This window comes from Pelobates fuscus, chromosome 1 (assembly GCF_036172605.1).
Source record: "Pelobates fuscus isolate aPelFus1 chromosome 1, aPelFus1.pri, whole genome shotgun sequence".
Taxonomy (NCBI): Eukaryota; Metazoa; Chordata; class Amphibia; order Anura; family Pelobatidae; genus Pelobates; species Pelobates fuscus.
The window spans coordinates 37,423,756-37,495,844 of record NC_086317.1 but is presented as its reverse complement, the minus strand read 5'-3'; the positions used below and the strand labels follow the sequence as shown (position 1 = coordinate 37,495,844).

The following is a 72,089-nucleotide window of genomic DNA, read 5'->3' as shown; positions in this document are numbered from 1 at the left end:
CTTTTTAGTATTTAAGGCCCCCACCCGCCGCTCAGGGGTGGGGGCCAGGGGGGAGGACCTTAGGCTCCCCCCCTTTTTAGAATTTAGGGCCCCCACCTGCCGCTCAGGGGTGGGGGCCAGGGGGAGGACCTTAGGTCCCCCCATTGTGATTTATGGCCCCCACCCACCGTGCAGGGGTGGGGGCCGGGGGGGAGGACAGTAGGTCCCCCCCTCATTATTTTTATGGCCTCCACCCACCGCGCAGGGGTGGGGGCGGGGGGAGGACAGTAGGTCCCCCCCCTCATTATTTTTATGGCCCCCACCCACCGTGCAGGGGTGGGGGGACGGGGGGGGCAGTAGGTCCTCCCCCCCATTGTAATTTATGGCCCCCATCCGTCGCACAGGGGTGGGAGCCAATAGGTTTTTTTTTGTGTGTGTTTTTTTTAGAGTGAGCAGCCACTGGCTGCTCACTGCTTACTAGACATGCCCCTACTCGTGGTATAGCGAGTAGGGGCAGAATTTACTAATACTAAGTAATCTTTACTTAGTATTAGTAAATGTGGCTGAAAGACCAATTTAGGTCTTTCAGCCTTTTAGTAGATAACTCCTTAATACCGTGGGAATTAAGGAGTTATCTACTAAGCGGCTGCAAGATGCAGCCGCGGATTGGAGTTTGCATGCCACAGTCCAGGTGTTAGTCCCCTTGAAACAACTTGTGGGTTTTAAAATTCGCCTGCCTATTGAAGTCTATGGCGGTTCGACCGGTTCGCGGATTCGCGAACATTTTCCGAAATTTTATGTTCGCGACATCACTAGTGTAGACGTATAGTCACGCGCTACCTGTTTCGTTCCAATCCGTGGCCACGTTGGGTGGGCAGATTTAGTGGCTAATTTACGTTTTGGGTAGACGCGTGTAGATTTAATTTGTGGTTAAAGTATAGATTGTAGAAATTTTTTCCTTTCCGATTTTCACTATCGAGTGACGGCTTTCCAGACTCAGGCTCATCCCGTGGTTGGATATCCATCTATTCAGGCTGCAGGTTATCCTCTGGCTGGCTACCCCCCTGGCCCTGGATACCCTGTTGCTCCTACTAATACTGCCGGTTATTCCCAGGATGGGTTCGCTCCTGAGGGTTACCTATCTGCTGAACGTCCTGTTCCCAGTCGCCAGTGCCCCGTGCAGCGTGCCCAATAACCTGGCCGCCCCTACACCGGCCCAGGCCAGGGTCATTTAGATTTGGTACAATAGGTAACTGGCAAACCTGTGTCATATTCCCCTGTCGTGGCAGTGTCTGCAGGGGACAGAGGGGGCCACCTTACTACCATGGTCCTCCCAGTGGAAGGCTGTCTACACCGGCGCAGCCCGTAGCGTTCTTAGAGAACGAGACCTGCCTGACACCTCTTTCCTGTCTACTATTGATGTTTCATGTGTAGGTGTAGATGGTACCCCCCTTAGTAACCTATTTATTAAGCCCTTATGGGTGGGCACCTTCCCCCGACATCCTTACCCGATTTGTAGTGTCTTCTACTTGTCCTGTTAACCTGTTAGGTGCAGACGTCCTTTCCCGCCTGCTGGCCTCTATCTCTTTTACTCCCGATGGTCAGGTCCAGTTACTCACTGTGACTCACTCACTAACGAACTGTGAATTGCAGGACTACTGGCTACCCGCAATACCACATGGAAATATGTGAAGATTCCCTTCCCATAGACCTTGACCCATATGCTCCCCATGACTGCTTCAAACAGATGAAGATGGAAACAATGCATCTCCCCACAGTACATGAAACGGCCCTGCCAGACCCTGACTTCACTTTGTTTGTGGATGGCTCCAGATATGCAGATGAACAAGGAAGATACCACACTGGATTTGCTGTGACCACGGTGGATCAGGTACTTCAAGCATCTTCACTTCCCCCATCCATGTCTGCACAAGAAGCTGAGCTAACAGCCCTCACTGTAGTGTGTCAAATGTCTGTAGGAAAATGGGCCAATATCTACACCGATTCAAGATATGCCTTGGGCGTAGCACACGACTTCGTACTGATTTGAAAGACAAGAGGTTTTCTGACAGAAACTGGTACACCAGTCAAACATGGCACTGCTATCAAGAATCTGATGGATGCCTTGCCCCTTCCAGAAGAGGTGGCCATACTGAAGGTAAAGACCCATGGAAAATTGAATTCGGAAGAAGCACGTGGCAATTATAAAGCCGACCAAGCTTCCAAAGATGCTGCACGTGAGTCAAGGGAAGTGGACAAAAGAGTGTCCGATGAAGAAATTCCTATTTTTACTATGCAAACCTTGCCTACAGACCTCACATTCTTGAAGGAACAGCAAGCAGCTGTAGGCCCTGAAGAGAAACAAAGCTGGAAGCAAAAAGGAGCGACTCTACAGGATGGGGTGTATACTATTAATCTCAAATTCTGCCTACCTAAAAGTATGTATCCAGCAGTGGTCCAATGGGCCCACAGAGCAGCACACTTGTCTAAGACTCTTATGAATTCTCTGATTAATAAATATTTCGAAGCACCAGGCATTACCTCCCTGACCAAGAGCTACTGTAAATCATGTGTTATCTGTGCCAAGTGTAATCCGGGAAAAATGGAGAAAGTTTCCCCCAAACATCTGGCAAAGCCACACTATCCATTTCAGAGAATCCAGATTGATCATATTCAGATGCCAAAGAGTGTATGTATGTTCTCAGGATGGCCAGAAGGTTTCCCTGTTACCAACCTGACTGCCAAGACTACAGCCAAGCGTCTGCTCAGATATGGAGTTCCTGAAGTAATCGAAAGTGACCAGGGCCCGGCTTTTATCACACTGGTGACTAAGGAAGTATGGGCAGCACTGGGGGTGACCCTTGCATTCCACACACCCTATCACCCACAGAGTAGCGGGAAGGTAGAACGCATGAATCATACCTTAAAGGCCAGAATGCTTAAGATGGCCCAAGAAACTAATCTACCCTGGCCAGAGAGTCTTCCTATAGCTCTATTTAGTGTCAGGTACACACCAAGAGGAAAGTTTAGCCTATCCCCATATGAGATTTTATTTGGCTCAGCCCCTAGGTTAGGTTGTTATTTTCCTCAACAACTCCAACTGCAATCAGATGTTATGGTTAATTATGTAACTGCACTTTCTCAAGCTTTAAGCAAAATACAGTGTTTTCTTCCATTCCAGATCCAGAGTCTGATACAGGCACTCACAAGTTACTTCCTGGTGATTGGGTTTTGGTTAAGAAGTTCCTGAGGAAACATACCCTTGAGCCAAGATATGATGGTCCATTCCAAGTCCTTTTGACCACGACTACCTCAGTTAAATTGGCCGGAAAGAATACTTGGATACACGCTTCACATTGCAAGAAAGTTCCAGCCCCAGAAGAAGCAGATCCTGTTACATCATGAATTTCTTGTGTCTGTTTTTACTACTAGGCCTGATAAAAGCTCAACAAGTTGCTATAACCAAAGACAATCATGTTTGCACGTTTTGGTGTAATTCTTCCAGTACATGGGTGGCCACATTTGCATTTGATTATTGTGATGTTGTCAATTGTACATTCCCACAGTCATTACTATCAACGATATACAAGGATATACTGCACAATAAAGACCCATACATATGTGTGACTGATGACTATTGGGGACACGACTGTAGCTCATGGAAGGCAGCGGGTTGGAATGCAGGGCCTGCCTGGAGTTATAAACCAAAAAGTGCCTTAGATAGATTGGATATGGAAGGGGAATCCTTATTGAAAAGAATGACATTGCGGAAACCTGGAGGGGGAATTCCTATGAAATTAGCACTAAACATAGAGCGTCCTGACCCTGGAGATGCTGGGAAATATGTAATGGGAATGTATTGGAAGGGAGGAAGTTCATACAACAGACAGGGGACCTTTTATTTATGGGACATGTATCAATCACCTGAATCGGTAGGTTCCACACACATGATTATCAACCCCCTCAAACCACATATTAAGACACTTAAGAACTTGGTAGCCATAGCTAACCCTACATTTGAGGATACTATGACTGTAGAGACAGGTTTCTCTTATACTAACTTGTGGCTTGAATGGATGAAATACAATGCTAACAAACATAACAAGTCTAACTGCTATGTCTCTGGAGGAGCGAGGCCTCACCTAGGTACAGTATCCCTAAACCTGCCTCCAGAGATAGAGGTGTGTGTCCTAAGTCTATACACTATATTTGATTCTAACTGGTCAGCATGTGAGTTATGGAAGAAGGAATACCCAATTATTACTAAAAACGTTAAGCCAGATGAAGGCATTACTATATATCCAGGGAATAACACTTGTTATGGGTTTTACGATGGGATAGGCCAATTCCTGGGTAACTTTACTGGCAATTACTGCACCACATATAGTCCAGTAGCGCCCACTTTAATCCAGCAACATGTAAAATCTCTGGGAGACATATACTGGATATGTGGGGACATGCGAATTAGAACCAGGTTGGAAGGTCTATGGTGGGGAGAATGTGCCCTAGCTAAGGTTATTATGCCTATACATATAATCTTTGATGGACACCAGGATGCACCAGGTGTGTCACATTTATATTCTAGAATAAAATGAGGCACTCCTGTAAAGGGTAGTTTTGATCCCCATATTTACACAGATACCATAGGAGTGCCAAGGGGGGTACCAAATGAATTTAAGGCAAGAGACGAAGTTTCCGCAGGGTTTGAATCTATTTTCCCAATTATTAGAGCTAATAAAAAATGTAAATTGGACAACGGTTTGTAAATTATACAAGGGATGCCCTCCAGGGTTTGGCTGATCAATTACAAGCCACTTCCAAGATGTCCTTTCAGAATAGAATGGCCCTAGACATGATCCAGGCAGAGAAAGGGGCAGTATGTAAAATATTCCCTGACACTATGACATGCTGCACTTTTATCCCGGATAACATGGGCCCTAATGGTAATGTAACATTGGCAATAGAAAAATTACAGAGTCTGTCCAGTGAGTTGAAATGGAATTCTGGAGCTGCAGATCCATGGAACAGATGGTTCGGGTGGATTACTGGATGGCAATGTGCTCTGGCCCAAATAGGAGTGGCTATACTAATAATGATAGTAATCCTCGCTCTCCTAGTCTGTTGTGTGTTACCGTGTCTTAGAAAGTGCTTACAACGGACAGTTGATCAGACGATTGACCAGACTACCCCAACTTTCCTTCACCAAGAGATTGATGAGATAGACCGTGATACACCACATACACCTTTACAGTCCCACCGCATCAAACCAACAACCATTTCCTCCTAGGGACATTCAGGGATAGCGTCTGTCTCTACGGGCAGAAGTTGTCACGATACAGGGGAACCCAACACGCTAACACACACACAGACACACAGACAGAAAGTGTGCAGTACCGGTCCTTAGAGTGGCCGGGCTAAGCACACACAGAATAGTCAGGAGACAAGCCGAGTAAGGGGAACCAGAAAACAGAATAACGAGAAACAAGCCGAGGTCAAAGGGTAGGAGAAAGTCACAAAGTCAGTATAACAAGCCAGAGAGTACGTAACCAGAAAGCACACGTTCAGAATCAATACTATAAAGCAAAGACCACAACAGGGCCCAGATAGACAGGAAAGGTAAGTATTTAAATCCTAGCCTGAATCCTGATTGGCTAACCACCAATCAGTATTAACAAACACACGGCGCTTAGATAATAGTGCCGGCTCCCAGCGCGCAGCGTTAGACATGCTGCCGCTGGGAGGAGGAGAGGAGGACGCGAGCGGCGGTCAAGAGGAGAGGACGCCGCTCGCTTATCGGTAAGGGGAGAGGGGACCGCGGGCGGCGACGGACCGAGAGGATTGCAGCCTCCCCTCACCGCTGCCCGCGGAGCCCTGACATAACCCCCCCCTCGAAGACCGCCCAGAGGGCGGGAAGCCGAAGGCTTCAAAGGAAACCGCGCATGAAAGGAGCGGATCAAGGAGGGGGCGTTCAAGTCAGAGACAGAAACCCACGACCGCTCCTCCGGGCCGTAACCCTTCCAATCAACCAGATACTGCAACCGACCTCGAGAGAAACGAGAATCAAGGAGAGCAGCCACCTCATATACGTCACTAGAGACCGCGCGGAGGGCATCGGAACGCCTGAGAGACCCAGAGAACCGATTACAGAGCAAGGGCTTCAAAAGGGAGGTGTGAAAGGTGTTAGGTATGCGCATGGAAGGGGGCAAGGCCAGGGAGTAGGATACAGGATTCACCCTACGCAACACCTTATAGGGACCAAGGAACTTGGGCGCGAACTTCATTGAGGGAACCCTAAGGCGGAGATTCCTAGAGGACAACCAAACCCTATCACCCGGAGCATAAGAAGGAGCCGCACACCTACGACGATCAGCAAACCTCTTTTGAGTAGCAGCAGCACGACAAAGAGCAGCATGGACCTGATCCCATATCTTCCGTAAGGAGGCGAGGTGCTCGTCCAAAGCGGGCATTCCCTTGTCGGAGAACACACCGGGAAGGACAGCGGGTTGGAACCCATAAGCCACCATAAAAGGACTTACGCCAGTAGAAGAATGAGACACAGTGTTCCTGGCAAACTCAGCCCAGGGAAGGAGATGGGACCAGTTGTCCTGGTGTGCATTCGTGAAACAGCGTAAATACAACTCCATAGACTGATTTGCTCGTTCGGCAGCTCCATTAGATTGCGGATGATAGGAGGAAGTAAACGATAAGGAGACCCCCATCTCAGCACAAAAGCCTCTCCAAAACCGAGAGACAAACTGAGGGCCCCTGTCAGATACGATATCTTGTGGTATACCATGCAAGCGGAACACTTCTTTGGCAAATACCTGAGCCAACTGAACCGCAGAAGGTAGCTTCTTAAGCGGAATGAAGTGCGCCATTTTGGAGAACCTATCCGTTACAGTCAAAATTACTGTCTGCCCATCAGATGAAGGAAGATCCACAATAAAGTCCATGGATAAGTGTGTCCACGGTTTCTTGGGTACAGATAGGGGCATAAGGAGTCCCAGGGGTTTAACATTAGGGGACTTACACTGTGTACAGACACGGCAAGCCTGCACGTAATCTACCACGTCTTTTTTGAGTGAGGGCCACCAAAACTGTTGGAAAAGACCCTTGTAAGTTTTGGTAACCCCTGGATGACCAGCCGTTTTGGCTGTGTGAAATAAAGTTAACAACTTCTTTCTGTCTTTTACTTTCACGTACAGCTTACCGGTAGGGGTCTCAGAGGGTGCTTGGGATTGGTATGACTTGATACCATCAAGAAAAAGAGACGAGATAACCAAACGGGTAGCAGCTATTATATTAGTTGTGGGTACAATGGGCTCAGGAGTGGAGGTAATAGAATCTACAGGTTCGTACTGGCGGGAGATGGCATCAGCCTTGACATTACGATAACCAGGCCTGTATGTGATTATGTACTGAAAACGTGAGAGAAATAAAGACCATCTAGCCTGACGAGAGGATAACCTCTTAGCATCTGCGATATAGGATAGATTTTTATGATCGGTTATAACCAAAATCTTGTGTCTAGCTCCCTCTAACAAGTACCTCCATTCTTTAAATGCCATCACTATAGCTAATAATTCCCTGTTCCCAACGTCGTAATTCTTTTCAGACTCTGACAAGCGTTTTGAAAAGTAACCACAGGGAAGGAGGGGTTCGTCATACGATTGTCTTTGTGACAATACTGCTCCTATACCTGATTCAGAGGCGTCTACTTCCAGTACAAAGGGAAGGGAAAGATCAGGATGGTGTAACACAGGGGCAGTGGCAAATGCCTTTTTTAGAGTCTCGAAGGCCACAATAGCATTAGGATTCCAAACCCTGGGGTGTAAACCCTTTTTTGTCAGTTTAGTGATAGGGGAAATAATGGATGAGAAGTTTTTAACAAACTTTCTATAATAATTGGCAAACCCTATAAATCGCTGTATTGCCTTAAGTCCTTGGGGAAGGGGCCAGGACAGTATAGCTTCCAATTTTGAAGGATCCATGCTGAATCCTTGTTCAGAAATAACATAACCCAGGAATTGTACAGAAGTTTGGTCGAATAAGCATTTCTCTAATTTACAATAAAGACCGTTCTGCAACAACCTTTTAAGCACCATCCTAACATGAGTATGATGTGTCTCCAAATCCGGAGAATATACCAGTATGTCATCAAGGTAGACTACGGCACAGACATGCAGTAGGTCTCTAAGGACATCGTTTATGAGATCCTGAAATACGGCAGGAGCATTACACAATCCAAAAGGCATGACTAGATACTCGTAATGCCCACTGCGTGTATTGAACGCCGTTTTCCATTCATCGTTCTCCTTGATACGAACAAGGTTATAAGCCCCCCTGAGGTCTAGTTTTGTAAAATATTTAGAACCTTTGACACGATCAAACAACTCCGTAATGAGAGGGATCGGATAGGCATTTTTAATCGTTATATTGTTTAGTGCTCTGTAATCTATACACGGTCTCAAATCGCCCTCCTTTTTCGCCACAAAAAAGAAACCAGCACCAGCCGGAGAGGAGGACCTTCTAATAAAACCTTTAGTTAAGGCTTCCCGTATGTACTCCTCCATGACCTGGTTCTCTTTCTCAGAAAGAGGGTAGACCTTACCCCTAGGAGGCATAGTACCCGGTAATAGGTTAATGGCACAGTCATACTCACGGTGTGGAGGTAATTTATCTGCCTCCCTTTTTTCAAAAACCAATGCAAGGTCTGCATATACAGAAGGGACAGAAACAGAAAGTGGTTTAGCTGTGGGCACGTTGAGTAAACAAACAGGACGTACCTGGGCCATACAGTCTCGTTGACAAGATTCCCCCCAGGAGAGTATATCTAAACAACCCCAATCAAGTACTGGGTTGTGTTTAACTAACCAGGGAAAACCCAGAACGATGGTAGCAGTAGGGGTGTCAATTATTTGGAAGGTTAATCGTTCCTTGTGTAAAGCACCCACAGACATAACTATATCTTGGGTTTCATGGGTCACCAGAGGTTTCTCAAGTGGTCTACCATCTATGGCCTCAACGGCCAAGGGTGTGGCCTTTCGGATCAAAGTCAGGGCTGCGGTTTTGGCAAAGTTCTCATCCATAAGGTTGTCTGCCGCACCTGAATCGATCAAGGCTTTGGTTGTTATAGTGGTTTTATTGACCAAAAGAGAAACCGTAATAAACGGTCTGGAGATGGACACATGAGGGGACAAGGTCATAACACCCGAGGCCGACCCCTCTCTGGGCCTTAGGTGCTGTAGTTTCCCTGTAACTTAGGGCAGGTATTACAGTGGTGCCCCCTCTTACCACAATAAAGACATAACCCCTCCCTTCTACGATACGTTCTTTCAGCCTCAGTTAACCCTGTAGCACCCAATTGCATGGGTTCGGGGGATGGTTGCCTAGGAGCGGGTAATGCTAGTAATGCAGTACTGGGTAGAGCAGGTAACACCCGTGTATCCAGCCGTCTTTGAGTACGCCTCTCTAATACGGTTATCAATAAGGATTACATAGTCTATAACATCATCCAGAAGAACAGGCAGTTCCCTGGATGCTATTTCATCCAGTATGTAAGCGGCCAAACCCTCCTGAAAGGCTGTTACGAGGGCGTCATTATTCCAAACCACTTCAGCTGCTAGAGTGCAGAATTCAATAGTATAATCCGCTACAGATCTGTTACCCTGTCGAACCCTAAGCAGAGCTTTGCCAGCAGAGGCAACCCTACCGGGTTGATCAAACGTGCGTTTGAATGCTGACAAAAAATCTGCAAAGGACATAGGAGACAAATTTTCCCACATGGGGTTTGCCCATGCTAAAGCTCTCCCAGACAGGTGGTTTATCAAAAAGGCAATTTTGGACCTGTCGGTGGGATAGGAACGTGGATTCATCACCAAATGGATGTCAATTTGATTGAGGAAACCACGACACAAAGCTGGGTCACCACTATAGCGCTGTGGCGGTGTCATATGGACTACAGGAGCAGGAACGGGTACTGGAGTGGCAATGGGTTCGGGCACAGCAGCAGCCGCCTCCTGGACGGCAGGCTGCAAGTGTGCAGTACGAGCCAGTATGGTCTGTAAAGCTTGAGCAAACTGATCCATACGGTGGTCCAAGCCATCCATTCTAGCCTCCTGATTAACTAGGAGCTGGGGTATGTCAGCAGGTTCCATTATGGCCCTGTTGTAATGTCTCGATACTGGGGAACCCAACACGCTAACACACACACAGACACACAGACAGAAAGTGTGCAGTACCGGTCCTTAGAGTGGCCGGGCTAAGCACACACAGAATAGTCAGGAGACAAGCCGAGTAAGGGGAACCAGAAAACAGAATAACGAGAAACAAGCCGAGGTCAAAGGGTAGGAGAAAGTCACAAAGTCAGTATAACAAGCCAGAGAGTACGTAACCAGAAAGCACACGTTCAGAATCAATACTATAAAGCAAAGACCACAACAGGGCCCAGATAGACAGGAAAGGTAAGTATTTAAATCCTAGCCTGAATCCTGATTGGCTAACCACCAATCAGTATTAACAAACACACGTGGGGGATATCTATACCCCCCACTGTGTTGGTTGCACTGTAGCTTTAACGCCGGGTCACGTGAGTGACCCCGGCGCTTAGATAATAGTGCCGGCTCCCAGCGCGCAGCGTTAGACATGCTGCTGCTGGGAGGAGGAGAGGAGGACGCGAGCGGCGTGTCAAGAGGAGAGGACGCCGCTCGCTTATCGGTAAGGGGAGAGGGGACCGCGGGCGGCGACGGACCGAGGGTGAGTGCTGCGAGAGGATTGCAACCTCCCCTCACCGCTGCCCGCGGAGCCCTGACAGAAGTCTGTCACGGGAGATGTAGTGGATAAGCCACTACGGCCACCTGCGCAGTGAAGCGTTCGATGCCTGTTCAGACAGATGAACTGCAGTCTGTATTAGGGTAAGATATAGTAGTTATTGGTAAATAGCCATTTTAAGCGGGGACTGATATGGACAAAATATCTGTATCGATAAAATGCCTATTTACTCTGTATAGCCAATAATCAGTATTGTTCAAAGTCATCTAAAATGGCCGCTAGAAGTTATCCTTTCCGTCGGCGAAACCGCCACGTGTAACAAAATGGTGCTGGGATACAAAGGAATGTTATATGACGAAGTTGGGCCACGCCCAGTGGGATGGTGCTAAGAAAGACCCCTTAACTTTGTAACCAATTGTTGAATGTATATTCTTTGTTACCTATGACTATGCATATGACGTATTTCTGTCTTATAAGGGGCTTCCCACCCCTCGGAATACAGCATTCCTGAAGTCTTTCATTGACCAGAAACTTGTGACTGATGTGAATTACTCTGGGAAGCATGCACGCACAATATAACCAATCAGAACAGGAGCAGATATTCAAATAATCAAACAATTGATTTGATACGTAACACTATATATAATATACATAATGCATTATAGGTGGAATTCAGAGCCCTATATATTATATACATAATGCATTATATGTGGAATTCAGAGCTCTATATATAATATACATAATACATTATATATGGAATTCAGAGCTCTATATATAATATACATAATGCATTATATGTGGAATTCAGAGCCCTATATATAATATACATAATACATTATATGTGGAATTCAGAGCTCTATACATAATATACATAATACATTATATGTGGAGCTCTATATATAATATACATAATGCATTATATGTGGAAATCAGAGCTATATATATATAATATACATCAGGCCCGGACTGGCATCGGGCATACAGGGCAAATGCCCGGTGGGCCGCGATGGCCGTGGGGCCGAGGCCGGCAGGGGAGATCACAGGATCTCCCTTGCCAGCCCCAGCAGGGCCAGCGCTATCCGAGCACCGGCCCTGTTGTGTGCCTCCATGGGCCGGTGGGGAGATCAAAGATCTCCCTCACCGGCCCAGAGACACTTCTAGGCGGCCACCGGCAGTGAGGGAGGGAGGTTACCGCGGCAACGCTCAGATCTCGCGAGAGTGAACTCTAGCCTTCAGGCTAAAGTTCACTCTCACCACTGGACCACCAGGGAAGGATGGCAGCACGGCACCCCTCCTCCTCCTAGGCAGAACAGATCCTCCCCTCCCAGGCTAAAGGTAAGAAGGGGGGAGGGGAATATAACTTTTTTTTTTATTAATAAAAAAATATATTTCAATTTAAATAAAATATACATTCACACTCACACACACAGCACCCTCAGACACACACAGCACCCAAACACACACAGCACCCTCTGACACACAAAGCACCCTCAAACACACACACAGCACCCCCAGACACACACACAGCACCCCCAGACACACACAGCACCCTCAGACACACACACAGCACCCTCAGACACACATACAGCACCACCAGACACACACAGCACCCTCAGACACACACAGCACCCAAACATACACAGCACCCAGACACACAAAGCACCCTCAGACACACACAGCACCCAAACACACACAGCACCCTCAGGCACACACATCACTCAAACACACACAGCACCCTCAGACACCCACACAGCACCCTCGCTCACACATATACAGCACACTCACACACACACACATATATATATATATAATATATAAAATAACCCTCAGTGAGTTAACAGACAAAGAAAATTAGAAACCTAGAATGTGACGGCACATAAAAACACCCTCACACACAGCACCCCTCTTACATAAACACATACTGCTCCCCTCACACATACAATATGTCCAAATATATATATATATATATATATATATATATATACACACACACACACACACTACAGCACCCCTCACAGTGCACCACTACACACATTACGCTCCAGATACACGCTAGATCCCTTACCCTATATGCACTCTTAATCCTCTACACACACACAATCTCCTATACACACTCTGGGTCCTTTACACAGTAGATCTCCTACACACACACACTGCACCACCTACACACACATTACATTCCTTGTCAGCAAACACACATTACATTCTCTAAACACACCCTCTCTACAACCCCTACACACACTACGTCACCTATACACACACACACTACAGCCCGTATGCACGCACTCGCTACATCCCCTATAACACTATGCTCCCTATACACACACTCTCTACAGCCCCTAGCCACACATATTACACCACGAACACAAATGAAATTTGCCTATTTACACAATACCACACCACACTCTACACACACACAAACCCACAAGCAGGCTCCAAACACATGCACCATACACTTTCCTGGCCCTTTTGTCCTCTGGTACGCCACTTGTGGAGACACCAGAGACAATTTAAAAGCAAACACAGCGCAAGCATGTTATTAAATTTGCTTGCACTTCGCAGAACAAATTCAGGGCCTTTTTCTAATGCCAGAGCTCTTCAGCGGGGCTCTGCGCATTGAACTAACATGCTCACTTTGAGAGGGGGCGTGATTGTCATTAGTGATGACAAAACACACCCGCTCTGGCCCCGCCCCCTTCTTAGGGGGCCGCTCTGATTGAAAAATGCCCGGGCCTAATTTTTTTCCCAGTCCGGCCCTGATAATATACATAATGCATTATATGTGGAATTCAGAGCTCTATATATAATATACATAATGCATTATATGTGGAATTCAGAGCTCTATATATAATATACATAATGCATTATATGTGGAATTCAGAGCCCTATATATAATATACATAATGTATTATATGTGGAATTCAGAGCTCTATATATAATATACATAATGCATTATATGTGGAATTCAGAGCTCTATATATAATATACATAATACATTATATGTGGAATTCAGAGCCCTATATATAATATACATAATGCATTATATGTGGAATTCAGAGCTCTATATATAATATACGTAATACATTATATGTGGAATTCAGAGCTCTATATATAATATACATAATGCATTATATGTGGAATTCAGAGCCCTATATATAATATACATAATACATTATATGTGGAATTCAGAGCTCTATATATAATGTACATAATACATTATATGTGGAATTCAGAGCTCTATATATAATGTACATAATGCATTATATGTGGAATTCAGAGCCCTATATATAATATACATAATACATTATATGTGGAATTCAGAGCTCTATATATAATATACATAATGCATTATATGTGGAATTCAGAGCCCTATATATAATATACATAATACATTATATGTGGAATTCAGAGCTCTATATATAATATACATAATGCATTATATGTGGAATCCAGAGCTCTATATATAATATACATAATACATTATATGTGGAATTCAGAGAGCTATCTATAATATACATAATGCATTATATGTGGAATTCAGAGCCCTATATATAATATACATAATACATTATATGTGGAATTCAGAGCCCTATATATAATATACATAATACATTATATGTGGAATTCAGAGCTCTATATATAATATACATAATGCATTATATGTGGAATTCAGAGCTCTATATATAATATACATAATACATTATTTTGGAATTCTGAGCCCTATATATAATATACATAATGCATTATATGTGGAATTCAGAGCTCTATATATAATATACATAATGCATTATTTTGGAATTCAGAGCCCTATATATAATATACATAATGCATTATATGTGGAATTTAGAGCTCTATATATAATATACATAATGCATTATATGTGGAATTCAGAGCCCTATATAATATACATAATGCATTATATGTGGAATTCAGAGCTCTATATATAATATACATAATGCATTATATGTGGAATTCTGAGCCCTATATATAATATACATAATACATTATATGTGGAATTCTGAGCCCTATATATAATATACATAATGCATTATATGTGGAATTCAGAGCTCTATATATAATATGCATAATGCATTATATGTGGAATTCAGAGCTCTATATATAATATACATAATACATTATATGTGGAATTCAGAGCTCTATATATAATATACATAATACATTATATGTGGAATTCAGAGCTCTATATATAATATACATAATACATTATATGTGGAATTCAGAGCTCTATATATAATGTACATAATGCATTATATGTGGAATTCTGAGCCCTATATATAATATACATAATACATTATATGTGGAATTCAGAGCTCTATATATAATGTACATAATGCATTATATGTGGAATTCAGAGCTCTATATATAATATACATAATACATTATATGTGGAATTCTGAGCCCTATATATAATATACATAATGCATTATATGTGGAATTCTGAGCCCTATATATAATATACATAATGCATTATATGTGGAATTCAGAGCTCTATATATAATATACATAATGCATTATATGTGGAATTCAGAGCTCTATATATAATATACATAATGCATTATATGTGGAATTCTGAGCCCTATATATAATATACATAATACATTATATGTGGAATTCTGAGCCCTATATATAATATACATAATACATTATATGTGGAATTCAGAGCTCTATATATAATGTACATAATGCATTATATGTGGAATTCAGAGCTCTATATATAATATACATAATACATTATATGTGGAATTCTGAGCCCTATATATAATATACATAATACATTATATGTGGAATTCAGAGCTCTATATATAATGTACATAATGCATTATATGTGGAATTCAGAGCTCTATATATAATATACATAATACATTATATGTGGAATTCAGAGCTCTATATATAATATACATAATGCATTATTTTGGAATTCAGAGCCCTATATATAATATACATAATGCATTATATGTGGAATTCAGAGCTCTATATATAATAGACATAATACATTATATATGGAATTCAGAGCCCTATATATAATATACATAATGCATTATATGTGGAATTCAGAGCCCTATATATAATATACATAATGCATTATATGTGGAATTCAGAGCTCTATATATAATATACATAATGCATTATATGTGGAATTCAGAGCTCTATATATAATATACATAATGCATTATATATGGAATTCAGAGCTCTATATATAATATACATAATGCATTATATGTGGAATTCAGAGCCCTATATATAATATACATAATGCATTATATGTGGAATTCAGAGCTCTATATATAATATACATAATGCATTATATGTGGAATTCAGAGCTCTATATATAATATACATAATGCATTATATGTGGAATTCAGAGCTCTATATATAATATACATAATACATTATATGTGGAATTCAGAGCTCTATATATAATATAGATAATACATTATTTTGGAATTCAGAGCGCTATATATAATATACATAATGCATTATATGTGGAATTCAGAGCCCTATATATAATATACATAATGCATTATATGTGGAATTCAGAGCTCTATATATAATATACATAATACATTATATGTGGAATTCAGAGCTCTATATATAATATAGATAATACATTATTTTGGAATTCAGAGCGCTATATATAATATACATAATGCATTATATGTGGAATTCAGAGCCCTATATATAATATACATAATGCATTATATGTGGAATTATCAGCTCTATATATAATATACATAATGCATTATATGTGGAATTATCAGCTCTATATATAATATACATAATGCATTATATGTGGAATTCAGAGCCCTATATATAATATACATAATGCATTATATGTGGAATTATCAGCTCTATATATAATATACATAATGCATTATATGTGGAATTCAGAGCTCTATATATAATATACATAATACATTATATGTGGAATTTAGAGCCCTATATATAATATACATAATGCATTATATGTGGAATTCAGAGCCCTATATATAATATACATAATACATTATATGTGGAATTCAGAGCTCTATATATAATATACATAATGCATTATATGTGGAATTCAGAGCCCTATATATAATATACATAATACATTATATGTGGAATTCAGAGCCCTATATATAATATACATAATTCATTATATGTGGAATTCAGAGCTCTATATATAATATACATAATGCATTATATGTGGAATTCAGAGCTCTATATATAATATACATAATGCATTATATATGGAATTCAGAGCCCTATATATAATATACATAATGCATTATATGTGGAATTCAGAGCTCTATATATAATATACATAATGCATTATATGTGGAATTCAGAACTCTATATATAATATACATAATGCATTATATGTGGAATTCAGAGCTCTATATATAATATACATAATGCATTATATGTGGAATTCAGAGCTCTATATATAATATACATAATGCATTATATGTGGAATTCAGAGCCCTATATATAATATACATAATGCATTATATGTGGAATTCAGAACTCTATATATAATATACATAATGCATTATATGTGGAATTCAGAGCTCTATATATAATATACACAATACATTATATGTGGAATTCAGAGCCCTATATATAATATACATAATGCATTATATGTGGAATTCAGAACTCTATATATAATATACACAATGCATTATATGTGGAATTCAGAGCTCTATATATAATATACATAATGCATTATATGTGGAATTCAGAGCCCTATATATAATATACATAATACATTATATGTTGAATTCAGAGCTCTATATATAATATACATAATGCATTATATGTGGAATTCTGAGCTCTATATATAATAGACATAATACATTATATATAGAATTCAGAGCCCTATATATAATATACATAATGCATTATATGTGGAATTCAGAGCCCTATATATAATATACATAATGCATTATATGTGGAATTCAGAGCTCTATATATAATATACATAATGCATTATATGTGGAATTCAGAGCTCTATATATAATAGACATAATACATTATATATGGAATTCAGAGCTCTATATATAATATACATAATGCATTATATGTGGAATTCAGAGCCCTATATATAATATACATAATGCATTACATGTGGAATTCAGAGCTCTATATATAATATACATAATGCATTATATGTGGAATTCAGAGCCCTATATATAATATACATAATGCATTATATGTGGAATTCAGAGCTCTATATATAATATACATAATACATTATATGTGGAATTCAGAGCTCTATATATAATATACATAATGCATTATATGTGGAATTATCAGCTCTATATATAATATACATAATGCATTATATGTGGAATTCAGAGCCCTATATATAATATACATAATGCATTATATGTGGAATTATCAGCTCTATATATAATATACATAATGCATTATATGTGGAATTCAGAGCTCTATATATAATATACATAATACATTATATGTGGAATTTAGAGCCCTATATATAATATACATAATACATTATATGTGGAATTCAGAGCTCTATATATAATATACATAATACATTATATGTGGAATTCAGAGCCCTATATATAATATACATAATGCATTATATGTGGAATTCAGAGCCCTATATATAATATACATAATGCATTATATGTGGAATTCAGAGCTCTATATATAATATACATAATGCATTATATGTGGAATTATCAGCTCTATATATAATATACATAATGCATTATATGTGGAATTCAGAGCCCTATATATAATATACATAATGCATTATATGTGGAATTCAGAGCTCTATATATAATATACATAATGCATTATATGTGGAATTCAGAGCTCTATATATAATATACATAATACATTATATGTGGAATTTAGAGCCCTATATATAATATACATAATGCATTATATGTGGAATTCAGAGCCCTATATATAATATACATAATACATTATATGTGGAATTCAGAGCTCTATATATAATATACATAATGCATTATATGTGGAATTCAGAGCCCTATATATAATATACATAATACATTATATGTGGAATTCAGAGCCCTATATATAATATACATAATACATTATATGTGGAATTCAGAGCTCTATATATAATATACATAATGCATTATATGTGGAATTCAGAGCTCTATATATAATATACATAATGCATTATATATGGAATTCAGAGCCCTATTTATAATATACATAATGCATTATATGTGGAATTCAGAGCTCAATATATAATATACATAATGCGTTATATGTGGAATTCAGAACTCTATACATAAAATACATAATGCATTATATGTGGAATTCAGAGCTCTATATATAATATACATAATGCATTATATGTGGAATTCAGAGCTCTATATATAATATACATAATGCATTATATGTGGAATTCAGAGCCCTATATATAGTATACATAATGCATTATATGTGGAATTCAGAACTCTATATATAATATACATAATGCATTATATGTGGAATTCAGAGCTCTATATATAATATACACAATACATTATATGTGGAATTCAGAGCTCTATATATAATATACATAATGCATTATATGTGGAATTCAGAGCTCTATATATAATATACATAATGCATTATATGTGGAATTCAGAGCCCTATATATAATATACATAATACATTATATGTGGAATTCAGAGCTCTATATATAATATACATAATGCATTATATGTGGAATTCTGAGCTCTATATATAATATACATAATGCATTATATGTGGAATTCAGAGCTCTATATATAATATACATAATGCATTATATGTGGAATTCGGAGCTCTATATATAATATACATAATGCATTATATGTGGAATTCAGAGCCCTATATATAATATACATAATGCATTATATGTGGAATTCAGAGCTCTATATATAATTTACATAATGCATTATATGTGGAATTCAGAGCCCTATATATAATATACATAATACATTATATGTGGAATTCAGAGCCCTATATATAATATACATAATACATTATATGTGGAATTCAGAGCTCTATATATAATATACATAATGCATTATATGTGGAATTCAGAGCTCTATATATAATATACATAATACATTATATGTGGAATTCAGAACTCTATATATAATATACATAATGCATTATATGTGGAATTCAGAGCCCTATATATAATATACATAATACATTATATGTGGAATTCAGAGCCCTATATATAATATACATAATACATTATATGTGGAATTCAGAGCCCTATATATAATATACATAATACATTATATGTGGAATTCAGAGCCCTATATATAATATACATAATACATTATATGTGGAATTCAGAGCTCTATATATAATATACATAATGCATTATATGTGGAATTCAGAACTCTATATATAATATACATAATGCATTATATGTGGAATTCAGAGCCCTATATATAATATACATAATGCATTATATGTGGAATTCAGAGCTCTATATATAATATACATAATACATTATATGTGGAATTCAGAGCCCTATATATAATATACATAATACATTATATGTGGAATTCAGAGCTCTATATATAATATACATAATGCATTATATGTGGAATTCAGAGCTCTATATATAATATACATAATGCATTATATATGGAATTCAGAGCCCTATATATAATATACATAATGCATTATATGTGGAATTCAGAGCTCTATATATAATATACATAATGCATTATATGTGGAATTCAGAGCGCTATATATAATATACATAATGCATTATATGTGGAATTCAGAGCTCTATATATAATATACATAATGCATTATATGTGGAATTCAGAGCCCTATATATAATATACATAATGCATTATATGTGGAATTCAGAGCCCTATATATAATATACATAATGCATTATATGTGGAATTCAGAGCCCTATATATAATATACATAATGCATTATATGTGGAATTAAGAGCCATAATAAGGCGTGCTATAAGGATCAGTTGTGGTAACTCATGATATTGTTACTAGCTATTTGTTTGAAATATAAATTTTGTGGATTGTTTTCCCTGTTTTATTTTAATGGAAATATATATTTTTAAAATCCTTATATTTAAGGTAAGTTGGATGGTAAATTATGTTACTGTCCCTTTAAAACTGGTACCTTTATTTTCATTGGACTAGAATTTTATGGATGTGCTCACAATCAACTGACATAGCCAGAGCCTGGACCTAAAAAGTTACATAGGTTCATTGATGTAATTTACATGTCATAGTCAACTGACACCTTAACTAAGACTATGATGTGATGTTTCATGCCAGTCAGTATCTTCTGCTCAGCACAGAGCAGCACTGATCGCTTCCCTTGGCTGGTGTGATAGATTTGGTTTAGCTCCTTATTGTTGGACTAATCCATTAGCCTGCTTGGCCAAGGCTCTTTGACACATTAAACACAAGAAGACTTAGGAGGACAGCTCCTCTTGGGCGTTCCTCTTATCTTGTGGCTGTAGGTGATTGGATACAGAACAAATCACTGATGGCTTCGAAATTTTCCAAAACGTTGAAAAAGTAAGTAGAGTATTAAATAAGCATTCAATTACTCCATAGCCATTTCAAACGCAATCCACTGGGAGCTTGTGCCAGAGGGTTAGAAACTGGATTTTAGGGTGTGAAAGTGATTGTTTAAAATGGCAATGCCACATATAATAGTCACTTACTGGTCAATATATCTCACCATAGATTGGATAGGTTTAAAAAAGGACAGATATATAGGCCTCAATTTAAGATTGTTGGTTAAGCGTTTCAAATTAATTAATCTTTTAAGATCAGTTTTTTTTTCTAAATATAAAAAATATCACAAAATATATTCTATATAAAAAAATATATCCATAATCAAAAACTAAAAAAGTATTATAAAATTTAAGTATTTTACACAATACCAAATTCCCAAACTATTAAATAATTTGAATATTAAATCTATGCAAAAGATCTAAGGGGATCCTGTTAGTATTAGTTTGCTTTTGTAGATTTTAGTTTTTAAGTCCAGAACAGGAGATTGTTACAAACAAAGTTACATTTTATTTTTCAAATCCGCTTTTATTGCCAAAAAATTTGCCATTCAATGTAAGAGCAATAACTGAATCTTAGAGAAGAATCTCATATGTCTCTGTCTCAGGCCCCCTGTAACCATTCACTGTAAACATATTTACCATCTCTGCTGATACACCATACCATGCATCCACATCTCTTTTTGTAAATTTTATATTTTTATCGTGGCTGAATCTCTTTTCCAGCCTGTGACTTATGTAGGGTTTCAGTGTATATTTATATGTATTATAGAGCAGATCTCTCTACATTCCTTGTTAGATATGTGTAGATTTAATGTATGTCTTTCTATAATAGGTAGGTTCCCCAGCACGGCCATTTGAATCTTTGCGAGGTCTTGTAGAGCGGTTATAACCACTGTCAATTCCATAGTTCTACCGGATATTGCTTTCTTCTAATAAACGTGTCACCAAAAGTGTATTCAAGTCATGTGCATTCATTTGGAGATTTTGTGCCCTAAATAAGCAATATTGCATGTCGTAATATTACATTTTAATTTACTACGATGCAATCTGGACTATTTCTATAATTTTCATACATAACTACTCATATTGCCAATAGTCATGGATTCGTTATAAAGGACTGAATCCAGGACAGATTCCTGATGAGATCTGCTATGAACTACTCTAGCATCCTACAATTCAGATGTTAATCTCTAAACAAAAACCTCTCTTTTCAAATTCCGAGTCCGGCACATTGTGAAAGAAATGTATTTACGTTTAGATCTGGTATAACTGCTGTTCATCCTTTGAAAGCTTTAATACTCAAGTCAATAAAATTGGCCATATTCATCACTCTAGCACAAACCGTGCCATCTTGCCTGTTAGTGCACTGAGAATCTGTCTTGAAAACTGTCAATTTTGTAGATATAAATTTTGAATCCTAATGCCATCTGTTCACTTTCAGGACTGATCTGACCTGGTCAGAGACTGTGGGTAAGGATGTGGTTACACTGTTACAACCACGCGAAATTCGGAGACAGGAGATGATACACGGTAAGTGTTAAAATGATTCTTCACCTATAATAAAGTGTGATGTGTGTGTATCTGAGCATTTTACTTCTCCCACATATCTCCAGATTTTTCCTTTCTAAACGAAAATGAAGGAGATTGCTTGTGGGCTCCAAGGTGACAAACTATGCCTTATGTTACTAAACTGTACAGAGTGCCACATTATGCTATCTTTGTGGAAGGCATAGCGGAATGGATCATCAATAGTGAACTACAAACACCGTTTATTTTCATACCTGCTCTGCCCATGTCCTGCTTATTCATACTTGTCATTTATTTTTACCTTTATACGAGGGACAATATTCTATTTTATTACTGTTCTTCTGCCTCCCTCTTCAGCCCAAGTTCCCCCACCAAAGAAGGGGTAGGGTAAGAAGAAGAAGAAGGGGGTATGAAGAAGGGGTGGGTAAGAAGAAGGGGGGGGGGTTAGAAGAAGGGGTGGGTAAGAAGAAGGGGTGGGGGTAAGACAAAGGGCTGGGGGTAAGAAGAAGGGGGGTAGAAAGAAGAGGGTAAGATGAAGGGGGGGTAAGAATAACAGGTGGGGGGAGTAAGAAGAACAAGGGTGGGGAAAAAGAAGAGGGGGTAAGAAGAAGAAGGGGGGGTAAGAAGAAGAAGGGGGAGTAAGAAGAAGAAGGGGGAGTAAGAAGAAGAAGGGGGGAGTAAGAAGAAGAAGGGGGGAGTAAGAAGAAGAAGGGGGTAAGAAGAACAAGGGGGAGTAAGAAGAACAAGGGGGAGTAAGATGAACAAGGGGGAGAGTAATGGTGAGGAGAAGGGGAGATGAGGAGAACGGGGGGGACTGAGAAGAACACAGGGAAGGTGGGTGGTGAGGAGAACACAGGGAGCAGAGGGGGTAAGAAGAGCACAGGGAGGGGGTTGAGGAGAAGGGGATATGAGGAGAACACAGGTAGGGGGGAGGTGAGAAGAACACAGGGGGTTAGGAGAACACATGGGGGGAGTGAGAAGAACACAGGGAGGGTGGAGGGGGGATGAGAAGAGCACAGGGAGGGTGGGTGAGTGTGAGAAGAGACCGCTAGGGGAGGGTGGGGGAGAGCTCTAAGGGACAGAACAGACAACCTCTATAGAACATGGGGCAAGACAGGGAGCTCTTTCACACTACGCGCACACGCACACACAATGCATCCTTTACACACACAGAAACACACAATGCATCCATTACACACATAATGCAACCCTTACACACAAAGACAATGCATCCTTTGCACACATACACAGAAACACACAATGCAAACCCTTACACACACATGCAAACACACACATTGCTTTTCTTACATACACACATAAACACAATGCATCTCTTACCCTCACTCAATGTACACACATACAGACACAAACCTTGCTGTTCCCCATGCAGCCACAGGTGGCGCTGTGCTGGGAGAATGTGATTACTGAAGAAGCCATCTTGGATGTGGAAATTTCCATGTTAGAAGTGGCAGTGGTCATCTTGGTGGTGGCAGTGGTTACATGTACAGTGGTAGACATCTTGGGTGTGGTAAAATTAATAGAAGTCTCATTAGTAGTCATCTTGGTAGAGGCTTCATGCCTGATGTCTTGTTGCATTGAAGGATAATAAATGGAGCCTTTTTCTTCCTCCAGTACGTCACCATTATCTACCAATTATTTGTCTTTTAGGGAGATGGAGGGAAAGAGCCCCCCGCTTGTGTTCCCAGCCGTGAGGCCGAGGACCTCGACGGGGTGCGAGACCTCACCCCCCCTATACCCTCCTCTGTATCCCGGATGCTTTTGTATACCAACGACCGGGCTGCTTTAATTATAGCGTGCGAGCGGCTGTCAGCTTCTGTTAAGCTGCTCGCGGGAGATTGTCCTTGGCACTCCAAGCGTGCCAAACGCCCAGAGTGCACTGAGCTGCCCTCCGATGTCACGGCACTTGCAGCCGCGATCCCGCCACTCTGAGAGTAATGCGAGCGGGTCGCGGCTGCGCTCGCATAAGAGCGGGTCTGAGTAACCGGGCGGGCGGGTGGGATAGATTTCACTACTCCCACCAACGTGGATTTCTGTGGTGAAATAAGCCGCGGCCCAGTTTTGCTGACAGGTGAATGGGCCTGCAGGCCTTTACTCACCCCTGCAGCTCCAGCCTCTCGCTTTTGCAGCACAGGCACATTTATTTTCCATTTTTTTTGTTTGTGCATTGTTGCCAGTTGTTCAGGTGTCTCTTTCTGTGTAAAATTCTTTATCATCCAGGCTTAATATTTTATTTATGAAATATTTATGTCTCCTTGCCTCAGGAACTCCTCTAGAAAGTGGCCATCTAAAATGGTGGCCAGACTTCGCCCCCTCCCCCCCCCGTTTAACACATTTTTGAGCAATTATTTGGCATTTTCAATAATGGCCTGAAGTAGTGATTTAGCTTATTTAACAATAAACGCACACTGACCTGAATTTGATATGAGAATTCTGGGACAATAGAGAAATTGGCAAATGAATTACATAATAAATAATTAATTACATTCATTCTTTTTTAAAATCCATTTTCATTATTTTACCAAATTTGGGAAATAGGTTTCAGTTACTGGGAAGTCACCACAAAAATAGATATATGTTTCTTAACCCCTTAAGGACACATGACATGTGTGACATGTCATGATTCCCTTTTATTCCAGAAGTTTGGTCCTTAAGGGGTTAAAGAGACACTATAGGCCTATTGCACACGGCACTTGACCGCGTATTTGTATTAGCGCCGATGGACATATTGGCATTGGGGTCACGTAAGTAAATAAAGAGTTTTAACCCTTTATTTACCACCACAGGGGGGAGCGTACGAAAGGGGGAAGGCAGAGTGAGCTACAGTAGAAAGAGGGAAGTGCTCATGCCATTGTACAGAACACTGGTGAGACCTCACTTGGAGTACTGTACACAGTACTGGAGACCATATCTTCAGAAGGATATTGATACCTTAGAGAGAGTTCAAAGAAGGGCTACTAAACTGGTTCATGGATTGCAGGATAAAACTTACCAGGAGAGGGGGGCGGGGCCGGACCGCCGACGGGATCAGACGCGTCTGTCTGAGCTCCCGCTTTGGGGTCGGAAAACGGCGCAAACTGAAGGCAAATCTACCCGCAACAACACCCACCCCGATCCCCAGACCCTGAGGTACGTGGGGATACCCTTAAAGCAGCCTTATGTAACCCGACTACGACCCGAGGCGTGAGGAGCTTGAGCCGGGACGAGACGGCCGCTCTCCCGGGTCTCCGGCCGGGGTCTGGCGCCCCCCCCCCCCCCCTGGACCGGGGGGGTCATCCCGGTCTGCACACACACGCGGCGGCTCATGTCAGACCACGACACGCGGGGCCAAAAAGCTACTACCCTGCTACATGGAACACTCAGACGGAATCCCCCAAAATGGCCGCCGAGTGCCAGCCACATGCGCGCCCTACCGCAGAAGCATGTTGAAAAAGCTGGAAGAGAGACTAAACAACTCACGAGCTCAGGTTAAAATTGCACCCATGGCTCTATCCTGCAGTTCCCATCCAGGCGGCTCGCTCATCCGAACCAGGCGCACTAAAAATGGCGCCCCAAACGACACGCTCCCCCGCCGGAGAGAACACAGGTGAGGAGATGTACACCAGCGACTACAACCCAGCACAAGGCACAGCACATCCAATCCACAGCCCGGCACCATTGCAGACTTGCCTACCTATGTCAGCAAGGCTCTACCACACGACGTCCCGGCAAAGCAGCGGGGAAGAGCCAGCACTCGCACCCGCGAGGGACCCACATTATACCTGGGAACAGGACGGTCCGCCCACACCCTTAAAGACATAGGCTGAGGAGGACTCTGTGAGACGTGGGGCAGGAGGAATGGGACACACAGCCCCCGGTAGTGGCAGACTATCGCTCCCCTCAATTCAGGACTTCCACACAGAATTAACCCCTTGCCTCCTCAAGCGGTCCAACCATGCAGATCCCTACACGACTCTCAGCTCCTGCCATCGGAGAGACTGGGGCAGCCGAAGGGGAAGATGTAACTGAAACTAAATAAGCTCACAACGTAATCTATTACTGCTAATTATTTCTCATGAGCATTGACTTAGCTTTTTAGTCTAAAGAGTGGAGGAGTTATATTTAGGCTTTAAGTTAGGCTTTTTCCTGCATCCAGATAGCGCAAATACTTGTGTATGCATAGCATTGTGTCTAACTACCTAGCAGTGACAAGCCTTTACACATACCCTAGACGAGTTAGTTAACCTGTGTCTATGCTGGGGGCTCAACAAAGTATGAATCGTACTGTAATACCAGGATAGTGCTAGTTCATTTAATCTGAACTTGACTCATGCAACACTTGAACGCTTATCGTTTTGTCTAGAAGTGAGCTTATTAACTAATAAATGTGTGGTTGTAACTCCATAAACACTATACATGACTTTGATTACATCTATTGTCTCACGTAATTTACCCACATACAAGCTATTAGTACTAGAACGAACCACTCATGTTAATATAAAATTGTGCAAGTCCTACCATGTACCCCACTGTTATAACTGTCATTGCAAAGTTTGTGGAATGCCGTTGGGGTACCACATATGCGTTGTTATATCTTTATGCACAACAAAAATAAAGAATTAAAAAAAAAAAAAAAAAAAAAAAAACTTACCAGGAAAGGTTAAAGGATCTTAACATGTATAGCTTGGTGGAAAGACGAGACAGAGGGGATATGATAGAAACATTTAAATACATTGTAACGGATCGCCTGGCACCCCGACTTGGTACCTCCGTTAATGGATGCTCCTAGCATTTCCTGAGGACTCCAAGCACTCTGGCAGACACCCCAATCACCGAATCCGAGAAACCTTTAAATTCTCCCAAGCATATGAATGCTGTAGACCATTGAATAGGAACCATATGAATAGGCTTGTACTCCTAGCATTCAACTGGAACAGCATGCAATAAATCCTTCCCCCAATAATGAGACGACACATCACTTTGAGGGTAAAACAGGAACTCTGGACTGGCTCATCCAGCCTGGCTTTTATTTCCAACTCAAACATACAGGCCACACCCAGGGGGAGGCATAAAAGAACCAATGACATAGATGTTACCTCCCACACATCCCCTCCCCTTAGTGTGACACATAATCCCATTATGCATACAGTGTAAAATATACTTTTACACAACTTTCATAACTTTAAAACCATACATCACATTCACATAAAAATACATATCCACAATCAATCCATTCAGGGGAACAACATATTAAAAAAATGGCATGAATCCGACCAGGGGTTCAAAAGTTACTAAAAGTATCTTTTGTTCCTTTCTGGCTGGCAGAAAAACATCCCCACAATGCACCCTGGTTTCCTCCCTTCTGCCCTGGAGTTAATTGGAGAAGTAATCCAATTACCCAGGACTAAAGGCAGACTCCATTAACCACATGGTTGCAAAACGACATAAAACACTTTAAAATACATAAAGTCACATTTACACATAACACACAGACATTTCACCTATCCCCAGATAGCTGGGATCTGCACGCACAAAACTACCGAATAGCGCGCAGATCCTACTCACACAGTACAATTGCCATGGAGCTAAAGTCTTTCCCATAGTCTTTCATTATATGAATAGGCTCCATGGTATGGCTATCTGGGGTATCACATTCCCATAAAGTCTGGTCCATAGTCCAAAGGCAAGAGGCGGGCAATCAGCCCCCTCCAAGGACACGTGGCGAGGTCGGTTTCGCCACATACATAAAGGGAATCAACACAGTAAAGGAGGAGACTATATTTAAAAGAAGAAAACTACCACAACAAGAGGACATCGTCTTAAATTAGAGGGACAAAGGTTTAAAAATAATATCAGGAAGTATTACTTTACTGAGAGGGTAGTGGATGCATGGAATAGCCTTCCAGCTGAAGTGGTAGAGGTTAACACAGTAAAGGAGTTTAAGCATGCGTGGGATAGGCATAAGGCTATCCTAACTATAATATAAGGCTAGGGACTAATGAAAGTATTTAGAAAACTGGGCAGACTAGATGGGCCGAATGGTTCTTATCTGCCGTCACATTCTATGTTTCTATGTTTCTATGTTTCTACAGTGCCAGGAATACAGCTTTGTATTCCTAGCTCTATAGTATCCCTTTAATGTAAGAATAGAAGTTAAGTAAATAATTAATGCCGACCTTGAGCTCTTCTATTCAGCTGACAGTATGTAACATGCTTGTTTAGGAACACAGATAATTGTCACTCACAATTTTCCTATAGTGTCTGTGTCTATGAAAAGTTTAGTGCTGAAACAGTTAAATAGGATTCACTGTAACAACCACAACCTCCATGTTGCGTTTATAAATCAAGGTTCTTAGGCATAACTGATCATGTTATATACATTCTCTTATTTTTGTTCTAGAACTCATTGTGACTGAAGAGAACCACCTTCGTGTTCTTCATGTACTGGTAAACTTCCAGAACTTGACAAACGGGACATTGCTGTCTTCGGATGAAGTGATGCTTGTCTTTCCTAACCTTCCGCAGCTCATTGCTATCCACAGTAAGTTATGGAACATTTTTTATTGTATGCAGTAAAACTGATCTAATGCCCTAAAGTTAAGAATTAAAATTAAAGTCAATGAGCAAATGGACCCAGACTTACCACAAGGGAGTGCTAACTGTTCATGACATCGTCCACCACAGATTAAATATAATAATACCAAGCCATTAGGCGAGACAAAAGGAATTATTTAAATAGCTTTCACAACTAGACCCTTGGCTGACCCTACATTTCTGTCTGTAACCTATATAACTAAGTGGGCAGCCTATCTTTGTCAGACACCTGTAATACGGACATTCTAATTATGCGCTACTTAGGTAGGAGTATTCAGCTCTCAGTGTTAGAAATGGGGTATCTTCTCCTTAAACTGCAGGCCACTGTGATAATTTATAATTAGAATAACACAAAATTGAGACTATTGTAATTCAATCCAATGTGGATAGTTTATCAGGTGGACACTATAAGTACTGTGCTACAGGAAAACTTGATACATTTCTATTATGATGCTCACATATTATAACCTTCCCTCCAGACTCCCTGCTGGTATCCTTGAAGCAGGTACTTCTAAGTGGACCTATGGTCAAAGAAATCGGTGGAATCTTACTATCCCACGTGAGTACTTTTATTATCAAAAATCTGAAATGTAGTCATATAAAGAGAGTTGCCTTTTTGAGAAAAGAACAACATTTCTTCTATTGATGGGGTATGAGAAAGGATGTCTTAGCTTAGGAATACTTCTGAAGTATGTTTCCCAAAGATATAAATGGAGATACAGTTTTCATTGATATCATGCGATTTCAGGAGTCGTTCATGCTCCGGGGTTGAGTTGTCTGCTGGAACTCCCTCATCAGTTAACATGTATCTCTCACTAAAGCCCCTGGGTGTCCCTCTTCAACCTCTTCTTAGTATCTTTGGACTCCATCACTCCTTGTGTTGTCTTTTCTTAACAAAGTCACACCCCTGTTTATCTCTCATCCTTATGTGCATGTCGCCTTACCACTTCAATCCTCTGTGTGTCTCCCTTCGACCCTTCAACACCTGTGTGTCTCTTGTGACCTCCTTCATCCCGTTTCTCACTCTGCATTGCCCTCCCCTCCTTGAGTGTTTCTCCCTAAACTATCTAATGCCCTTTTCATGTCTCTCCTAGTCCATTTTATCTCTGCAATGCCCCTACCACCTTTTTGCCTTCCAGTAGTTGCCATCAGCCTGAATTTTAGAATGATCAGGTGAGAACCTGGCACAAAGTGAGCATGCTAGGAGAGTGGATAGAGAGGCTGGATATGACGCTAAGTTTCAGTGTCCTCCACTCCTACTGTATGCTATTGGGTCTGAGCTGTACTAGGAGACTGTGTAAGGAACATGAATACACTCAGGTGTGTACAATGCAGAGACTGGAGGTAGATTCTATGTGCACATCTCTACTGGCTGTCACATGTGGTGGACCCTCTCCCTTAGTATTTTGATAACTCTTTTTTTACGTGAAGGAATGCTTATTTATTGTCCTTAGCAGCAGACCCTTCAGAACAAAAGGGACGTTATAAAACAAACTCTTCTTTATTGCTCTCTTATTCTTTCTGTGCTAACACTTTACTAATTCTTGTTTGTCTGGGTTGTTTAGTTTGAAAGAGCTGCAGATGACATTGTGAAAGAAACAGTGAAGTATTGCTGTAACCAGAGATCTGCACTTGAACTGATTAAGACCAAAAAGCGCAAGAACACCAAGTTCAGGAGCGCTGTGAAGGTACTGTGCCTACCACCACATAGAGCGCTCCCTATATGTTTTACCTTACACCTTCCCTCCTTTCCTGCAGGATTTGAACCCTGGTGTTTTATGTCCATTGACAAGTCAGTAATATACAGTGCTGTAGGTTTTGTAATGTTACATATTTCCTAATATGTCCCCAACTTCACTAGACAAGACGGTAAATGTCCCCAGCACAGTGATTTGTAATGTCAGTGGAGTTTTATTCACCCAACAAACCTATAACATGACAATGTTTTGACACCCTAAGGCAGGCTTCCCCAAACTCCGGCCCTCCAGATGTTGCTGAACTACAACTCCCATGAATCTCAGCCTACCTATAGAATCATGGGGTTGTAGTTCAGCAATATCTAGAGGGCCGGAGTTTGGGGAAGCCTGCCCTAAGGTGTCTTCATCAAACCACAAGGGTTTGAAGGCTGAATAAAACTCATTATACATTTTTCTTAGTTTGCTGCTGTGGGGATATTTATGGGATGATAATATTATACAGTTGAGAATTGCCCACTATGTCAATTCTCTTAGATCTTACAGATCGTTATCATGTAAGTGAAATGTATTCCAGACAAATAAAATCACAATTTGTTATAAAAATAGATATAATTTATTGTGACAAATAAAATAATAATAATATGTAACATGCGTGATAATAATCGGTGAATATTTAGTATAACATAAATATGCAATACAATGGCAATGTTAAAACAATCCACCAGCTAACAGCATCAACTATCAAGACTTACAAGATTTATCGGGGTACCACAGACATAGAAAGCTAAACTTCCAGCGAAAAGCCATAAAACCTTGGCTAACAGTTAGATCAACTGAGTAACCTTTTCAATGCTGGCTAGATCCTCCTAGGCACATAATATCTTATTCTCATGTAATTTTCAATTAAAATTACATTCAAACCAGCTCATTAATCATTTCCTGAAACCATCTAATAAGAATAATCTACCAGATTTTATAAGCCGAATTTGAATTTGACTAAAAAGATATCTTATTTTAGAGCAAATCAATACACATGGATATAAACAGCGGTATGCTAACACGTGATAATACGACATTAATATATAATTATTCTTAATTCCACCTGCAGAATGAAATGTTTATAACTATATATTCTTTAGTTAACTAAGATTTCTAAATATTGAAATCTGACCTTGATTTATCCAGTCATATATCATGCTATTAGATTTTAATTAACTTAGATTAATTAAATAAAACCAGCATAATTACCAATTATGTAGATGTTCTCATCAGATGAGTAGGTAGTCCCAGGAACTTGAATGCGAGTATGATTGGTTGTATGGAGGTGTGTAAGTAATAGAGAAAAGTGATGTTGATTAGAAAGTAATAGTAAAATTCTAAGTGTCAAGGAGTATTTCTTGAGTTGTGTCCAAGAGAGTTTGAGAGTTGTCCTGAATATCTGTCCTGGATCTTTCTGAATTTCCGAATCTGAAAGCCCAAATTAACCTCTCTCTTCCCTTTGTCCTAACTTTTTAAAGGGCCAGACTCTCTGTACGTCATTAGTTGGTAGAACCAATAGGATACTGAAGGTGTGGTCAACCTGCAGATCGCAATTTAGATTGTTCGTCCATAGAGGGCGCAATTGACTAATTCAACTTTCCTATCCAGGAAAGAGTTAACTTTTCCTGATGACGATTTTGAAGTCATTTGGCTTATCTAAAATGACAACCATAACTTAAATTTGCTGTCAGTTCAAAGCGTTTGCCTCAGTCTTTGTGGCAACGACTTTGATCGTAATTTCTAGGATTGACATGTCTAAACTCAATTTCACCCCTTACTTACAATGGGACCTTGTAAAATTTAGAAAGTAAAATTAATTACTTAGTCTTCTCTGTCACTAGTGTCTGTGTTTAAAATGATTTCTATTCCATTAACATTTAAACAAAGCGTTCCATCCCCCTGCTTCATTGCTTATCACTTGGCTTGTTTACATAATGCATTCCTTAGCTCGGGCTAGTGGCATTTTGGGTCTGTCTTGCCTGAAATCCAAAATGGAGTCCGCTCTGTTCTAAGTGACTCTGGCAACATACACTTTTAATTCCTATCTTAGCACAAAATGTCTGCCGATATAAATATCCTGACACTGCAATACGTTTATCTTTTTTTCGTGCAATTTAAAAATATCTTTAATTCTCACCTTCTATTTTAAAGCCATACTGGTAGATTTTCTTATTCTGTGTTCTAATTGCAATATTTAGTTTTTTCTTTCTATATTTATATTTCTTGTGCACCTGTTCTTTCTTGTCCATTAAACACAGCATGCAGAGCGTGACCCTGACTGTAGGAAACTCCTGCTTGAAGACCTGCTTGTGTGTGAGATGCAGCATGTTACCAAGTATCCTCTGCAATTGGAGAATATCATTAAAAACACAGAAGGTGAGAACATCTATTATCTGCTAACTTTCATCTCTGACAATCACTTTCACGTTGCCCTAATAAAATGTCACCAACATCTTTCCATTAGAGGCATCGTTAGTTGTTAACCATTAGTCACATTTTTATAATTATTATCATTTATAAAGCAACAATAAATTCTGCAGCACTGCAGAATAGGTGAACTAACAAAAAGCATTTGAAACAAGACAAGTTGGACGCACAGGAACAGAAGGTGCTGAGGGCTCTGCTCCAATAAGCTTACATTTACTCATATTCCATCAATATCCATGTACTGTCTATGGCCTTCCCATAATACATCTCATGGAACCTTATTTACTGGGTTATCATACTCCAGGGTAAATGTTTGAGGATTTTCTTATAAACCAGCATCTCTACATTTCACAAATCATCTGAGAGATTCTATAATTTATCTTCTTACAGATGGATCAAATGAAATGAAAGCCCTGCGTCTCTGCCTGGAAAGGTGCCGCGCAATATTGAACGGTGTAAATGCATCAATGAGTCTTATTGAGAATGAACGAACACTGGCAGATGTTCAAAAACATCTGGACACAACGGCTCTGAAAAAGAGCAAGCATCCGACAGCAGCAACGTTTGCAGTAAGCCTGGGAGGGGATATTATACTCTATAATTCAAGTAAGCAGGATGGCAATTATTAACCCAGAGGGCAGGGGTATATTGATTGGGCTTTTACTACACACAAAACTCGCAGATCTCTGCATGGATGGTCTCACACCGCACACTTTGTCTACAGAACTGACAGATGGAGGTTGTTGGAGTTGTAAGGCATGACATAATCTATTCCTGTAATCTTCATCAGTATGACCTGCACATTATGATGGATCATTCAAAGAAATCTGAGTGTCTAGGAGACGCATACTCCTATTTCATACTGCTATTTCATTGACAACAATTATAGCTGGCAGGTGTTATGCATGTACTGAGCGCTCTCTCACCTGGTTACTAATAAACACTTCCATCACAGTCTGGCAGCTTAGCCAACCCTAAATATTGCAATCCTTCAGGAAATATCCCAATTATCCAGTCCGGGTCACGAAAGCATAGAGATCGCGGGCGACTAGACCGCGCACAAACCCATAGAGTCCGTGGCTACCAAAGATCTCACACAAATCCTGTCTGCTGCCTCACTCCTGCTATCTTCCTTCAACAAAAATCCCAATTAGTAGTCCACAACCCCTGTATGCTAGTGGCCCAGGGGCCAATTGCCCCTCTTGCCAACCCACTCAAGGGTCAAGTATAATTAAATATAAATTAAATAGAATAACTCACATGAAAAGGTCTACACAAACAACGTGTAGACAGTGTGTGGAAATAGATGGCCATGGCGTCTCTAGTGCTCATAACTGGAACTGCACAAAATATATATATATCGCTTTTATAATGTTTATCAAATCAGTAACACAGACAATTTCTTCTTATATCCACAGCACTTGGACCTCACTAGCAAACGATTAATCCATGCAGGGTGTGTAACTTGGAAAAGATCACAGAACAAAACAACTGGTATGTACGAAGATTGAAAGACGAATCTACTTGTGTAATAGTAATACTATATAGTAGACAGTTCAAAAAATATGCAGCTTTCAATAAACCCCAAACTGAAGAGAATTGAAAACCTAATTGCAAAATGTAGTCAAAAAGAGCTGATTTGGTAAAATCTTCCCATAGTCACAGCTTGGCTATTTTAGCTGGAATTAGCAATTTATGTTGTAAATTCTGTTATCTGTACCATTCGCGTTTTATATAATTCCTCCTTATCTGGTAAAATATGTTGCTAAAATATGTTCTCTATAATAATCTTGTCAAATTGTTTTGACAAAAAACATCTACCACAAAATATTAAATGTGCAGTTTTACATTGGCCACATACTATTTGATAAGCTATTTTTTTTTATTCTATTTATTCAGATAAAATGGTTATATTTTATAATTATTATTTAATTTGAAATATGAATAGTGTTAATTTATTAGTAATATTAGTAGTAAGTGACTAAAAATATGAGTTTATCTTTGCTTCCTGTTGTCATTGATTTAACCCCAAACTCATTGTTTTTTGCAGAGTTACAAGCTCTGCTATTAGAAGACATGCTTGTTCTGCTACGAAAGAAAAAAAATAAATTGGTTCTCAAATGTAAAAAAGAAAAGGATCCCAACACCAAGACCAAGAAAGTCTTCAGTCCTGTCATCACGATGGACAATCTGTTAGTCCGCCCTGTGGCAACAGGTAACTAGTCACTCTCTCCTGGAATGGGATTAAGTGAATATAGAAAAAAAGAATAGGATGGGACAATGACTGTGAATGTAGAACAATAGATGTAACTCTTTCTGCATGTGATGATAGGAATTCACATCTATCTTAATAGAAGCTGAGGAGTGATAAGGCCTGCAGTCGTACCGAAATGTAGATTACCGAATGTTAAATTAAAACTATAACATGGGGAGAGAAGAGGTTTTTACTTAACACTTTCAGAAGAATAAAATTCATCAAAAAAAAAAATTGAATCTTTAAAAAATACATATAGAAACATTTAAATGCCAGTAATACAGTATTATACATATAAAGTTGGTGGCAATTCACACCCATAAATAAATATTGGAAAGATATAAGCAATGTAACATATCAAATAACTGAAACCAAATTAGTTTTTAAGCCTGAAGTGGTTATGTTAAACTTAGATTGGCCAAAAGTGACAAAAGTATTTGTGTTAACGATACACATTATTACCACAGCTAAATTATTTTTAGCACAAAACTGGAAAACAGGGAAAATTGTATGTACTCAAGAAGCAATATCACAAATCACATGGCAGGCAAAAATGGATAAGGGCATCTTAATGAACTTAGGTAGCAGATATACCCAGATAGAAGACTGGGATAAATGGAAACACTAACTTAATAATCATTCCATTCCACTCGTTTTCCTGGCACTATAGTGCCCTGAGGGTGTCCACGAGCTCCCACTCGATGCAGCAATGAGCCTCCGTTATGTTGGTCTGTAAAAACCACAATTATGACGAGTTTTCGTTGCTTTTAGGCTTAGCTGTGCCAGAGCTCTCTGCAAGTATGTCTGGCCAGCTCTGCTGTCAGGCCCCGCCCCCTAGAGTGGTTCTTTAATAATCATTCCATTATGGTTAAAAGTTTTTCCAATTAATAATAAAACACAAGGTGAAATAATATCCCTATTCTCCTTTCTTCTTCTTCCATCTTCTCTGAATATTTACTATGTGCATATGTCAATTTCCTGTTATAAAGAGGGGAGAGGAGGGGGGGGGGGGGGAGCAGGATAGAAAAGAGAAAAATCGATCCCAGAAAGTGGGGAAACAAACGGAATCACAAAATCAACTATAACATAGTAGTCATGGGGTGTGCTCTCTCTCTCCAAAAATAAGCAAAGAAAGAAAGATTAAAATAAATAAGGTCTAAGAGTTGGGGGAGGGTTCGGATTTTCCCATCTACAAATGTGAATGAATAAATATTGGGAAAGATTAAGATAGGACAAGAGACTTAAGGGCAAAGAGGAGAGGAGATATTAATGATGACAAGGGTATTAATGCCTCAACTATATAAGCAACCGCTATAACGGTCTGAAGGCACACGTCTGAAATGAGAAACAAAAAAGGTTGGGGGTAATGATAACAAACAGAATGTATATCTAGTGTACCATTATCAGCACTCACAATCCAAAGGACATAGTGTTATTTGATGCTCTATTGACCTTTCAATCTACTATTTTAATTATTCTTCTGGAATCCTGTGTTTATTCCTATAGATCGGAGAGCATTCTTTGTAGTGGATTCATCACTACAGTCACCCCAGCTGTATGAATTCATAACAGCATCGACCTCCGAGAAAAATAAGTAAGAATGACAGACAATCACTTTTAGATAATTTACTAATTTGCATCCAATGTTTAAAGGCCCAATTGCTGTCATTGGGTTTACATTTAATATTGTATATACCAAAACGGGTATATAATATCCTAATAATATATTTAGTTCATAATCCTACATTGATCAGGCAGCAAATAATATATAGAAATATTTATTATTTATAATCTCTTTACAAACAGGTGGATTCAGGTCATAAATGAAGCAACAAAAGAGGTGGTGGAAGAACCAATCGACCAGCCCCCAGTAATTCCCCCTAACAGGTGAGATGTTAGTCCGTAAATTTCCCTCTTTCCTCTCCAAACATAACTAGTGTACCCTCCCATTTATACCCCCATACTCTGCCATTCTGAGGGGAGAACTTGCCCCCATGCTCCACCCCTGGAATTCTATAGTGTGAATAAAGAAATATATGATCTTGCATGTATTATAATCTTTTACAAACAGCTGTATTGAGACGCTGGAAGAACCAGCAAACGAGGGGAATGGTGTACCATCTGGGGACGCAGAAATGGAAGCTCAATGCCCTGTAATTCCCTCTGTTATAAGAGATGTTAGCGAAGCTGAGGGGGGGTGAGTAATTACTGAAATAAACTGAACTTTATTTATGGATATAAAAAGAATGCTAATTTGTACTAATATATTGTGGCCATCTCTCTTCATAAACATATCAGGAAATGACGCTCTCAAAGCTGGACATGTATTGGATGAAATTCTATAGTGTAAATAATCCTTTTATCCATTCTAGGATTTTCTCTAGCTATTATAAAACATTGTTACGGTTTACTCTGGCATAATTTATTAGCAAACCTGTCTGTTTCTGGCCCAATATATTCCCGTGTTATATTATCCTCTCACCAATTATACTGATTATTTCTTCCCTTCCTTCCCGCTATTAAGTTTATATAACACTGCTTCCTTTCTCATTGTAGCTCAGAGAAAAAGAAATTCGACATAGGCTGCTGTGAGGAACTCATTTGGATCACGATCTGTTACTTTTTCATAGTTTGCTGGTATTGAGATAATTACATGAATTGCTTTGTATCTATACTCTGAATTAGCAATGCATCTGTCGCAACTACTATGTCCTTTCTCTATCGTACTTTAAATGATTCCATCCATTGTAGGACTTTCTAACTATTAGAAACCTTATACATCCTTACACATAGTTTCCTTTAGCATCAACTTCCTCTCCCTGCAGTTTCTGCTCTCTGAGTAAGGCTTCCTCCCGACCTCCTAACGTTTTGTATCTTTTATTATATTTTACTTTCTCTACACTCATTATCTTCTACTTTCTGAACACTCAGTGCATAGTGATTGTACGCATTGTATCTAATTTATATCTCCATCATACTCACTGTGTAAGCCAGTATTCCTTATAATAGCACAATCACAGGTACATTTCTGTTACTTTAAACCTGTATTTCTCCTTACATCTGCTGTCCTACTGTTTCACTTTGTCTAATTATGTATCCCCTGTTTGTATAATTACCATTGTCACTTTTTATTAATTGTAAATCATTTTGGATTAGAGGGCTATATAAGAACTGTTAAATATATAGAAATATGTGATCTCACAGAAATATGTGTTCTTATTCGAACAGCTTTTTGGAGGAGCCAGAAGTAAAAGAGATGAATGGTGAAACATCTGTATAGGCAGAAATGAAAAATGAAACACAAGATGACCCAGTAATTCTCCACAGAGCGCCCTAAATCATTTTAAAACCAGCCGCTGCAGGGCTGATCCTAATACTGCAGCCACCTGAGTGCTCTGTAAAGAAGAACAGGGGGGTAGTAAGAAGAACGGGGGGGAGTAAGACGAACAGGGGGGGTAAGAAGAACACAGGGAGGAGGGGGGAGTAAGGAGAACACAGGGAGGGGGGAGTAAGGAGAAAACAGGGAGGAGGGGGGAGGGTAAGAAGAACACAGGGAGGGGGTGAGAAGAAAGGGAGATGAGGAGAACACAGGGAGGGGGAGTAAGAAGAACACAGGGAGGGGGGAGAGTAAGAAGAACACAGAGAGGAGGGGGGAGAGTAAGAAGAACACAGGGAGGAGGGGGAGGAGAGTAAGAAGAACACAGGGAGGGGGGTGAGGAGAAAGGGAGATGAGGAGAACACGGGGGGTAGATGAGAACACAGGGAGGGGGGGAGAGTGAGAAGAACACAGGGGGAGAGTGAGAAGAACACAGGGAGGGTGGAGGGGGGTGAGAAGAACACAGGGAGGGTGGAGGGTTGGGGGCATGAGAAGAGCACAGGGAGGGTGGGTGTGAGAAGAGACCGCTGGGGGAGAGGAGAGACCACTAAGGGGCAGGGGAGAGCTCTAAGGGACAGAAGGGAGAGCTCTATAGGACAGGGGCAGGATAGGGAGTTCTTTCACACTATGCGCACACTCACACACACACACAATGCATCCCTATACACACACAGAAACACACAATGCATCCCTACACACACAGAAACACACAATGCATGCCTACACACACAGAAACACAACATGCTTCCCTTACACACAGAGAAACACACAATGCATCCATTACACACACACACACACACACACACAATGCAACCCTTACACACAAAGACAATGCATCCTTTGCACACATACACAGAAACACACAATGCAATCCCTTACACACACATGCAAACACACACACTGCTTCTCTTACATACACACAGAAACACAATGCATCTCTTACACACACTGAATGCACACACTTACAGACACACACCCCGCATTCCTTATGCATACAAACACAGATTCACACAATGCATCCCTTACACACAACCAGAAACACACAATACATCCCTTATACACAAACACACACTGCTTCCACTACACATAGACACACTGCATCACCTACACAAACTGGTAGCCCTATACATTACAAACCATAAGAACACGTATTAGATCCCCTACAATAACACATCCCCTGTGTAAGGGGCCCCACAAAAATGGAGCTGCTTCCCATTCTCCCAGAACATTGAATTTTGTGACCACAGTTGCAAACAGCCTCCAGAGATCCTGTTGGACACCAGACCAGAGGAGCCAAACTGCAGCCCATCACCATCCTTATCTGGTTGTAAGTAGGCAATCTAGTATATTATTATTGACACTAATCTATAATTTACATCACATTAAAGGGACACTATAGTCCCCAGAACCACTTCAGCTTAATGAAGTGGTTCTGGTGTCTATAGCTGGTCTCTGCAGGCTTTTTAATGTAAACACATGCTGTGTGCAGCACTGGCGTTAGTTCATAGGGCAGATCATATGGGTGGGGCATTGTGATGTCACATGGGGGGACAGCAAATTTTTATTTTGCCTAGGGGTGCTAAAATCCTTGCACCGGCTCTGATCCTGGGCAGGTGCACCAGTCTACTGGTGACCCACGGGAGGGGAATGCACTGATTGAACAGCACTCTCCTCCTGCACAGACCCGTCTTTACTGCAGTGCAAGTGCCCTCTGCCCCTAATTTACAGTGGCTCACACTCACAACAAGCAGTGCCTGGAGCCCTTTGCAGAGACGGGAACAAAGAGGTTCTGCGGCAGCTGGCCGTCCTGCAAGCATTACATTAAACAGCTGTTCCCCATGCAGCCACAGGTGGCGCTGTGCTGGGAGAATGTGATTACTCTTCACTTCCTCCCAGCCTACAGAGCAGGGCATGGGAGAGAGAGAGGAGGAGGCTTGATTTAATCTTACAACAAATCCTCTAAGCAAATCTTTATAAATTTGGCGGATTAGCTCTGTTTCCACAGTTTATTGGTGTTTACTCTGATGTCTGTATTAATATTAAGGGATGTCTAAGTAGTAACGTCAGTGTGTGTCAGCAGGGCCAGCCGTTGGGGTGTGCGCGCTGTGCGGTCACGCAGGGTGCCATGATAACAGAGGCGCCCGGTGGCCAACACAGCTCACAAGTTGGGGACACTAACATATTCAATTTAAACGATTCGCTGGTGGTCCACTGGTGCGCACCAGCAGTAGGTGCAGTCAGATTATATGCTCTCCCTCGTGGTTCCGGCGCTCAGTTAGTGAGTCAGAGCACAGGCTCAGAGATTCTCAGCCTGCGCTCTGACAACATTGAAAGTCAGAGCCGTGAAGGAGCGGGTATGGCAAAGAGCTACTGATTAGCATAGCATCATTATCTGTTATAAAACCAGGAAAATATGGGCATGGATGGTGAACTGATTTGGTGGTGCAATGGGCCACTTGACTGGTTTTGCCCCCCAGGCCTAAGGCTGCCAGCAGAGGGTCGGTTATTTACTGTAACAATATGAATTTATAGCTCTTGTTTTTGGATATAAAAGGAAAGGACCCATTCATTTGGTGTTGAAATTGGCTAATAAGATTAGAAAATAATAATTCTCAAATGTTTACATTTTCTAGCTCTCTGAGAGCACATTGAGTCTAGAACACGTATATAGACTGCTCTATCACCCATAGCAAATGGGAATGGGCCATCCTGGGGTATTTATGGTTTAGGCTTTAATGGAGTATTAAAGAGGGAGTGATGGTTATGTTGGGTAGATGAGGGGTAGATGTATCATCTCACAGATATTTATAATCTCCTTCATTGTTTATTGATAACATTAGTTAGATCCATCTGGGTAATTCTTTCAAATGTATGAACCAGTGAAAATAAATAAAACAATTATCAATGGCAGAGTAAGTAAACATCAATTATGTTTTATTTAATGTTTTTAAAATTATCATTCTAGTTCCATTGATTAAGCGCCTAATTGTTCTCAATCGGTCTACAACTTGTGACATACTTACCGATATATGAAAATACTGTTTCATTGTCTTCAATTTATCGTTTTACACCGATCGTAAGACAGACAGTGTAAACAAAGTATTACGTCATTTTAAAGACATATTTAAAAATGTACTTGCAAACAGGTGTATACTGAGATGGAAGAAAAAGGACAAGAACCAACAGAAGATCCCTCTGGTTCCACAGTATCCAGCAGCGAAGACCTTGATGGCACAATACGTCCTGCTGCGGAGTGAGATGGGAAAATTACATAATCAGAATTCCATAACATATTGTGAGTTTTGTACTAATAACTAAGTCTTAGTGATTTTTGAATCTCAGAATTTTCCCTCTGTTCAATTGATCTCAAACTCTTAATAAAACCAGTTTAATTCTGCACCGATCACAAAGCACTTAGTGTCTATGTAATATTCTATCATCTCACAGACACATCTCATACCTTGCTTACAGGCATATTATGGTGATTGAAGGAGATGGAAACTAACCAATGGATGGTCCATGTGATGCCACGGAGTCCAGCAATGAATAGTCTGAAGAGCCGATACCTCCCTTTGCCGGGTGAGATATTCAGTGAGGATGGAAAGGATCAAGAGCCGTTGTTTGCTGCAATACACTAAGGGTAATACTATTATTTATGAACATAAAATAAATGAACATACAATGCTAGGGCTACAGCTGGACATTAATATTAAAAAACCTCAAATTGTCAAATTCTTTAAACTTCCACTAAACCAACTCGTACAAGTTTACCTTTCTGAACTGACTTTCTGCTATCTGACAGTAGATGTAGCCTAGATAATACAAAGACCATAGCACAATGTATCAATGATTTATGCTCTTTCATTACAGCATAACTTATTGTATCCCAGACTGATTTACTTTAACCTCATTTATTCTTGTTTTGATTGTTACAATGGCAGTTTCTTCTATTTTCTCTGTTTTTAGCACTGAAAAATCCTTTGCTAGACGTTCAGAATATCCAAGAGAAAAACAGAAGAGAGCTGAAAACACATTATCGTCATGGATGAGGACAAAGAACTACAGTTGTGCTAATAAACTTGTATACTCTGGCAGATTTTGTGAAATTTTGGCATTGATTTTGAAAATATGACTGATCATGCAAAATAATGTATTTTATTGAAGGATAGTGATCATATGAAGCCATTTATTATCACATAGCCTTTAAAAGTTTTCATACCCTTGAATGTTTGGCCTTGTTACATACACACAAGTTGACACACACACACAGGTTAAAATGGCAATTAAAGGTTATTAACTTTTAAATTAAACTTTTAAAATCGCAATTAGGGGGCGTGGCCTCAGAGCCGGCGCGTCCATAAGGCGGCACAGGCGGCCGCCTTAGGGCGCACCGGCTCTGGGGGCGCAAGATTTCAGTGACCGGCAGGAGGGAAGCTCTCCCTCCTGCCGGCCACCATCTCCGCCCCTGGCGCGGCAGTGCGGCAGTGCTGCGATCAGGCGCGGCGAGGGAGCTCTAACCTCTCTGCTCTGCTCCCTCGCGCGCTGTCTAGTGATGCCGCGGGAGCCGGAATATGACGTCATATTCCGGCTCCCGCGGCATCAGCAGACAGCGCACGAGGGAGCAGAGCAGAGAGGTTAGAGCTCCCTCGCCGCGCCTGATCGCAGCACTGCCGCACGCCGCCTAGCTGTCACGATTCCGGGGAACCCAACACGCTAACACACACACAGACACACACACAGAAAGTGTGCAGTACCGGTCCTTAGAGTGGCCGGGCTAAGCACACACAGAATAGTCAGGAGACAAGCCGAGTAAGGGGAACCAGAAAACAGAATAACGAGAAACAAGCCGAGGTCAAAGGGTAGGAGAAAGTCACAAAGTCAGTATATCAAGCCAGAGAGTACGTAACCAGAAAGCACACGTTCACAATCAATACTAAGAAGCAAAGACCACAACAGGGCACAGAAAGACAGGAAAGGTAAGTATTTAAATCCTAGCCTGAATCCTGATTGGCTAACCACCAATCAGTATTAACAAACACACGTGGGGGATATCTATACCCCCCACTGTGTTTGTTGCACTGTAGCTTTAACGCCGGGTCACGTGAGTGACCCCGGCGCTTAGATAATAGTGCCGGCTCCCAGCGTGCAGCGTTAGACATGCTGCCGCTGGGAGGAGGAGAGGAGGACGCGAGCGGCGTGTCAAGAGGAGAGGACGCCGCTCGCTTATCGGTAAGGGGGAGAGGGGACCTCCCCTCACCGCCGCCCGCGGAGCCCTGACACTAGCAGCCCCACTGGACCCCAGGGAATGATCCACACCAGCTCTCCAGGTAGGGAGGCTGGGTGGATATTATTTATTTATTAAAATAATTTGTGAATGTATGTGATGTGTCTGTGTGTGTGAGTGTCTGTGCGAGAGTGTGTGAGTGTCTGTGTGTCTGTGAGTGAGTGTGTGTGTGTGTCTGTGTGTGTGTCTTTGTGTGTGAGTGTCTGTCTGTGTGAGTGTCTGTCTGTGTGAGTGTGTGTGTGAGTGAGTGTGTGAGTGAGTGTCTGTGTGTCTGTGAGTGTGTATGTGTCTGTGAGTGAGTATGTGTTTCTGTGTGAGTGAGTGAGTGTGTGAGTGAGTGTCTGTGAGTGTGTGTGTGTCTGTGAGTGACTGTGTGTGAGTGTGTGCGTGAGTGAGTGTATGTGTGTCTGTGAGTGACTGTGTGAGTGTGTGAGTGAGTGTATGTGTGTCTGTGAGTGATTGTAAGTGTGTGCGTGAGTGAGTGTATGTGTGTCTGTGAGTGACTGTGATTGTGTGCGTGAGTGAGTGTTTGTGTCTGTGAGTGATTGTATGAGTGTTGCATGTGAGTGTATGAGTGTGCCAGTGTATGCGTGTGTCTGTCAGTGTGTGTTTGTGAGTGTCTGTCAAATCAGTGAGAGTATCTTTGTCATTGAGTCTGTGTGTGACTATCAGTGTGTCTGTCAATGAGTGTCAATCAGTGTGTGTGTCAGATCAGTGAGTCTCTGTGTTTGTCATTGAGTGTGTGTGACTGTCAGAAGAACACTAAGGGACAGGGAAGGGAGGGGACCAATAATGGACGGGGAGAGGGGCTGGTTAAGAGGCACATAGGTGAAGATGTTATTTTTGAATGGGGGGGGCGGACAAATACATCTTCGCCTATGTACCCAAAAATCCTTGCACTGGCCCTGCGTGGCCTGACTGTCGCGGACTGTCGCATGTGAGTAGAGCTCCGTCCAAAGCGACCCGAAAAAGCGACTAATTCAGCGATACTGACCAGCAAAAAACACTGTAACGGATCGCCTGGCACCCCGACTGGGTACCTCCGTTAATGGATGCTCCTAGCGTTTCCTGAGGACTCCAAGCACTCTGGCAGACACCACAATCACCGAATCTGAGAAGCATATAAATCCTCTCAAGCCTCTGAATGCTGTAGACAGTTGAATAGGAACCATATGAACAGGTTTTCAATCCTAGCAGTCAAACTGGAACAGCATACAATAAATCCTCCCCCAATAATGAGACGACACTTCACTTTGAGGGTAAAACAGGAACTCTGGACTGGCTCAGCCAGCCTGGCTTTTATTTCCATCTCACACATACAGGCCACACCCAGGGGGAGGCATAAAATAACCAATCCGAGATATGGTACAACCCACACATCCCCTCCCCTTAGCCTGAGAGATAATCCACTTATTATACAGTTTAAAACATAACTTTTACACAATATCTATAACTTCAAAACCATACATCACATTCACATACAAATCACATATTCAGACTCAGCATACTTTAAACATAAACAATTCCAAAAATCAGGCAAATCCCTCCAGTGGATCAAAAGTTACACGGAAGTCCTTTTATGACCGACCGCCAGCACATTTTCTTGCCCAAAACAGTTCCATGGATTTGGGCTGTGCGGTCGGTCAATTTCTGGCATAAAAACGGCTAAGTCCCATTCGAAGTGTGCCTGTACTTCGACTATAGTCAAAGTGTCGAAGTGGAGTTGATGTTAAGGGTCGGCGGTGTTCGACGTTAAAATGGCCGCCGCCACGTGGTCCTTTGTCCGATACCGGCAACTTCGACAGCTTCAACAGCTTCGACTGTGTCCGAAGTGCCATATACAAAAGTACCAATCTGTCCCCAAAGTATTTAAAGGGCTTGGGACAGTATTATACAATCCACATGCCCAAAAGTAGTTCTTAAAGGGTCAGTACATTATGGTAGCAGTCCATAAGCCCCAATTCAGTCCCTTAAAGGGCAATACTTCCCATAGACCATATACACTGGGCTGGAGGCTAGCAACCAGGCTTCTCCAGTTCTCATTGGCGAGGTTGGTTTCGCCACAAAAACAAAGGAAAGAAACCAGCTGAGAAGGGAGACAAATCTGGGTTTTTCACAGCCCGCAACCAGCAATCCCGATCTCAGGCCTCTCAAGACACTGAACAAGATGGCGACGACACACTGCCACTTCAGGACTCTCCGGACCTCAGAGGCTTACCAGTCATGCAGGAAATCCTGCAGGCATGTCTCGAGGAGATGTCATCCAAGCTTTTAAGCAACTTTAATAAATCAATAGCCGACTTAAGGAAGGATGTACAAGAGCTTGGCGAACGCACAGCCCGCATGGAAGCATATGCAGAGGCCCACAACGACATGGCGGACCACGTGCAAAAACTGGAGCAAGCACTGGAATTCTGCCAAACCAAAATTATGGATCTTGAAGATAGATCCAGAAGACAAAACATCCATCTACGGGCATACCAGAGTCAGTGAAGCAGCCAGTCATGCAGGAATACCTCACAGACTATTTCAAAACGCTTACCCCAGACTTACCCACGGATGTCCTACTTATGGATAGAGCACACAGGGTCGCTAAGCCGAGACTTCTACCGGATTGCACTATTTCCACGCCAAAGAAGCCCTGATGAAAGCCTCCAGACTGATGAAAAACATTCTGGCTAAATACCAGTCAATACAAATATTTACAGACCCATCCGCACTCACACTGCAGAAAAGAAAATAATTTAAAGAAGTCACAGAAGCCCTGAGGCTACAAGAAATGCCTTACAGATGGCGCCATCCGGTCCATTTACTTATACACAGAAACGGGATTCTGCACACCATCAATACGCCGGAAGAGGGGAGGAAGGCCCTAAAAAACTGTGGCATCCAAATGAAAGCACAGGACACAAACCAGAAACAAACCGCCAACTCCAGCCGGAATAGAAGAAAGCCCGCACCTAAAAGGTCGACAAAATCTCCTGCGATCAGGAGGACGAACACCATGCACGGCAGCAAAGACTAATTTGAAGTCTAGCCACCTAAACGAGACACTGATTCCTTCAATTACTCACACTAGAGACTCACAGCCTCCTTAAAGAGCCGCAACCCGATCTAAGGACTAACACCGAGGCACGGATAAGAAGCAGCTGAGCTCCTAGAGGATCCCACTGAACGTACTCCAGGGGTAATGTTACATACACAAACCTGCGGCACTGTAAATACGGTAAGTTTTACTACCTTTTAAGGGGGTTAACAGGACAAAGCCACCTTAATGGTGATTTTAACACTATAGCATCTGTAATACACGCTTGTGTTCCTGACTCTATAGTGTTCCTAAATGCGGTAGCATTTATAACAGTCAGGAGAGGGGCAATGCAAGTATTAGTAAGGCCAATGAGTAGTAAAGTTGAAATAGTCAAGTTGGTAAATGATGAGCACATGAAAAAAAGTGCCTTACTTGTATACTGAGTTAGAAAAGGGAAATTGCAGGCAATATGTTTGAAGTGAATGTTATAGGATCTGGAGACATACTTCATGTGAGGAGAAAAGGTAAGACCTGAGTCAAACGTAACTCCAAGGCAGCAAGCTTGAGGAGGTGGGGTGATAGGTGTCCTATTAACACGTAGAGAGATACATAAAGCAAGACTATTTACTGAGTATTGTCAGCATGTAGATGGTACTGAAATCCAAAGGAATTAATAAGGTTACTGAGAGAGGCAATGTAGATGGAGATTAAAAGAGGACCAAGAACAGATCCTTGGGGAACACAAACAAAGACATGTAGCAGAGAGGAAGTGGCACCAGAGAAAGAGACACTAAATGAGGATTTAGAAAGATGGGATGAAAACAAGGCATGTACAGTGTCATGAAGTCCAAGGTTGTGGAGGATTCGAAGAGGTAGACAGTGGTCAACAGTATCAAAGGCAGCACAGAGTGAGGATAATTAAGAGAGAGTAATGACCTTTGAAATAACATTTAGCAGTGATTAAGCTGTTGGTCTCTTTAGTAAGGGCAGTTTCAGTAGAATGGAAGGAGCAGAATGAAGGGGGTCAATGAGGGAGATAGTATTGAGAAGGCGAGTTAGATGGGTAAACACAACTTATACGTTGATGTTATCTGCAATGGAATATCTGCACGTCACAGTGAAAAGTAAAGGCATAGTGTCTCTTTTCAAGACTTGCAAATTCAGATAGAAACATAGATAAGAACCATTCGGCCCATCTAGTCTGCCCAATTTTTTTTTAAATACTTTCATTCATCTCTGGCCTTATCTTATAGTTAGGATACCTATATGCCTATCTCACGCATGCTTAAACTCCTTTACTGTGTTAACCTCGACCACTTCAGCTGGAAGGCTATTCCATGCCTCCACTACCCTCTCAGTGAAGTAATACTTTCGGATATTATTTTTAAACCTTTGCCCCTCTAATTTAAGACTATGTCCTCTTGTTGTGGTAGTTTTTCTTCTTTTAAATATAGTCTCCTCCTTTACTGTGTTGATTCCCTTTATGTATTTAAATATTTCTATCATATCCCCCCTGTCTCGTCTTTCCTCCAAGCTATACATGTTAAGTTCCTTTAACCTTTCTTTGTAAGTTTTATCCTGCAATCCATGAACCAGTTTAGTAGCCCTTCTCTGAACTCTCTCTAAAGTATCAATATCCTTCTGGAGATACGGTCTCCAGTACTGTGTATAATACTCCAAGTGAGGTCTCACCAGTGTTCTGTACAATGGCATGAACACTCCTTGTCTGCCTACCTTTAAGTCATCAGAAATAATCACCCCTAAATCCCTTTCCTCAGATGTTGTGGTTAGGACTCTATTAAATATTCTGTACTCTGCCCTTGGGTTTTTACATCCAAGATGCATTATCTTGCACTTATCCACATTAGATGTCAGCTGCCACATCTCTGACCATTTTTCTAGTTTACCTAAATCATTTGCCATTTGGCTTATCCCTCCTGGAACATCAACCCTGTGACTAATTGGTTATGTTTTTATTTGAATGTTTATTTTCCTGAATACCTGTTATACATTGTTTAACAAGGCAATATATTATTACAATCAACATTCCGATCATTTATGCAAGGTATGATTTTAATCAACCCATTTAAGCAATGGGGCTATAAGCTGCATTATTATCTGATGAACACTAGTCTTGATAAAGTCTGGCATACAGACGAAACGCGTAGACCGTGTTCATCACATTACAAGCTTCATCGCTTTACTGCCTCTCCAGCACGACTCCAGCTCGACTTTTACCACCCGGCTTGCAGTTTCTGGCGCCGGACTCTCTCCGACTCTCCAACTCTGCTAGCCAACATGGTCCTTGACGGGTTAATTGGTGTGCTCCCCAAACCCAATACACAGTGTGGCTTATAAGTTAACGATGGAGGTTTCTATGTAACACCTCAGCCTACCTGTATATACCGGGCAGATTTTCAAGCTCCTTGTCCCGATCGCTTTGTTTCAATTACACTCTTCATTTTAATTTATTTTCATCTCTTTCACCTTTTAGCGTTTGGAAAAGGTTTTGGGTAATTATTGACTCCAGCGGAGGGGCCCCTCACTGGAGCTTTATATTTACTCTCTTGGGAAACCTCAAGCTTTATATGTTTTCTGTGTTTATTGTTATAACTTTATAATATCTTTGGCTATTTGAATCTATGCATCGATTAGGAGGGCTATTTAGTGACTACCTAGCCTGCTTAACTGCATTGAGCCGTCGTTAGCAGAGTTGAGCGAACCCAGACTGTAAAGTTCGGGTTCGTACCGAACATTAAGTTTTTTGGACCCCGGACCCGAACACGGACATATCACTGTTCGGTGTTCGGCGATTTAATGGCGCGTTTTGAAAGGCTGCAGGGCAGCCAATCAACAAGCATTTGAATTGAGTACCCTTAGATGCCATCACAGCCATGCCTACTAATGGCATTGCTGTGATTGGCCAGTGCAGCATGTGACCCAGCGTCTATATATAAGCTGGAGTCGCGTAGCGCCGCATGCACATGTTCTCTTATTAGTGTAGGGAGAGGATGCTGCCGCTTTCAGGGACAGATTAGGAAATAATTCTGCAAACTAGTACATTAGTGGGGTGCACTTCATATCTGAGAGTCAAATAGAAGCATCAAATACTGCGCTTACAGCGCAGTTGTAAAAATTCTAATTGTTTTGGTGCTTAACTGCTAAATAGTAAATTTGGGGCGTGCTCTTCATATCTGAGAGTCAGATAGAACCGTCAAATAGTGCGGTTACAGCGCAAATGTAAACATTCTTATTTTCTGGGTGCAAATCTGCTTAACTCCTTAAGGACAGAGCTTCAGAAGCTTGTCTTTCACTTAATGACAACGGCATTTTTTTAATTTTTTGCTGTTTGCGTTCAACTGCAATTTGTATTTTACTAATTTATTGCACCGACGCATATTATATACCGTTTTTTTAAAGGACAGAAAGGGCTTTAATTTGATGTAACATATATCTACATAAATGCTTATTTATTATAAAAAAATACAGAAAAATGCAAAAAAAATGAAAAATTTTGAAAAAGAGTTTTTTTTACAGTTTTTGCAATAATAATGTGTGCACAATTAGTGCAGGTTAAGGAAAGTAATTAAAAATAAATTCATTTAGTTGTTCTGATTTACAGAATATATAATGTGTCTGGGATTTTAAGTTTTTTTTTTGTAGTTACAGGTCACAAAGCACAAGGAGTAAAATAAACTTTTAATGTGGAGCGATTTTAGAATTTGGTATGTTTGTCTTGTACGCTTAACCCCTTCAGGACCGGCCTGTTTTTGCGATGTTTGTACGTTAAGGACCAGAGCAGTTTTAACACTTTTGTGGTGTTTGTGTTTAGCTGTAATTTTCCGCTCTCTCATTTACGGTTCCCATACAAGTTATATATTGTTTTTTTCACGACAAGAAGGGCTTTCTTTACATACCAGTATTTATATTATGTCATATATTGTATTTAAAAAAAATAATAAAATATGGTGAAAAAAAAAAAAAAAAAAACATGTTTTTGGACTTTTACTTGAAAAATCTTTTACTTATCTACAAAAGCTAATGAAAAAAACTGCTAAATAGATTCAAAATTTTGTCCCGAGTTTAAAAACACCCAGTGTTTACATGCTTTATTGCTTTTTTTTGCAAGTTATAGGCCTATAAATACAAGTAGGAAATTGCTGTTTCAATATATATATATATATATATATTAAATGTATCAATAGTGACATTGTAACACCGTTATCTGTCATAAATCCCCGAAACACACCTAACATGTACATATTTTTTAAAGTAGACAACCCAGGGTATTTAAAATGGGGTATGTCCAGTCTTTTTTAGTAGCCACCTAGTCACAAACACTGGCCAAAGTTAGCATTTATATTTGTTTGTGTGTTAAAAATGCAAAAAACGCTAACTTTGGCCGGTGTTTGTGACTAAGTGGCTACTAAAAAAGGCTGAACATACCCCATTTGCAATACCTTGGGTTGTCTTCTTTTGCAAATGGTATGCCATCATGGGGCTAATTCTCATTCCTTGGCTACCATACGCTCTCAAAGGCAACCTAACCAATCTGACAAATTTCAATAAAAAAAAAAAAAGTAAAATCAAGCCTTATATTTGACCCTGTAACTTTCACAAACACTATAAAACCTCTACATGTGGGGTACTGTTATATTCAGGAGACTTCGCTGAACACAAATATTAGTGTATCAGAACAGTAAAATGTATCACAGCAATAATATCCTCAGTGAAAGAGCTGTTTGTGTGTGAAAAATGCAAAAAACTTCACTTTCACTGACAATATCATCGCTGTGATATGTTTTACTGTTTTGAAACACTAATATTTGTGTTCAGCGAAGTCTCCCGAGTAAAACAGTACCCCCATGTACAGGATTTAGGGTGTCATAGAAAGTTACAGGGTTAAGCACAGTGCTAGCAAATTTAATTATCTGGACTTTTGGCCTGGGTTGGCAAGCAGGTCCCTCAAATTGCAATCATTAAAATTACTTAATTAGGTAAAAATATTACATAAATATGCACGTAGAATTTTAATATATATACATATTTATATATTTGACGTCTACGTGTATATTTATGAAATTATTAATGTAATTTTGTATGTGGACATATGTATATTTCGTATTATTTTTATTTATTTATTTATACATAGATATATATATCATTACATTCTAAGTGTATTTTGATATAAATATATATATATCAATATCAAAATACTGTTAGAATAAAATTGAATATATATATATAATTTTTTTTTAATTATTAAAAATTATTTTTATTTTTTGTTATTTATTTTTATTAACATATTATTTGTATTTTATAATAATATATATATACCATATATATAGTTATTATATATATTGTATGTATTCGTGTGTAATTTAAATATAAGTGTATTTTTATATTAATATACGTATATATAAATATAAAAATACACTTAGTGTGACATTATATATATTATATATATACATATATTATATATAGGTATATATAGATATAATACATGTGTATATATATCATATATATATATACACATATTATTATTTTTTTTACACTGATTTCTTTTTTTTTACACTTTATTTTATGATTTTTTACTTGCAGGGAGACTGCCTGTCAGCACAGACAGTCCCCCTGCAGGCAGATACAAAGACCCCTATTGCGGTCATGTGATCGAGTGATCACATGGCCGTGGGGTCCTGATCTGCCGAGGGGGGACTGCCCGGGCAGACAGGCAGTCCCCCTGGACCGGGAGGAGAGCTGATCGCCGCCGTGGGACCGACGGCGATCAGGTAAGTTGCCCAAAACCGTTATGACGGTTCAGGACCGTCAGCGGTCCAAACGCACGTTTTACCGCTGACGGTCCTGAACCGTCAGCGGTCCTTAAGGGGTTAATAGCCATAAAAGAAAACAAAATTGCCACACAAAAGTATATATTTATATAAAGTAGACACCACAGGCTATTTACCTAAGGTTGTTTTGACACTTTCTACGTAGCCATTTCACTGCCAACCTGTGCTAAATATTGGAGTAAAATTGTGTTTTTGGGGGGTTTTGGCACACAAACTTATAACAAAGAACTTCTGATGTGTATTTTGTAAAGTTGGTGTGTGCTATTCCTGTACAAAGTTTTATTTTGTGTTCAGTTACATCTGCTGAGTAAAATGACACCCCCATTGTATGTCTTTGGCACTATTTTGTGAAGCTACAGTGCCATATAGGAGACCTGTCCTTTTCAGTATTCACAGTCGGATTTTGAGAGACGGATTTGAAACATTCTTTTTTTCTGGGTGCTAATCTGCTAAATAGTAAATTTGGGCCCTGCTCTTCATATCTGAGAGTCAGATAGAACCGTCAAATAGTGCTGTGACATAGCATTTTTAAACATTCACATTTTTTGGCTGCTAAATAGTACATTTGCGGCCTGCGGTGCACTTCATATCTGAGAGTCAAATATTGGGACATATAAAAAAAGACAACTCTGTTCCGCATAGTCGCTGTTGACATGTGATTATTATTAGCTGTCTAATACAATTTCCCCCCCTGGTTTCTTTTTTCCCTTTGTTTCCTGTAACTTTCTTTGTTCCCTTGTTTTTAATAATGTGATTATTAATTATGCCAATTTTTTTGGGGGGGAGGGTAATGCAGATAGAGTCACATCTAGTGATTGTTATCAGGGACCCCCAAATCCTGCAGAGAACATCAGCTGGCAAGGTACAGTACAGAATACTGTATTGTCATTGTTCCATTGTGTTGCATAATGAAAATCTACATTGTATTTTTATACTGTTTTACAGATGTCTGATCGCAAAGAGGAGCAGGCTAAGGGCAAGCGCCAGAGTATTCCTCTGGATGTCAAGATCCAAGTACTGGACCGCCTGGATAAAGGAGAGCGCCAGGTGGATATCGGGGCAGATCTCCATTTGCCCAGGGGCGTATTAGCCGCGAGGCAAACAAGGCATTTGCCTTGGGCGGCATTTTCCAGGGGGCGGCAAAAAAAGCCGCCCCCCAAATGCCCAAGGCAAATGCTGGGCTGCTTCTGGGCGGTCGGGCGGCGCTGCTGGGCGGGCGGCGAGGGAGCACTCCCCCTGAGCTGTCTGCTCAGCTCCCTCGCGCGCCGCAGAGTGAGGCTGGGAGCCGGAATATGACGTCATATTCCGGCTCCGCCTCCCAGCCTCACTGTGCGGCGCGCGAGGGAGCTGAGCAGACAGCTCAGGGGGAGTGCTCCCTCGCCGCCCACCCAGCAGCGCCGCCCGACCGCCCAGCAGCCACTGGACCACCAGGGAGAAAGATGACCCCCCCAGAATTCCCAAAGGTAAGGAGGCTGGGGGGGTTAAAGTAAAAAAAAAAAAAGAAAAGTGTTAATGTGAGTGAGTGTGTGTGTGTCTGTTAGTGAGTGTGTGTGTGTGTGTGTCTGTTAGTGAGTGTGTGTGTGTCTGTTAGTGAGTGTGTGTGTGTGTGTCTGTTAGTGAGTGTGTGTGTGTCTGTTAGTGAGTGTGTGTGTGTCTGTTAGTGAGTGTGTGTGTGTCTGTTAGTGTGTGTGTTTCTGTTAGTTAGTGTATGTGTATGTGTCAGTGAATGTGTGTGTGTGTGTGCATTTGCCTACCTCCACTATCCGCACTATCCTCAAAAACAAGGATAAGATCCGCACTTCAGCGACGACCAGCACTGCTTCTTCAGCCAAGAAGATCACCCGCTCCAGGTCCTACGCTCTTGAGGAGATGGAGAAGAGGCTTTCCATATGGATAGATGATGAGCTGGAGCATAACATGCCTCTCAGCCAGGTCATCTTGATGGAGAAGGCGAAGAGCATTTACGCTCACATACAGAGTCAAGATCCAGATGTGATGGAGAGTTTTGCAGCAAGTAGAGGTTGGTTTGACCGCTTTAAGAAAAGGTACAACCTCTACAACCTTAAGATCACCAGTGAAGCGGCAAGTGCGGAAACTGGAGCTGCTGCAGCTTTTCCGGCCTCTTTAAAGGACGTGGTGGATAGAGGGAGCTATCCACCGGAGGTTGTCTTCAATGTGGATGAGACCGGACTCTTCTGGAAGCGGAAGCCAAGCCGCACGTTTATCTCCAGGGAGCAGAAGAGAGCCTTCTTTTGGGTGGGAATGCCAGCGGTGACTTCCGTATAAAGCCATTGCTGGTGTACCACTCCCAGACACCGAGGGCAATGAGGGGCATTAGCAAGTCCAGCTTGCCAGTCATTTGGAAGGCAAACAGGAAGGCATGGATCACCAGGGATATTTTTACAGAGTGGTTCACTGACCATTTCTGCCCTTCCGTGCAGCGTTATTGTCGGCGCAAGGGACTGGAGGAGAAAGCGCTGCTCATCATGGACAATGCGCCGAGCCACCCGACTAACTTGGCTGAGCTGCCCATCTGCATTCCTGTGGAGGTCCTGTTCCTACCGCCCAACACAACGTCGCTTATCCAGCCTATGGACCAGGGGGTGATTGCCACCTTCAAGGCCTACTATCTCCGCCGCACATTCCATCAGCTGATTGAACACACGGACCGCGAGGACAAGCAGTCAATGTTGGACTTCTGGAAGCAGTACCACATCATGAAGGCTGTCTCCATTGATCTTTCCTGGAAGGAGGTGACACAGCAGTGCCCCAAGGCTGTGTGGAAAAAGATCTGGCCAGAGCTGTGTGAGGATGTGCAACTACCAGAGCCCATCATAGTGGAGATAGCTGACTTTGTGACCACGGTTGGACTAGGAGACACAGATGCTCAGGACATTGAACAGTTAGTCCAGGCTTCAGGTGAGAGCCTCAACAATGAGGACCTTGAAGAACTGGCTGAACAGGACACACAGAAACCTCAGGACACCAGCGACTCAGACACTGAGCCTCCAAAAGAGCTTTCCTCTGAGCTCCTAAACAGGGCATTGCAACAGGTCAATGACATAATGGATGAGCTGGTGGCCAATGATTCTGATGCAACTAGGAGCAGAAATGCAAGGCGCATTGTGCTGGGAGGGGTGTCTTGCTACCGCCATCTGCTGGATAGCCGCAAGAAGCATAGACAAATGACCCTTGACCAATTTGTGGCCAAAAAAATGAGGCAGGAGTAGGACCCTGGAGCCTCCACATCCACCATTTAAACCTTTTTTTTTTTTTGTTACTTTGATTTAGTACTGTTTCTTTACATTTATTGGGTGCAAAACCCTTAGTTTATTTAGTTTTTTATTTATGCTGCTGTGTGCAGTTAACAGCAAGTAAAAAAAGTTTTAAAAGTTTTAAAATTCTATTGGTGTTGTGTCTTTTTTTCAAAGTTGATTCCCTATGCCTATCTTCCCCATGTTAAACTGCCCCGTTTAGAGCTGTTTTGCTTAGCATTCATAGCAGTTGGAACCTATCATCAGCGTTAAGCGAGGTATTCCTGTATATAAATTTGTGCTCGGAATTTAATACGTAATGGATAGTATCTGTAAGGGCAAAGTTGGTTGTGGTGTGCCGTAACCAACGTACGAGTGGGCCTGTAAATAAAAGAGGGCCCACCAAGGAGAATGTAATTATAACAGGGTGTAGGTGGGTGGGGACAATCAGCTGAACTGCAGAGGTGAGTAGGGACTGGGAGTTTAAGTAGGGGACTTACTCCTCCCACAAATTCAGGCCTAATGGCCTTTCTACTTGTGCTCGGAATTTAATACATAATGGATAGTATCTGTAAGGGCAAAGTTGGTTGTGGTGTGCCGAAACCAACATACGAGTGGGCCTGTAAATAAAAGAGGGCAAAAGAGAAGTTCGAGAAAAGACACACTTTATTGCCTTTTTACATAACCAAGTTCCTGAAAGCTTGACGACTCTTTTTCTGGTCGAGGAATATAAGTATGGTATATGGAGGATTTCCAACGCCCCAGTCTCTTGATGATGTGGACCGGTGTGTTAGTGCTGGAGGCTGAAGAGGCAGCTCCTATTCGAAAGGAGTGCCTGTCATGGAGTAACACTTCAGGGTTCGGCACTCAGCTGTGAGGAGCCGGACCCCGCCTCCCTCTGACACAGCTCTGACGGTATTTAGGGAGACCGGGCCAGAGAGAGGGTGCTTGGTGATTGATTGTGTGAGCTAACGTGTGAGCTGCCTCTGCGAGACCGCGGGCTCCACAGGCTCAGCTACTGGGATCTACTTCCACTGGACTTACCTCTCCACAAGCTCAGACAAGCCGTTCCAGCCTTGAGCAAATGCAAGGATTTCTGCATGCCATAAAGGATTACTGGAGAACGGATGCTTTGCTACTTTACAAGTGGACCATATCTCTGAACTATTGGAGGACTACCCATATTAACCTTAAGTATATCTTTCAGCTATATGTCTACAATATCATTTATTAATGAACTAATGCTTGCTTACTCAAATCTTCATTGCTACAAGTTACTAATCTCATGAAGGACAACTCCCATCATGCTTATTCACTATGAACTGTCCTTGCTTTTCAAATATTCTGAGCTACTTGATTATTGTTCCTATTGAAGATTATTCTCATGAACTAATGTTACTTATTGAATCTCTGAAGAAATTCTTAATAATGAACTTTGTGTTGTTGATTACTTGCACTTCTTCTTATTGGATTATTGCCTAAATGCAATTCATTTAAGTTTGACACTTATTAAAACTTCGGTTGAATCAAGTTACCAGTGATTCTCTCTTTTCTTAAAGCTACAGTATTGATACTTAAGGATTCTCCATTTCTTCACTATTGTAATTAGGTAGTTTACAAGCTGCAGTTCAGTTCCAATCCAAATCACCCCTAGTAGCGTAACAGTGCCCGGAGAATGAAGCCGGTTTGAAACCCAGTTTAGATAATAGTGTTCTGACGTGTGACGTAAATTTAGCAGTGGTAAGCGGGTGCCCTTGTATTGATAAGAGTGGAGAGTCTGGTAAGTGCGCGTGATGGGTTGACCGTAGGTGGTCTAGTGCCTTGACCGGACACCAGGCATTATCAGTAGGGAAGAGAGGAATTACAGTGGGGTGTAGTGAATTATTGGTTTTAGTTGATGGGATCGAAAGTAGATAGTGATCCTCCACCTTTGTGAGGTGCAATATTTTTAGGCTGTGCGTGATATCTCCTTGACAAACGGTGAATTCTCTAGGTCTGAGAAAACCGTAGAAAGCAAGATAGATGGCCGCTTTGATCACCAGGTTTGAGATTGCTAAGTGATCTGAAGATAGGTCCATCTATAGGTAGTCTTGTGATAGTGAGTGGAGCTGAAACCTTTAATATACCTTTCAATACCTTTTTAACCCCTTAAGGACACACGACATGTCTGACACGTCATGATTCCATTTTATTCCAGAAGTTTGGTCCTTAAGGGGTTAATGGGATATGATGACAAGAAGGGGGTGTTGTTAGGGAAATTTGTGAGGCTATGGTGCTGAACCCCGGTGAGGTAAAGTTTAATGGTGTTGTGAGAAAGTTTAAGATGTAAGTGGCAGAAAGAGACAAAAGCCACCGTGGTTTGTATAGAAAGGTCGCCTTGTAAACCGAATTCTGCAGTGAATTTGTTAAATATGGTAAGTGCCCTATTATAAGAGATAGCTGTGTTAGGTGATAGTGCTTGGTGAGTGAGAGTCCTAGCGTGATTCATTAGTGTGCTCAATCCAGGATTAGTTCGTGAAACCGTGGTGTCCTGGATGGCTGGTGGTGAGTCGTAGGTAGTGCCTGAGAGAATACCTGGAATTGAGAGCGAGAAAGAGCGTCAGTGGCCGTGTTGTGGATACCCGGGATGTGAAAACAAACTAAGTGAAACTGAACGGTTGCTGCTAGCCAGGTCAGCTTGCGAATCAGCCGCATGATGGTCAGGGATGATGAGCGCCCCTTGTTAATGATTTCACAAGCTGACGAGTTGTCAGAGTAGCATTTTACTGCCTTGTCAGACCAGAGATGACCCCAGGTGTGTGCGGCCGCCACAATGGGATAGATTTCAAATAGGGCTGAGGTCTCCCTGAATCCTGGCAAGGCATCCGTCTCATCGGGCCAGTGACCCCTAAACCAGTGGTTCCCAAAGATGGCTGCGAAACCAGTGTTGACTGCAGCATCTGTGTAAATGATGGGTGAAGAAGTGGAGAGAGGGGGGGATAAACATGGAGATACCGTTCCAATCTGCCAAAAACCTCCCCCACATAGCTAAGTCAGCCTTGGCGTGGGGGTCCAATGAAACTGGGCAAGAGTCCGGTACCCCATGGAGCAGGCAAAGAAGCCTGGATATAAAAGACCTTCCCTGCGGGATGATGCGCATGGCGAAGTTCAGGGATCCCAGAAGGGACTGAAGTTCCTTCCTGGTGCAAACATCATTCAAAAGGTTAATTTAGTTGCGGGGCCAATTGTTTTAGATGGGGACAAAGGTACTCCAAGTGTGGAAAAAAGTGCTGTAGTGCGGCTGTGTAGCGGTACTTACCCTTCCGGGTGCCGGCCGGGGTCCTCAATTCAAGCCGCGCGCGGCTCAGCTGCTGCACGAGCCGCGCGCGGCTCATCTGACGGCTGGAGATGGAAGGCGGGCCGTGACCGCGAGAAGCGGTCACGTGTCCCGCCTGACACTAAGAGCGCGCCGCGAGTCTCAGGCGTGCTCTTAAAGGGACAGTGGGAGCCTAATTAGAAAAGGTCTCCCATTGGTCCCTGTCATGCCACACTCCCCATACAATTACCTGTTGGGGTGTGGATATGACAGGGACCAATCATAACAGAGGTTTGGCTATTTATACTTACCTCTTTCCCTTTGTTCCTTGCCCTATCGTGGTTTCTGCTACAGTTCCCTTTAGCGCTTGTGGTGTTCAGTTGTGTTTCTTCGTTTTGACCTTGGCTTTGTATTCTGACTTCGTTTTCGCTTTATCCTTATCTGTTCTGTTTGCCGGCTTGCTGTTTTCTGTGTACCAGACCCCGGCTAGTCCTAGTTTACGCTGTCTCTTTGTGCCCGTGACCTCGGATCGTTCCTGACTCTGTACTTCTCCAATATACGTCGAGTCCGGCCACTCTAAGGACCGGTAGACGTATCTTCCCTCTGTGTTGTCTTCTGTTTTGCTAGATCCTGCGTGTTGGGGTATAATCTCGTTACATTACGATAGGGCCATGGACCCCGCAGATTTAGCTCAACAGATGGCGTCCCATGAGGCTAGATTTGTAGAGCAGGATCACCGTATGGATCAGATAGCCCAGGCTCTCCAGACGCTCTTAGCTAGAACCATTCCAGCAACCACACCTAACCCTCCTACACCCCTTCTTCCTGAAGTATCTACTTTACCTAATACTTCAGCCCATTTAACACCTCCTCCTAGATATGGAGGGGACTCTAAGACAAGCAGAGGGTTCATTAATCAAATAGAATTCCACTTTGAGATGTATCCACATTCATTTCCCACAGACAGGTCTAAGGTTGGGTACTTTATGCACCAACTTACTGATAAAGCACTTGAGTGGGCAAATCCTATTTGGGAAGCTAATGGACCTATGGTGCATGATTTCAACAGTTTTCTTACGGCTTTTTGCAGAACTTTTGACACAATGAAAAGGTCAAAGAACGCCGCAAGAGCATTAATGAGAATTAAACAGGGTTCTAGGTCTGTGGCTGACTATGCCATTCAATGGGTTAACTACTGCCTTCATGGAAGGTTTACCAGACTCTATATTGGATGAGGTAGCAGCTAAGGAGCTTCCTATCGCCTTAGAGGACCTTATTGACTACCTCATTGATATAGATAATAGGATTCGTGACAGGCTCTATACTAAGAACAGGAAGAGACGTTTTGTTACACCTATTAACCCCAGAGTTAATATACCGGAGAGTGTTAAAGTATCTGATGAGGAACCAATGCAATTAGGGGTTGCCAAACTCTCTGATACTGAGAAATTACATAGGAGAAGGGATGGACTCTGCCTATACTGTGGTAAGAGAGACCATATGGTAAAGGAATGTCCTTTGCTTCCGGAAAACTCTCGCACCTAAGACCTTATAGGGGACTGGCCTTGGGTGTGATATCTAAGGCTCCTAAATTGCCTCCTAACCGTTTGCTTCTCCCTGTTTCTTTACATATGGGAAAGAGTTGTATGTGTGTTCAGCTAACACATACACGCTCTGGTTGACTCCGGGGCAGCTGAACATTTTATAGACTCTGGTTTTGTAAAGAAAAACAACATTCCCATTAGAGAGAAGGAGATACCCTTGGCCGTTGAGGCCATAGATGGTAGACCATTAAGTTCTCCAGTTGTTACTCATGAGACTGTACCGTTACACATGTACACAGGGGTTTTACACTATGAAACCATTCGGTTCCAGGTCATCACCTCTCCCTCTTCACACTTAGTGTTAGGGTATCCATGGTTACGTGCTCACAATCCCATTTTTGACTGGGAAACAGGGCAAATAAAATCATGGAGTGAAGCCTGCCACGAGTCTTGTACTATGGAAGTCTCACCTTTGAATTCTATTAATGTTCCTACCATTCCTCCTTTGTCTACAGCTATACCCTCTCAGTACTTATTTCTCAAGACTGTCTTCGACAAAAGGGAGGCTGACAAATTACCGCCTCACAGACCCTACGATTGTGCTATTGACTTGTTGCCTGGCACTATACCTCCAAAGGGCAGGGTGTACCCTTTATCGGTTCAAGAAAACCGTGTCATGGAGGAATATATTAAGGAATCTTTAGACAAGAGATTTATTAGGAGATCCTCTTCTCCCGCTGGAGCGGGGTTCTTCTTTGTATCGAAGAAAGAAGGTGATTTAAGACCGTGCATTGATTATAGAGGTCTAAATAAAATCACCATTAAAAATGCATACCCTATACCATTAATCACAGAATTGTTTGACAGGCTCAAACATGCTACGGTATTCACCAAATTGGATCTTAGAGGAGCATACAATTTAATACGTATCAAGAAAGATCACGAATGGAAGACAGCATTCAACACTAGATCAGGCCATTATGAGTATACTGTTATGCCATTTGGACTTTGCAATGCCCCAGCAGTATTTCAAGAATTTATTAATGACGTCTTAAGAGACTTTATTCACACTTTTGTAATTGTGTACTTGGATGACATTTTAATATATTCTACAGACTTACACACTCATCACAGACATGTTACGACAGTTCTGAAGACCCTTCTTGCTAATGGTCTTTATTGTAAACTGGAAAAATGTCTATTTGACCAATCCGAAGTCCAGTTTTTGGGGTATTTGATTTCTGCTAAAGGTTTTCATATGGATCCCCAGAAGATTGCTGCTGTCATAGAATGGCCTCTACCACAAGGTCTGAAAGCCATTCAGCGTTTTCTTGGTTTCTCTAATTATTATAGACGTTTTATCAAAGGTTTTTCGTCTATTGTAGCACCTATTACCCGTATGACAAAAAAGGAAGGCAATACTCGTGTCTGGTCTTCCGAGGCACTTCAGGCTTTTGAATTTCTAAAAACTATGTTTGCCTCTGCACCTATCTTACAGCATCCTGTCCCCTCACTGCCCTATATCCTTGAAGTTGATGCTTCCGATATCGGGGTAGGTGCTGTCTTATCCCAAAGAGAGTCGCCTGAAAAGCCATTGCATCCTTGTGGCTTCTTTTCCAAACAGATGTCCAAAGCGGAAAATAATTATGATGTGGAACCAAGGATCCTATCCTCATATTTACGGATCACAAGAACCTATCCTACCTTAGTGAGGCTAAAAGATTGTCTTCTAGGCAGGCTAGGTGGTCACTGTTTTTGTCCCACTTTAATTATATTATCACCTATAGGCCGGGTGATCGCAACACTAAAGCGGACGCTCTGTCCAGACAGTTCGAAACTACTGACAAACAGGAGATTAATGTTACTCCCGTCATTCCCCCAGAAAGGATAATAGCTACTACTATTTTGTCTATTTCCTCGTCCCTCTTGCAGGCCATACAAGCGAAACAAAGCATGGCTCCTAGCGAGAGGCCTACTGATAAACTATTCGTTGATGTTCCCGAGAGACGGGATATTCTGTCGTTGTATCATGACACTAAGACTGCTGGACATCCTGGTATTTCCAAAACGGTGTCGGCTGTTTCTCGGTATTTCTGGTGGGATTCCTTGCGCAAGGATGTCACCGACTATATAGGTGCCTGTACCACTTGTGCCTGTATGAAATCTTCTCGTAGGGTTCCTTGTGGACTGTTGCATCCATTACCCGTTCCTGAGAGGCCTTGGTCTAACCTGTCCATGGATTTTATTGTGGAATTGCCTCCTTCGAATGGTAACACTTTTATCCTAATGATAGTTGATCGGTTTTCCAAGATGGCCCACTTTGTGTCTCTTCGCAAGCTGCCCACATCTAGGGAACTGGCACTTATCTTTGCTAGAGAGGTGTTTCGGTTGCATGGCATTCCCATATCTATTGTGTCTGATAGGGGTAGCCAATTTATTTCCCGGTTTTGGAAAGCCTTTTGTTCAGAAATGGGCATTACGCTCTCATTTTCTTCCGCATACCACCCCCAATCTAATGGAGCTGCTGAACGTGCCAATCAATCTCTGGAGCAATACCTTCGTTGTTTCGTGTCCCACCATCAGAATAATTGGTCTGACCTCCTTCCTTGGGCTGAATTTGCTCGGAATAACGCTACTCATGATTCTTCCGGTCCTTTTTACGTTGTTTATGGCCAGCATCCCGTTGTTCTTCCGGCTGCTTTCTCCTCACAGGGGATGCCAGTTCTGGATGAGCATTTAGCTGGTTTGCGTAACACTTGGGAGCAGGTTCAGCGTTCTTTGGTGTATTCCGCTGCTCGACAGAAGTTGCAGGCTGACAAGCATCGCAGGGCGGTTCCTTCTTATGTTGTGGGCGACAGGGTTTTGCTTTCCACACGGAATATTCGCCCTCCGGGTGCCTTCTATGAAATTGGCTCCCTGCTTTATTGGTCCTTATCGTATTTTGCACAAGGTTAATCCTGTCTCGTATGCCTTGAGTCTTCCTAAGAATCTGCGTATTCCTAATGTCTTTCATACTTCCCTGTTGAAGCCTTTCGTACGCAATCCAACTGTGCTCCTATACACGGCATACTCCTCCTCCCCCTCCTGTATCTGTGGAGGGTCATGAGGAATTTGAAGTACCTGCCGTTCTTGACTCTCGTTTCCTTAGGGGTCGGCTTCAATACCTTGTGCATTGGAAGGGCTATGGGCCTGAGGAGCACAGTTGGATTTCCGCTGCTGCTGTTCATGCTCCTCGCCTGGTGCGTTCCTTCCATTCTCGTTTTCCTGCCAGGCCTGGCCCTCCCCGCCCAGGGGGCGTGTCCTCAGGGGGGGGTACTGTAGCGGTACTTACCCTTCCGGGTGCCGGCCGGGGTCCTCAATTCAAGCCGCGCGCGGCTCAGCTGCTGCACGAGCCTACGTGGCTCATCCGACGGCTGGAGATGGAAAGCGGGCAGTGACCGCAAGAAGCGGTCATGTGTCCGCCTGATACTAAGAGCGCGCCGCGAGTCTCGGGCGCGCTCTTAAAGGGACAGTGGGAGCCTAATTAGAAAAGGTCTCCCATTGGTCCCTGTCATGCCACACTCCCCATACAATTACCTGTTGGGGGTGTGGATATGACAGGGACCAATCATAACAGAGGTTTGGCTATTTATACTTACCTCTTTCCCTTTGTTCCTTGCCCTATCGTGGTTTCTGCTACAGTTCCCTTTAGCGCTTGTGGTGTTCAGTTGTGTTTCTTCGTTTTGACCTTGGCTTTGTATTCTGACTTCGTTTTCGCTTTATCCTTATCTGTTCTGTTTGCCGGCTTGCTGTTTTCTGTGTACCAGACCCCGGCTAGTCCTAGCTTACGCTGTCTCTTTGTGCCCTTGACCTTGGATCGTTCCTGACTCTGTACTTCTCCAAAATACGTTGAGTCCGGCCACTCTAAGGACCGGTAGACGTATCTTCCCTCTGTGTTGTCTTCTGTTTTGCTAGATCCTGCGTGTTGGGGTATAATCTCGTTACAGGCTGATAGCGGTGGGTGTTTGTGCCCCTGGCTCTATCAGAAGAAAGTCGTCTAGGTAGTGAATAACGGAGTGACACCTGAGGACGTTCAGAAGCAGCCAGCATAGTGTCTCAGCGAAGATATCGAAAAGTTTGGGGCTGCTTCGAGAACCGAAAGTGAGTCGTGTGGAGAAGTAGTACTTTCCTCGCCATTTAACACCGTGCAAGTGCCAGAGTGAGGGGTGCATGGGTAGTAACTTAAACGCCTTTGTGATGTCTGATTGTGATGTCTGATTTTGCTGAGCCAGGGGCGATTACCAGAAGAGATGATGGACTGTATAGCATCGTCAATAGTTACGTACTGGAGTGAGAATTCGTCTGCTGGAATGAGTGCGTTTATGCTGGGAACAAAAGAGGAGTGCGGTGCCAATAAATCGATAATTAGACGTTTTTTATTTGAATATTTGTGAACTGCGACACCGGTTGGGTTAGTGCGCCAGGAGGAAAAAGATGAGGAGGGGAAAGGCCCGATCATGAAACTGTTGGTAATTTCAGAGGAAAGGAGATTAGGACATTCTATTGTACCTGAGGGGATGACTACTATACCCGTGAGAAACCCCTGTGTGAACCCAGTGGTCAGATATTCCACCAAGTGCTTGCTAGGGTGTGACTTTAGGTAAAAAAACAGGTTGTCGACATTAATGTCGGTTAGTCACTTGTTAGGGGACAACCTAGCCGGACACATGGTCTTGGTATGTGCCCTGAAGCAAATGGAGCAGATGTGCAATAATCTACAGGCGCTGAAACTGCAGGAGCCTGCGTTGAAATTATTGCACACCTGTGCCTTGCCTAAAAAGGAGATGGGCCTACCCAGCTTGTCACGTAGAACACCCGCTGGTTTGTTGTGAGGGGTGAAAGGTGGATGAGGGGTGGGAGTGGAGGTGGTGGGATCTGCTTCAGAGGGACATAAGTCCGCCATGTGGGATGTGGAATTACATATGGCACAAGACGGGGGCCTGAGACCAGCGAAGTGGCGACAAAATAGTTCTGTATCCATCTGACACCAGTTAATTCTAACGTTGAACTGTTTCAGATGGGTCGCCGCCTTCGCTGATACTGACTTATGATAGTCGTAGAAAGAAGAGCCCCCGTACTTGATGCCTAGATCCACTACCTTGTGAAGGTAGAGGTCTAACTCCTTTCTTCTGTGGGGATACACCGTGCAGATGACGTCACGGTATATCCCGAAAGCTATCACAAACTGGGGAATTAAATGTTTTTTATTAAGCCTGGGATCTCTCGTCTTAAGCACTATTGATATCTCCCTGTAATTGTATGCCTTGTCTCCAGTATGTCCTGTGAAGCTATAAGCAGAGACACCAGACACATGTCCTTCACGTCTAAGATTTCTTTCCTGATAGAGTCTGGGACGGAGTGAGCTGGTGACTCGAAAGGTGCTATAGCTGTGACTGGTGCTGGAGAGGGGAGTATGGGGGGGCATGCTGGTACAGCGGGGACAGCCGGGGTGGAGACTGGGAGGCCCGGGGTATTACCTGGGGAGGCGAAGGCGCTCTCCACCTTAGATAGCCTGCTATTAAGGGTCTACAGGTTGGCCAAGATTGCTGCTAGGGTATCCTGGGTGCCCGTGCCAGCGCTTGGTGGCTGTCCTTGAGAGCTAGTGCTTGGCCTCGGCTCAGGGGCTTGGTGTCAGGGTACCTGTTGTCTCTACCTCTGAGGAGGTGAGACATTTGGACGTTCTTCCCTCCAAAAGGGCTGAATCACTCGTTCCTCGCGGTCCCCTGGGTCGTTTACACGCCGGCCGCGAGGGATCTACTTCCTTTTATGACGCAGCGCTCAGCAGCCGACGTCATGACGACAACCCGTCCCGACCTGTCAATCAAGTCCCGAACACGAATGAGGACTCGTCGGGGGCGTGCTTACCTATCTGGAACCAGGGTATAAAGTAGGGCTTTCTACATTTGTTCATTGCCCTGTCGTGGTTCTAGCTTGTCTAGTCACTCAGTGCTCTTGTTATATATTCTGTCTCTTTGGTTTTGACCCGGCTTGTTTGTTATACCTCGCTTACCTCTATTACCCTTGACTCGGCTTGTCTCTCGCTTACCTGCTCTCTCGTTCCTTCGACCTCGGCTTGTCTCTAGACCATTCTTTACTTACTCCTACGTTAGTCCGGCCATTCTAAGGTCCGGTATACGTACCTATTACCTGTTTGTACTCTGCGTGTTGGATCCCTGTGCCTATCCTGACATTACGACAGGGCCATGGATCCTGCAGGTACAAACACTCAGGTTGGTTCTTCCGACTCTAGGTTTGACGCCATGGATCACAGAATGGACCAGATGGCTCTAGCGCTGCAGGCCTTATTATCTCGTTCTAGTAATCCACCAGAGGAGATGCGAGCTACGTCCATCTCTCCTGTAAGTTCAGGTCTAGAAGTAGCCACTGTAGGTGCTTCTTCCCGTATTACCCCTCCTGTACGTTATGGGGGTTCTCCGGAGAAGTGTTGTGTTTTCTTAAACCAAATTGGTATTCATTTTGAATTACAACCTCGCTCCTACCCTACAGATAGGGCGAAAGTTGGATTCATTATCACTCTACTCATTGATAAAGCTCTGAGATGGGCCAATCCTCTGTGGGAGAATGATAACCCGTTAGTCTATAATTATAATGCTTTTGTCGCTGCCTTTAGAAGAACTTTCGACCCTCCGGGTAGAAGGGTCAATGCAGCTAGATTACTGTTGCGCCTTAGACAAGATAACCGAACCCTTGTGGATTATGCACTAGAGTTCAGGTCAGTGGCGGCAGAAGTTAAGTGGAATGAACAGGCTTATATAGACGTATTTTTAAACGGGCTATCAGATGTAATTCTAGACGAGGTTGCTACTAGAGAGCTCCCTGAAAATTTAGAGGATTTAATTTCTTTCATTTCTCGTATTGATGAACGTTTAAGAGAGAGACAGAACACTCGAGATAGTACTCGTAGATCTTCCTTTAAACTTGCTCCCTTATTTCAAAATTCTCAATCCACAATTCCAGTTTTTTCAGAACCTATGCAGATAGGCAATACTCGCCTCTCAGAAGAGGAGAGACAGTACAGGAGAAGGGAGGGGTTGTGTATGTATTGTGGAGTAAGAGGGCATCTACGCCTAAATTGTCCTAATCGCCCGGGAAACGCTCGCACCTAAGTTTCTCTAGGGGACAGGCCTTGGGTGTTTCTATTTTGTCCTCTATACACAATTATAAAGAGCACAGACTTTTGCTGCCTGTTTCTTTAGCTTGGGAGAAGGGAGTACTAAAGACAATGGCATTGATAGATTCCGGAGCTGCTGAGAGCTTTATCGACCAAGTTTTTGTTACTAAACACTCTATCCCATCCCAGCTAAGGGATACTCCTTTGGCCGTTGAGGCTATTGATGGTAGACCATTATCTGAACCTGTTATTTCTCGTGAGACCATACCTGTTAACTTGACTGTTGGTATCTTACACGAGGAGGTTATATCTCTTATGCTTATCTCGTCTCCTTCTGTTCCTATAGTCCTGGGGTATCCATGGTTAAAGAAACATAACCCTATTATTGATTGGGAACTAGGGGAGATAACTTCATGGGGTCAGGGTTGCCAGAGCAGGTGTTTACAGAAAGTCTCACCACTTTGCGTAGTTAATACACCGGTTATTTCTACCCAGTCTACTGATATGCAAATACCGCCCTTGTACCTGGATTTAAGGGCAGTTTTTGACAAGAAGAATGCTGATACTTTACCTCCACACAGGTCCTTTGATTGTAAGATTAACCTTCTACCTGGTACTATGCCTCCGAGGGGCAATGTATATCCTTTATCCACTAAAGAGAACTTAGTCTTAGAGGAGTATATCCGTGAGAACCTAGACAAAGGATTCATTAGGAGATCCTCCTCCCCTGCCGGGGCAGGTTTTTTTTTTGTGAATAAGAAGGATGGCACGTTAAGACCTTGCATTGATTATCGAGGCTTGAATAAAATAACTATTAGAAATGCATACCCGATCCCTTTGATTACTGAGCTCTTTGATCGTTTAAAGGGTTCCAAGATTTTCACCAAGTTAGATCTCAGAGGAGCGTATAACTTGGTGAGAATTCATCAGGGAGACGAGTGGAAAACAGCGTTCAATACCCGTTATGGGCATTATGAGTACACGGTAATGCCTTTTGGGCTTTGTAATGCACCGGCAGTATTTCAGGATCTGATCAATGAAGTTCTTAGGGAGTTTCAACATGATTGTGTCATTGTATATTTGGATGATATACTAATACACTCTAGAGAAATTGAGACCCACCACAGACAAGTCAGAAGGGTATTGCGCAAACTCCTACAACATGGGTTGTACTGCAAATTGGAGAAATGTAGTTTTGACCAATATCAGATAAACTTTCTTGGTTACGTGATTTCTGGGGAAGGCTTTAAGATGGATCCGGATAAACTCCAATCTATTTTAGATTGGCCTTTACCCAGGGGTCTCAAGGCCATTCAGAGGTTTATTGGATTCTCCAATTATTATAGGCGCTTCATTAAAGGGTACTCTTCTATTATTGCTCCTATTACTAATATGACCAAACAGGGGGCTGACACTAAGAATTGGTCTACTGAAGCTCTCGTTGCTTTCAAGACACTCAAGGAACTTTTTGCTTCTGCGCCAATTTTAGTTCACCCCGATACTACTTTGCCTTTTCTACTCGAGGTAGACGCCTCAGAGACAGGTATAGGTGCTATCTTGTCTCAAAGGCTAGGTGTGGATAAACCGTTACATCCATGTGGTTTTTTTCCAAGAAATTGTCTGGGCCTGAAAGCAGATATGACATCGGTGACAGGGAACTACTAGCTGTTATCATGGCTTTGAAGGAGTGGAGACATTTATTGGAAGGGACTTTACATCCTGTTACTATTTTGACGGATCACAAGAACTTGTCCTATATTGGGGAGGCTAAACGCTTGTCCGCCAGGCAAGCTCGTTGGTCCTTGTTCCTCACTCATTTCAATTACGTGCTCACTTATAGACCTGGTTCTAAGAACTCTAAGGCCGATGCTTTGTCTCGCCAACATGAGCCTTCTACTATATCTGAGACGGTTTTGTCTTCTATAGTTCCCAAGTGTAATATTATCGCCTACACGAGTCTCAAGATTCATTCTCCGTTGCTTGCCGAGATCATGAAGTTACAACATCTGGCCCCTAGACAGGGGCACGGTATTTTGTTCCTCCTGAGCTACAACGGGAACTATTAGAATGCTTTCACAACAGTAAGGTGGCTGGGCATCCTGGCATTCGCAAGACGTGTTCCCTAATATCTAAAGACTTCTGGTGGCCTTCATTACGTAAAGATATTGGGGATTTTGTTGAAGCATGTGAGGTCTGTATGAAGACTAAACGACCTCAGACACTTCCATGTGGGTTTTTGCATCCCTTGGAGATCCCTGAGAAACCATGGACCTGTTTGGCCATGGACTTCATTGTCGATTTACCTGCTTCTAAAAAACAGACTGTGATTCTCACGGTGGTTGACAGGTTTACTAAGATGGCACATTTCGTGCCCTTACCTAAACTTCCATCTTCTCCTGAATTGGCTGAGATATTCGCAAGAGAGATTTTTCGTTTACATGGGATACCTTCCGAAATTGTTTCCGATAGAGGTTCCCAATTTGTTTCCCGTTTTTGGAAATCATTCTGTTCTCAAATGGGTATCAAATTGAATTTCATCCTCAGTCTAACGGAGCTGCTGAACGCACCAACCAAAAGATTGAACAATATTTGCGTTGTTTTGTTTCCGAACACCAGGACGATTGGGTTGGTCTGATTCCTTGGGCGGAGTTTGCACACAACAATCTCGTTTGTGATTCTACTCATTCTAGCCCCTTTTTCATGAATTATGGCTTTCATCCTTCCATTCTTCCCTCGGTTTCTCCTTCCCAAGGGGTACCGTCGGTTGATGTTCATGTTGCCAATTTGAGGAAGTTGTGGGATCAGACTCGACAAATTCTTCTGCATAACTCTATGTTGTTCAAGAAACACGCTGATAAGCATAGAAGGGCGGCTCCAGTCTTTGTTCCAGGTGATAGAGTATGGTTGAGTACCAAAAACATTCGCTTAAAGGTTCCTTCTATGAAGTTCGCTCCTTGTTACATTGGTCCTTACAAGGTTCTGACTCGAATTAACCCAGTTGCGTATCGTCTGGCTCTCCCATCTGCCTTACGCATTCCTAACTCCTTTCATGTTTCCTTGTTGAAACCTCTAGTATGTAACAAGTTTTCCTCCTCTGTATCCTCCCCTCGCCCTGTTCAGGTTGAGGGACAGGAGGAATATGAAATCAACTCCATCATCGATTCTCGAATCTCTAGGGGGAAGTTACAATATCTGGTTGATTGGAAAGGAAATGGACCTGAGGAGAGGTCTTGGGTACCTCAGGAGGATGTGCATGCGCCTCGCCTCCGCAGGGCTTTTCACTCCCGTTTTCCATCCCGTCCCGGTTCCTTCCGCCCGGTGGGCGTTTCTGAGAGGGGGGGTACTGTCAGGGTACCTGTTGTCTCTACCTCTGAGGAGGTGAGACATTTGGACGTTCTTCCCTCCAAAAGGGCTGAATCACTCGTTCCTCGCGGTCCCCTGGGTCGTTT

General features: G+C 41.9%; 2 long non-coding RNA genes across 2 annotated transcripts; both read left to right on the top strand.

The window, feature by feature from the left end:
* The first annotated feature begins 29,308 nt into the window (after positions 1-29,308).
* On the top strand, positions 29,309-31,084 carry LOC134586923 (uncharacterized). Its single transcript, XR_010086602.1, has 3 exons — positions 29,309-29,369; positions 29,902-29,981; positions 30,988-31,084. It is a non-coding gene; the product is annotated as an uncharacterized LOC134586923 (long non-coding RNA).
* Positions 31,085-39,766: 8,682 nt separating this feature from the next.
* Positions 39,767-43,347, top strand: LOC134602737 (uncharacterized). Its single transcript, XR_010090439.1, has 4 exons — positions 39,767-40,542; positions 42,362-42,510; positions 42,687-42,855; positions 43,182-43,347. It is a non-coding gene; the product is annotated as an uncharacterized LOC134602737 (long non-coding RNA).
* The last annotated feature ends 28,742 nt before the right edge of the window (positions 43,348-72,089 follow it).